General features: G+C 40.6%; 3 protein-coding genes across 3 annotated transcripts; 2 read left to right on the top strand and 1 right to left on the bottom strand.

Moving 5' to 3' along the window:
• Positions 1-19,614: 19,614 nt before the first annotated feature.
• Positions 19,615-21,803, bottom strand: tpbgb (trophoblast glycoprotein b). Its single transcript, XM_056380967.1, has one exon. The coding sequence runs from the start codon at positions 21,345-21,347 to the stop codon at positions 20,208-20,210; it is 1,140 nt and encodes a 379-aa protein (XP_056236942.1). The 5' UTR covers positions 21,348-21,803; the 3' UTR covers positions 19,615-20,207.
• Positions 21,804-24,294: 2,491 nt separating this feature from the next.
• On the top strand, positions 24,295-46,124 carry ibtk (inhibitor of Bruton agammaglobulinemia tyrosine kinase). The gene is made up of 30 exons (XM_056380991.1): positions 24,295-24,453; positions 25,222-25,322; positions 25,746-26,128; positions 26,400-26,496; positions 26,814-26,938; positions 28,376-28,486; positions 29,601-29,771; positions 30,023-30,140; positions 30,258-30,438; positions 31,269-31,392; positions 31,766-31,943; positions 32,303-32,456; positions 33,603-33,984; positions 34,178-34,434; positions 34,521-34,607; positions 34,718-34,800; positions 35,130-35,167; positions 35,291-35,387; positions 35,535-35,636; positions 36,458-36,575; positions 36,756-36,816; positions 37,344-37,471; positions 37,778-37,890; positions 38,052-38,197; positions 38,452-38,570; positions 38,910-39,008; positions 39,195-39,350; positions 39,831-40,031; positions 44,292-44,424; positions 44,872-46,124. Exons 3-30 carry the CDS (start codon positions 25,805-25,807, stop codon positions 44,995-44,997), a joined length of 4,029 nt encoding a protein of 1,342 aa, XP_056236966.1. The 5' UTR covers positions 24,295-24,453; positions 25,222-25,322; positions 25,746-25,804; the 3' UTR covers positions 44,998-46,124.
• A 10,446-nt stretch (positions 46,125-56,570) lies between these two features.
• On the top strand, positions 56,571-61,947 carry tent5aa (terminal nucleotidyltransferase 5Aa). Its single transcript, XM_056381498.1, has 2 exons — positions 56,571-57,866; positions 58,402-61,947. Exons 1-2 carry the CDS (start codon positions 57,441-57,443, stop codon positions 59,179-59,181), a joined length of 1,206 nt encoding a protein of 401 aa, XP_056237473.1. The 5' UTR covers positions 56,571-57,440; the 3' UTR covers positions 59,182-61,947.
• Positions 61,948-72,089: the final 10,142 nt, after the last annotated feature.

Raw genomic sequence — 72,089 nt, 5'->3', positions numbered from 1 at the left:
CAGTTTATATTACCATTACCATCAGCTTTTAGTGAACTGCCTTGAAACTATTGGACAGATTGCCATAAAACTTCAGTTATTCATGGTGCCCAGAGGATGAATACTACTGGTGACCTTGGTGATACAAGTCACAACAATTTTTCATCTAGCACCAGCAACAGATCAAACTTTTCGCTTAGCCTGTGAAATACATTAACTAGATGGATTGGCAAAAAATTGAATATGGACATTTGTGGTTCCCAGATGGTGAATCCCAATAATTTTCATGATCCCAAAATTTTAATTTGTCCAATACCATTACCATTACCTTTAACTGAAGCTGTTAATTAGCGAATGTTTGCTGCTATGATGTCAGCGTGTTAGCATAGTCATTGTGGGAGCATGCTAGTATGCTGACATTAGTATTTAGCTCAAAACTCTGCTGTGTCCCACCAAGTATGGCCTCAGAGAGCCACTAGTATGACTGTAGAGTAGTCTTGTTTGACTGTTATCTTAATTCTAAAGTCATATTGTCTTCCCCTCTAGCTTTCCCCACTTGCCCCATAACTTTAACAACCACCCCACCCCCTACACGGTACCTCAGTCTTTCTCTCCCTCTGCAACTCTCCCATCTAACAAGGCCATGGGGCATATCAGTGGGGCCTTCAGGGGCTCATTAGTTTGTCCATTAGTCCCAACAAATCTCAGTGGCAACCTTAGAGCAAACCCATGCCAAAGCCTTCAAGCAGGCAAAGACCACGGAGTCAAGCTGCCCCTGGTGAAGAATGCTCAGAGCGTACATGGCAGAAACAACTCAAAACAGACATCCAGAGAGCACCACTGGAGCTTACAATGCTTGTGACTGCGCAATGAAGGTCAGGAAACTGCTTACTGTCATGAGTGGCCTGTCCAATGTGAAAATACAGTATGCCTATGTGATAATGAAACTTGTCAAATCGATCAGCAATATTTGTGTTGTTAAGGTTGCGGAACACACATCAGCTTTTCATTTTCTCTCGCGGTGTTAAACCTAATTTCTGAGTTCGGAAAGAAAGTGTCGAGGTAGTTGGGCAGACAGACCCAGAGTGAGTTGAAAGCTCCAGTCTGACAGGTAGAAGGCATTTTGAGCTGACAGCTGACAGAGGAGATGGAAGCCCTGCTGGAAGTGGGGTGTTAGGATGCTGTTTCTGCCGCTGCTGCAGCTTGATATCTCCTCCAGCCCGAGGGAAGATGAATCGGCTGCTGCTTCTGAGTCTAGAGATGGAGGAGCTTTTGCCTCACTGTCAGGGGGGCAAAATGCTTATCAGCGGTTATGTTCGGCATGTATAATGGAAAAATAAGCAGTTAAGTTTCCTGTTACGGCTAATCCGCACTCCTGGGGGAAATACATAGTGTGTGGGCTTGCATTCGAGAAAACCTTGATTCAAATTGAACAGAATGTTTTTTTTTACAGATAGAAGCTGGGCATGAAATTATATTTAAAAAGCGTTCCAATGATGAAGACTTCAAAAATTACTTTTTAAGAGGGAGACAGTGGCTGATGATGCCATGCAACACACCACATCCTGCAGACTTTTTTTGCTCCGAAATCATGACCTTCTAACTATTTAGCAAAGACTGATCATTCAGTTGTCTGCCATGAATGAGATGACAGCTATATGGACTGCTGTACTGCTGCTTCAGGGAGGATCTAAATGAGGGATGGATAGAATTGGGAACAGGAAGAGATGGAGAGGGGGATGTTAACGACAGGGCAATCTGTCAGCACTCACAGCTAAGACAAATGGTCCAATCTACACAGACTCGTGTCGTCTCTGCATGTCTCATGGGGGTACTTTCTGCAGCTGTTGGGTTGGCTATTGCCATTTTGAACATTCATATAAAGAGCATAGTATATAAAACAGGAACTGATCTTTTCTTGTGGTAATATCAGGCAGCAGATAATATGTATATTGCTATTGTTGTGGTAGAGGTGACATAGATCTTAACAAAGGTAGATTATGAGAAATCTCTGCCTGTTATTCAGAATTACTACAGCTGAAATGAACAGGGCAATGTGTTTGAAATGCCCAGATCAGACTAAAAGGTGTGTTCAGACAGAACTCCAAACGTTAGCTGTAAGCTAGCTAGAAACAGATGCACAAACCATGTGTGTGGAGTCAGTGTGCTGGTGTGTGTTTGTGATCTGACCTCACAGCTCATAAGAAACTTCTGTTCTTTCTGTTATTTCACTCCAGTCTCTCTCTCCCTCTCTCTTCCTCACATTTTTTATGAAGCAGATTCATAAAGCCTCGGGATAAGTGCAAATTTTTCGCTCAGGTTCAAACATTTTCCACCAAAGCAATCACTGTCTTCACCTCAGTTCATGCCACCACTTAGCAATACTGCGCCGGTGCGCCCACTCACATCTTTCCATTGACTCTATATGCAATCGTGCCGCCTCTAAAAGTGGCTTTGCATTCTGTCTGAGCACAATGTAAGAGTCTACAGCCACAGATACAGCAGTGCTTTCTGCTAAATGCTAATACCGTTATGCTATAAAGTGACAATGTCATAATGACAATGTCAACAAGCTAAAATTTTGCAGATGATGATGTTTTCATGCTCAGCATCCTAGTTAAGCATGTTAGTCTGCAAATATTTGCTATAAGCACATTAAGTACAGCTGAGGCTGATGGGAATGACATTAAATTAAAATGTTTGACGTGATGATTAAAAGTCAGGAAGACCAAAGTTATTACAGTTATGAAGGGGATGTGAATGTCTGCATAAAATTGAATCCATCTAATAGCTGTTCAGACCTCTCACTGATGCTTGAAGAAAAGTTAGAGGATAACCAGTAGGATTCTTCCCCTGGTGATAATGAATGTCTGCCCATACTCAAATTTAATATATATATATATATGACATCATATATGACATATATGTACATATAAGATAAAAGCACATATGTAAAAATTATACATGAAACCTATTAGAAATTGGAATGATTTCATATATTGACATATACTCTATGTCTAGTCCATACAAATATGTATGTTAATGTATGTCTGCTTATATTGTAGACATACAGTATGTTACATACATATACAGTATATACATCCCAAAGCCTGTCAATAAACGCTTCCAAAAGTCTGAGACAACTTTCCCAGAATGGGAAGATAGACATGTTTAAAATTAATGAGAAATGAATTAGAAAAAAACATATTTAAGTATATACAATTTTTATATGTATGTTGTTTTTATAAACTTGCATATATAAATTAAATATATATTATCAACATATATGGCCACAACATCTTATACCATATAAAAATTCATAATATAGATAATTGTAATGTATGTACATATACAAATTTTGGTACCACTTGGGTGTTTTATATATGTTACAAACTTATATCTTCTCATATCCAGAGGATGTGTATATGTGATGATGATGTAGGTGACATATATGGCAACATCACTCTTGATATCGGGGCATATGTGTCATATATTACATTTCAGTATAGGTGTATCAAATTTAGTGTAAAGCCATTGAATTTGTGTAGAGATATTTCACTGAATATGTGAAATATCTGCTGGTGAAAAGTCATGAGAATTCATCCTGTGCAGACCATGAATGTTTCCTGGCAGTGGTCGAGATATTTCAGTCTGGACCAAAGTGGTAGATTGACAGACTGACACTGCCATCCACAGAGCCAGGCTGCTAGCGTAGCTAAAAACACAGTGACATGGGCGATTTTTTTCTCCACAAATGTAAAACCCAGTGGATAAAATTGGAGTGTCCATCTTTCCAGCATTTCTGGAACACAAAAACACTGTGTCCAGGGAGGGAGAAGAGAAGCGGGCACAAAATTGCTCAGCACATTTCTCTTGTCCTCCCCCTCTCTTTCTCCAGGAGTTTCTGCTGATTGTAGCCTCAAGATAAACAGCCCTTCTGTGTGTGTAGCAGACCTGACCTCTACAACCCCGCAGCAACACATCCTTCACATGATAAACCCAAGAAAAGTGGAAACCTGGAACCGAAGCAAGTAATAGGCAGAGACATATTCCCACTGGCCAACAGGACAGCGTCCACGGTTTCTGTGTGCCTGCATGCCAGTTTGTGTGTTACCCATTGCCTCTTGCCAAAGATAGGCCTTTTGTCTGTTCCAATATATTTTCATGAATCTATCTTTAGATGGGATTCATCGTGATGAGACTGAGTCCAGTTTTCTGAATGGTTCCAGGACTGTGCACATTATCAGTCTCTGTGGCATTAATGTTTTGAGGTGCGAGAGTCCCATTTGCTGGAGCTGCTCCCAAATTACAGTTCCCTCTGCATGCAGGTCTACTAGGCAGCTCTTTTCTATTAGACAGAAGCCTTTATTCGGTGGAGGGGTTTATCGCTGAGACAGAACAAAGACCCTCGCTATCCCACAGAGGTGACAGGTGGAGGGGAGGACGTTTTGACAAGTAGAGAGCATCATCTCATCAACTTTTTTTTGTGCCCAGGAAGTGTCTTCCTTCTTACTGCTCAGAGAATAAAAATTACTATAATATTTTTTTCAATACATGCATTTCCTTATCTTATTTCAGTATTACTCACCTAAATTGTACTGAGGGTGCTGGCAGAAGTCTCAATGATGGATATTAAAAACATCAGCGAATCAGACTGAAACTAATGAAATAGAAATAGAAATAGAAAAATTCCCTGGGGTGATTGAGAATTCTTTTTCTTGTGACCCATTCTAAAGGCTTTATTCACGGTTAAATATGGACATTTCCAGCCATTACAGAAGAAAATGTCTTGATATGATACATAACATTCTAACTTTCCACTGAGCTATTTTTTGTTTTGTTGTTTCACCTCCTTCCCGTAATCCCTCAATTATGGGAAAAAAGCTATTCCTGTCACATTGCATTAGCAGGGCATGTCTGTGCATTTGTTTTCGTGCAATTTCAGGAAAAGTCCGGAAACAAAGCTGTGATATTCAGGTGTTAAAACTTTAAACGTTAAACCTGCTCGTCTCAGCTTCCTCTCATGACGTTGAGCCCCATCCTCGTGATGCCTCCGGCTGCAGATCTGGCATTGTGTCGACTTTAATAGCTTCTATAACAAAGTTAAGAAATGATTCAGTTCAATTTGCTAAAGGCTACTTGTGTTGTGTGTACTGTGCTGCACTGCACACTGGGCTGTGCATGGAGACTGAATCATGGTCACGATTTGCAGTGTTTAATGTAACTTTTGCAGAGGAAAGATGGGTAGGGAAGAAACGGACAGTTTTTTTTCCTGCTTTAATTGCAGTGCGTGTTATTATCTGCAGGAGTTTTCACCAGTGACGTCTTTATAAGTACCATACAATAGTTTTGACTGTCACTCTTTGAGGCGCCATACTGTGGCATTTGCATATTTATATAAAATGATTATTTTAACACATTAACAGTGGGAGAAATGTGTTTCCCCACACACAAGGACTTATGTGGAGTAGAGACACACTTGACTCAGAAGACCAGGATTCATGTACAAACATGCAATATATTTCCTAATTTAATCTCGACCAAAACCGTCATCAGTCTTAAAGAGGCACTCACCCGATTTTACATGTCACAATCAATTTATTAGTTGTGCTGAGTATTATTCGGGCTGTGAAAACAGTTTTATAAAGTCATCAGGGCTGAGGTAATCTTAAATTACTTATGTCCCTTTTCATAAGGCACATAAGCTGTGCTACTGCCTGCTAAAGTGTCAGGCTACTGTCCCTCCCACATATTGGTGGAAGTGTAGTGATGAGAATAAAGGCGTGCAAGGTGATACATGTTTGAACAGTGTGTTTTGTTGGACAGTGGAAGTCTCTGAATATCACAGTGTTACATGGTTTGGGCTCAGAGACTAAAGTCTGTTTTACAAACTGGCAGCAAGGAGACTGAAAGATAAAGGCTTTTAAACTAAGCGTAAGGAGTGACCTAACAGCATGTCTACATAGGAGATGTAAAAGCAAAGCATCAGCAGCAGCTTCACTGCTCCTCCTGTGTTCACACAACATGCATTCAGACACAGTATTGAGTGTAGGACAGTGCTCAGAGCCCAATACAGAATCGCCGTGGTTACGGGAATATGCTTCAGTTTACATTTACACACATAAAGCTCAAGTGAAACAGCTGGACTGATTAACACAAAAGTGTGTAGACAGGCCGCTTAACCCAAACCAAAGTTTTAGCTTTACTTGTCTAAAGGTAAGAGTCAAAGTGACACTATATAAGAGGAAGACTATGTTATTTTACTATCTTTCAAAAGTTACAGTGCTCAATTCAATACACTTAAGGGTTTTGCTGCAATAGCCTTTCTGGTCAGGTATGACCAATTGCTTATGATTGAAAACTTTAGATTAAATGATTTTTCTCCACTTGTGCTACTTTTCCAGTGTATTTTAAAATAAAAAACCAGCCTGTTATTGCCTCTCAAATAGGCTGACTTTTAGTGGGCACAATTCACGAAACTGTCATATAATTTTTTTTCTTCCCGGAAAAGTAAGTTTCACACAATTTGTGCCTTCAACATATAATCAGCGGTTTTAATTCCACAAAACATTTCAGAGGAGCGGGCTGAAATCAAGCGTTAAGTGTAGCTTTTGCCTGTGAGCCTTACAGCTCTCTGTTGTTTTCATACCACTAAATGATGCCTCTCAGCGCTGTCAGCGTCTCAAGCAGTGGATGTTATTACAGCAGCCTTTTTCCTCTGATCTTCCTCTGTCTCTGCTTGTTATCCAATAGCTTGAACAGCTCCATCATCACAGTACTGAGTCGCAGTCGAAGAGTGCTGCGGGCCCTGAACACTGAGCTTGTGTCACTGGCGTCATAGCGTGTCACAAGGTTGCGGTGCTTATAGGACACAGTATGTAGGCTGCTCCCCTTCAACGCAGCTCCTACTGAAGGAAGGGAGAATAAACTGGCCGGTAGGGGTGATGAGGTGATTACAGTGTGTGTGCATGCACAGCCGATCTGTTGTCATTAACATTTTACACTCCTCTTTGTAACATCAGTGTAGCACAGCATTATTGCCTGCGGCCCTGGCCTGCCTGCAACCCTGCCAACCTTGTTCAGGATCACTGCTGATGAGCGAGGGATGTTTGAAAACTCTGCTAATGGGCAGAGCGAGGAGAAAGCGTTTCATTTTTCTGCAGCAGCTGTCTGCTTGACTTTGTGCACCCTCTCACACATATACGCATACACACCTTTGTAGTTTCTCCCTCACTAATTAAAGTTGGAGCTTACCTGATGTCTGTGAAGGTAAATTAGCTGGCAATCTTCAGTAGCTCCCTTGATTATCAAAAAGTTTATTTATACAGCTTATTTCAAAACAAGCAAATAGTATTGAGATCATTATACATACAGTGCATGCGGAAAATATTCACATTTTTCAGTTTATTATGTTGCAGTCTTATATTGAATTTAAACAATCCCTCATCAAGCAACACTCATTATTGCAAATTTATTGAAAAGGCAAAACTGAAATATCACACTGACATATTCAGACCTTGTGCTCAATGCCTCCCATTTCTCTTGATCATCTTTTAGGTGTTTAAGATTGCGAAGGTATTGCAAGTGAGCTGATATGAGCACAATTTAAAAATATAAATAATGTTTTTAAATGTTTAAAAAAGAAATTATCTATACAAACATTAAAAAATGTTTGAAAACTCCTTTCATAGTTCTTTTTCTTCTCGTATTAAGGCTTATCACTTTGATAAGCCAATGATAGGAACTTTTATTTTACTTCATATATGTGTTTGCATTATCAGTCTGATTGAGCCCTAAAGGTTAAATCTATGGCAAAAGTATTAAAATGGATAGCTGGTTAGCAAAAACATGTTTCCCCTGAATGTTCTATCGTTATCATTAAAATAAAAAGTGCTGTGAGAACATTTTATTTGGCCTCCGTATCATTATGGGGTCGGATGCGGTCTGCCAATATTTTTGAGATTTTCAAGTGAGCTATGAGTTGGAAAAGGTTGGGAACCGCTGAACTACACTTTGATTCTGAGTAATAATCTAAAGTCGCAACCCAGCCTATAGCTAGTCAGCCAGATAGGTAGCTAGCAATGTTCAGCCTTGTTCAGCTAAGGCTAAAAAACTTTGGAGGTTTAGATTGATGACTTATAATTATGGGAAGACAGTTTTGTGCCTCAAGAGTGTGAGAAAAGTACACTGTGTCTCAAAGAGACTGAGGTTAAACACACATTACAAACCAAGCGTGGCATTACGGCACATTCACTGCATGCAAACGCACAGGCCACAGAAACAGGCAAGAGATCTTTAACAGATAGGCTGCTGCGGGTTGTAGTGGGTACTTAGTGTGTAGAAGCAAACTGAAAGAAACCTGTCTGGGATAGAGAAGAAATGAAGATTCACACAGAGCTCGCCTCATTTCTTTAATCTGCATATTCTCCATCAAATCAAAGAGATATTTGTGGGGGCACAATCCCCCACGGAACTTTTTCTGCTTGGGCTGATTCTGATTGACAAAGATTCATCTGAAATAAATGATTCTTCGACAAAGTGTCACCGAGGTCTGACAAAATATAGAAGTTGGAAAAAATATAAAGGGAAGGAGAAAGTATCAGGGAAAATAGCACATTTTGTCTCAATTCATCCATTCTGAAGAATGCAGTGACTTCACCACATACCTTAGTGGTTATTGAACTGACACCTATTTTGGCTGCACCGCTCATGGACCTCTAAACCACAAGGTCAGTTGTCACATCAAGTTTTCTGTCCATGTTTATCCCCACATTGTTAAAGGGATTTGTGGGGGAACATGATAGATTAATCCTTCCTGAGCTCAACTTTTGTATACTCCAGTGAATTGCAAGAATTTGGTTTTGGTTTGGTTACCAGGAGAAATTATAATTTCAACTAAAAAAGTAGTGACAACAAACCAATAATAAAAGTTTTTACCTGGTGTTTAAAGGATGGAATATGTGAGCCTGTATATAAAGAGAGCAGCACCTCACAAAAGCTAATTGAGTTTTTATCCTTCTCATCTCGGACTGGCTCATGTACAGAAGAGTAACCGGAGAGATCCTAATTGCCCAAAGCGTTGGCTTGTGGGATGGTAATAGAGGTATCGTGAAGTACTATCTGATATCTACATATGAAGCTCATGTTACACAGCACTTTAAGAATATTGCATTTCATCTGTCGAGGGGCTGTCTGAGCCTGTATCTGAAGCCTATTTCATTATTCTCCAGCGCTGCTGCCAGACTGCTTTGCTGGCACGGAGACTCGTCTCATTTCATACAGAGAATAGAAAATGACAAGATGGAGCGCAAAGGGGCGGAACGATGTACTTGACAACTGGGGGCCGAGATTGTAACTGGAGAAATGTGAATGTAAGTATTTCCACATTCTCTGAGGCTCCCAGGAGAAAAGGCTCCATTTGAGGTCTTGGATATTATACACACATGGAAAACTAACATAGTATGGACCTCTGAAACTGACAAAATGAAGCAAAAAGATATCATAAAAGTCCAAATTATAATGGAATACACCAATAAATGAAAACTGTTCACTAAATGATTAAAATAAATGTTTTCTTGTTGGATTGCCAAATCCAATGAAAAGATAAAACCACGGAGCTGAAAAATAAAATTAGCAAGTAAAAAACAAAATAAATTAGATTTTTATTCAATAGATCAAATTTTACTTAATTTAACATTTTTTAGTATTAGATGAATTAAATCTTGATTAATTTAATCAACTAAACACAGATAAAGAAAAAAAAAACATTTTGCTTCTCTAACCAACTGTTTGCAGGAAAGGAAAAGTTTCAAGTTTTGTATTTCTCTTCACACACCATTTCAAAATATAACAGAATACATTTTTTTCTATACACTGTCCACACTACATTTTGTCAGCTGGGCGCCCCATGACACGGGGTTATGTTGTTTCAGTGGTGCTCCTCCTGAAAGTGCCCTCGGACAGCATAATCCAGAATAAATATAACGTAACATCAGCTGTAACAGTCGTGAAGAGAGGAAGAAAAGGTATTTCTAGACTAAACATAGGCTACATGCAGGTTATCCGACCTGGCTGCCTTTTGTAAAGATCATTTTAGGCAACATGACAATCTCCTACATCCTCTATAAGTGCCGCAGCCCGAGGAGTTGAACCAGCGCCCACTTTAACACTTGTACAAAGAGATTAATGGCAGGAGCACAGCTTTCGTATTCTATGTGGACCTTGTTATAGCGCCTCTACAAGGCCTGCCGAGCATCCTAATTTGGAGGGGGGAAAAAAAACGACATGTTTTTAAACAGGGGTTTTGACCTTCTAAAAACATTGCAGGATGGCGTGATCAAGCTTCTCCTGGCTGTCGCTGCTCCCAGTGCCTTGCTGCGGTGTTGCTGAGGTCATTATTCACCGTGACACCCTCCGCTGATCTACATCATATTACCAAGCGTTTAATATTGTTCCCTGCTGACTGCATGGCCCCGCAAAACAACCACCAAGAGGAGCAGCAGGCTGTACTAAATACATCATCATTGTTAAAGAGCTTCCCTCAGCAAATCCCTCTCAGTGCTGCGCCTCGTCCGGAAAACTTTTTAATTTTTTTTTTCCAACTTTGGTCTGCCATTCTGGATGATTAGTTATTGATCATCTTCTCTGAGGTACTTTGAGAAAATACACTATGCAATCAAAATCTTTAAGATTTTACCTCCTGAGGAGTAAAGTGCTCAGAACCCACTGTGATAAACACCAGTACTGGGCTACAGTATATCATACATTTTTTCCACTTCTGTTGTATTCAATTTTCTTACACTTCACACTACAAAATTGGAAAGAAAAGTGCACACAGAGAACAGAAAGCGACCGAGATGGTTTTTTCGTACAGACCTGAGGGTACTGTATTTCTCTATGGCTCTCTAAATCAGTTTCATTTTTCTCTCCACCTCAGATTATATAAGAATCACTCGAGCTTTATAAGATGGTAAAAATCTGTCACTAAGCTCTCACCCTTTATTTGGACATGAGAAGGAAAAGCTCACACTTGCTCTTGATGATGGCTGCCTCTTAAACCCTTGAAGGTGGAGAAATAATGTACTTACAAATACACACACCTCAGGAGATGCTTGGATTAGAGTTAGTGTTGCTGAGGAGGGCTGCATTTACCAAAAGAAAAACTACTACATTCCCATTCATCACTTTCTTTAATACTTGGGATAACTTTTATTTTAGCACATTAGCCCCTGCAGTCCTTAAAGGAGGCACGATTAAAAGACTATCATAAACAGTAACATTAGACAGACTGGTTGACTTTTAGGGGAATAATCTTCTCGTCTAACTCTCAGGATTTGAGAGTTAGACGAAAAGATTATTACCACTTATCCGTCTCTAAATATTATCACCACTTGTCCCTAAAAATAAAGCTTGGCTCAGTGTAAAGGCTGGAAACAGGGGAAACAGCTAGAAAGGCTAAATCTCATTAATTACACATTCTCTCTATAGTTCACAGAAAAACTGAAGTGTAAAAATTACAAGTTGCAGTTTTATGAGGTTGTTATGTGCTGGACTATTTCTTAGCCGGATGAAACGTCTTCCTTGAGTCCTGTCATCAGTGGTCAACCAGTGGAGTGGTGCCGATCTAACTATCGAACTATCGAACTATTCCCTTAAGAATTCAACCAAATCAGTCAAAGTCACTTTCAGGAAAGATCAAATTCAAATTGTTGGGAAAACAGTTTCACCATAAGGACCATTTAGTAGCTGCTATGGGGCTTTCGATCAAATCAGCAAATGGAGTTTGCCACATTTTTGTGGAAGTGTAGATGTTCAAATTTCCAAGCCGATCATGTGATGTGATCGGAAGCACCAGAATGCAGTAAAGAAAGAGTATGATTTTCTTTGGTCACAGGTCGAGAATGAACTTTGATCTCGTGCTTGTAAACCATGAATGAAAAACTGCGCTCAGTAAAAACATGAACAGTTACAGTTCATTGAGGACAAGGGAAACTCCATGTGCTCATGAAGATCATGTGATGTGACTGAAAGCTCCATATCACTGATTAAGTGCCATCTCGTAGTGAGATTGTTTTCTGACCTGATATTTGGGGCCTCAAGTCAAATGATATAAAATATTTGGAATCTTTCACAATGACCCAAAAAAGAGGAATTATCCAATATGAAACCAGAAAAATCAGTGCACATGACCTATCCTTTTATCTAACTTTATTTAACATTTCTCATTTAGGACATTAGAGGAATTAATGAATATAACAGTGGCAGTGTATGTAATTTGTAAATGCACTGTGTTGAACATCAGAATACAAAAGAGCTCAAAAATAACACATGAATTTTTTGTATCTGTGATCGTGTAGGTAGGATAAATACTGCCCCTTCCCTCACACACATATATTTACATTTCTTTACACAACGACTGTATATTAATAACACACCCACTACTTGTCATGAGATTGTTATGCTGCTGACTGAAGGGCTGCACACATCCAGGCTTCACGGTTTGAGTATTAGAGTGATTAAAGGTAAGTAATCTGTGTTCAAGCAGTGTACGTAGAGCCAGAATGGCAACTCTGTGACCCGTTCACTCAGAGCTGTGTGGATTTAATCATGACCCGGTGTAAACACACAGATACCAGAAGGGTAACATGTTTCCATTAGCTCAGGGTTGAGGGTGTTATCTGGTCCAGATCAGGTTTCGAGAGTACTCAGTCCAAACAGAGAGAAGCAGTTAATCTAATGACTTAACAGTTTCCCTTTCTCCTCTACACAAACACTGCATGTCATATTGCAATTGATATGCACACTCTTGATCCAGCATTCGTCTGTTAGGATAGCGGTGGTTAAGCTGGGTGCAATTTCATACCTGTACATCATGTTGCTACATGTAACCAAGGATAATAAAGGTTTAAGACCACCAATCTCCTCAGCTCTGTCATGACATCACCTCATTTAAGAAACAAACTGGTGTAAAAGCACTCGAACGTCTCACTTTCTGTTTAAGAGCGCACATAAGAGAACTTGATGGCTGATCCCAGCATCAGATGTACGTGTCCATGTTTTAAAATGCAGTGGAAAGGCTTTCTTTGTCCCCTCGCGTTCTGCACATTACAAGAAGCAGGCTGGGTTTCAAGTCTGACTTCACAGAAAATGTATTGAAGGAAAACACCGGCTCCTTTTGAGACCCTCTTATTGATCAGCTATGATATTGACTGCTTCCAAATCAACACAAAAATCATCCATGTGCGCCTGTCAGATTGTTAGTTACACAGCTCAGAGGTAACACTTCAGCATCTAGTGAAGACTGACTTTTAGGTCATGAAAGGTTGTGGGGGATTCATCATACAGTCCGACCTCGAGAAACACTGTGAACTTAACAGCTGTGATGTAACTAGGGTTATTTTTGGTGTGATCAGAAAAAAACAGTATTTATCAGAGCTCAGTGATTTTTACAGATCAGATGATATATGTTATTTTGCATTATGATTTTGTGCAAGACTTGATTATATAACTTTGGAGTTGCAATAAATTCTCATTCCCTCATTATGAGATGCTAAAGGCCTGTTAGCATGTACCAGAGCATGTGATCTACCAGCGGTGCGAGAAAATTTTGTGTTTAATATCAAGAAATGTCAAGTGTTGTGAATTTTTTTTTATAGAGAAATCTTATGCAAATGGTAAATGACATCTTTTTGAAATTATTAAATCTATTCTCTAAAGTCTTCCAAGAGGAAAGGTCACCCAGGAAAGGTCAGTATATTATTAACATTTTACATCCTCAACTACCATGCACTTACTCAACATTCTGTAAAAAACAAACTAGCAACCTCATCTGACCCTCAGTGCCAGCAAAGGTCATTCTCAGTATGTATTTTGACATTTTACATGTATCACGTCGACTTCCTATTTTCTTTTCTTTCTTTTTTTTTTTTTGTTGTTGCTTTGTACGTGTTCAGCAAGTAAAAACCACCAGATATCTTAGCCTGAGCTGCATTCACCCCCCCCCCCACCACCTCCAACCCCCCCATCACTGCATTTCCCCCAGTATCTGTCCCTCAAGCACATGTGGCAGATGCTGCATGACCGAGCTCGCTCAGAGAGGCCGCAGTGCTGTCAGCTCAGATCCGTCTTCGTTTAGGAGGGCGCTTGTTCATTAAGTCCAACATGGCTCAACAGGAGGCAGGCTTCCACAACACGCTCATGTACACCGTCATAAATCCACATTAGAGAGGACGAGGCATCTCATGTGAGGGGAGGTTGTTGTTGTTGTCGTTGCTGTTGTTTTTGTGGTGGTTGAGGCGGCGATAACAGATAGTCCAGGCCATCAATACCCGACACACAGATAAAGAGCTGCCAAACAGCAATTGTTGCATACCGGGTAGATGAAATGAATGTCTTGCTTTGTTAAAAAAATCTTTTTCTTTTATTTAAGTCTACAAAACCGACCCCATATGACTGCCATTTACATAGCCTGATTTTTTTTTTTTTTTTTTTTCTAAGGGAAAGGTCAGTGGCTGGGGCAACTTGCCAGGTGTTTGTGGAGCAGCAGAGCAGTGCAGTGCGGTGAATGTAATTACGACACTCTGGCAATCTGATAACTTGCCAGTCTGTCTCTCAACACTAGGAAAGTGCACTAGCATATTAAATGTGGCTCAACAAACACGGTTGTGAGCAGGGAACAGTGTCTGTATGTGTGTGCAGTATAATGGGGCGCGGGTTTTTGAAGGCCGGCTTGTTTTTTCGACTGTGGATGTGCCATTATTCAGTTTGAAAACTTGTAAATTTGCTCCATTTCATCCAAAAGAATTTCAAATATTCTGTTTTGTTTGGAAGAGTAGGATCACTAAATTTCACAATTAAAGGAAAGATTCCAGTTATTCAAGTCTACATTAATATAATACTTACAAATGAACACCTACATTGAAAGAATTACTAATTGCTGCAATCTCTCCTCCCGTTACTGGCTGTTGAGCAGTGCGTTTAGCAGCGTGACGCCAAAGGAAGAGACCACACTCCTCGTTCTGTGCAGAAATTCAAGCCAGTAGTTTAGCTTCTCCCTGTGATTGATTGCTTCATATTTGTAGTTGTGCATGTCTACAGATAGCTAGCTACTCATATTTTAACCATACTCATCTATTTGATATCCACGCATGAAGCGCATTGGTTATGGAACAACAGCAAGGGACAGGGCTTTTGTTTCTTGAATGTATCCTGAGGGCGGCACTTCTCCCCAGGGTGGTACACCCCTTGTCTGGAAGGAGGTGCAGCCTTAAAGGTTAAAGTCAGGGAACAAAACTCTCCCAAGTGCGATTAAAGCCATAGCTTACATGAGAGATCGTAACATGATTGTCTGCAGCTTTGCTAGATGGACAGTGTTGTGTCTGGCTGGGGCTGAGATGAGGATGAGGCTTCAGCAGCCAGGATCTTCAAAGTTACAGTTTTTTTTTAGTGCTGGATTACCTCTTTGTGTTTTTCCAGCCAAGGGACAGTGACAGAAGGATGATATTTTATACTATTAAGACTGAAATTTGAGAACATAACCACCTGATTTGTCTCACTCTAACACTGCAGAATCCTCGTATTAACCCTCATATTATGTTAAGGGTCAATTTGACCCGTTTCAGTTTTTGTGTTGACAAAAGTACTGGTTATCCTTTTTTTTCCTTCATGAAATTTGGTGACTTTTCCTCATCTAGGGTCATGAACTGGTTTGTAAAATCTGGACACTTTGATGTGTAGTGGAGTGTCTGTGCAGAGTTTGTATACAAAGATGATGTTGCGGGTCATTTTGACCCAGAAGGGCTGCAAGGTCATAACATCACTTGTGACAACTTCTTTACATCCTACCGCCTTGGAGATGAACTTCAGAAGAGAAAGCTGACCATGTTGGGAACAGTCAGGAGAAATAAGCCAGAACTTCCCAGTGAAATTCTGAAGATACAGGGCAGACCTGTGCATTCCTCAATATTTGCTTTCACTGAGAAAGCAGCAGTTGTTTCATACTGCCCAAAGAGAAACAAGAATGTTCTTGTAATGAGTACAATGCACACAGATGCATCTCTGAGCAAAAGAGAAGACATGAAGCTACAAATGATCCTGGATTATAACTCCACCAAAGGAGGAGTTGACAATCTGGACAAAGTCACAGCAACATACAGCTGCCAGCGCAAGACTGCCCGTTGACCTTTGGTGATTTTCTATAACATTGTGGACGTGTCTGCTTACAATGCCTATGTCCTGTGGACTGAAATAAACCAGCAATGGAATGCCGGCAAATTGTACCAACGTCGGCTTTTCCTGGAAGAACTCGGCAAAGCACTTGTCACTCCCAAGATCCAGACGCGAGCCAGGCCAGCTCGATCCCCAGCAGCAACAGCTGTCATTGAAAAGGTCAAGCTCAGGTCACCCAACCAACATCCAGTGGACACAGGTGAAAAGAAATGGAAAAGATGCCAGGTCTGTCCCTCCCGAGAGGACAGTAAAACAAGTACCTGTTGTGTGAAATGCAAGAATTACATCTGCAGAAAGCACACAGTAACATTCTGCCCATCAAGTGGAGAACATTGAAAATGTTCCTAGACCTGGACAAATGAGAATATACACAGGCTTATTGAAAATGTTGAACGTTAAAAATCTGAGAAAATGGCGCATCTTAAAGTTAAAGTTAAAAAGAAATGTGTTTGTGAAGAGGGAAAAACTTAAACAAAATAGTTCTTAAATATAGTGTTGGAATTAAAAATGTATTGTATGTCACTTTTCTAAATGTTTATATAATCTAAAATAAATTGGTTATTAGTTTAACCTGTTTTCTCTGCTGTTTTGCGTGCATTTACACAGTACGGGTCAAAATGACCCGCAACATAATCAATGTAATTTTTTTTCAACATAATACGAGGGTTAAATTTGGCATGGACAGGAAAAAAGGAATCATTTCATGGCGTTTATGTACGGGAGGAATTATTTTAGTGATCAGCAACTCCTCCAGTGTTTATATGTGACTAGAAAAACCTGAAGCTATCCTTTAAACCAAACTGAAAAAGCTAAGTCATGCATATTATGTAAAATCAAATCATAAACTCACCAGTTCAACAGTAGGGCATTATCAATCAGTTATACAGTAAAAAAAGATGAGCCTCAGTATGTCACATCTGTCCTCCTAGAGCTGAACGACACTCGACAACAACTGCTTTAACAGAGGATCAAAATCAACCCCACATTTCTACACAGGCTACAAAAAGGTTCTTTTCTTTGACTAGGTGAGAGACCGTTCAGACTGGAGGCAACAAAAGGGTACTCCTGGAATAAAAACAATGTTTCTGTCAGTAACAGTCGGGCCCCAGAAGGTCAGATAAAACAACAAAGTGGAAGAGACAAAACATTGTTGATATCTGAATCCCAGAGCTCCCAGTATCTGAAGCACGGCCTCTGTTTACTAGTAACAAGAACAAATATCAGCCCTGCTCCTGTCTGGAAATGAGCTTTAGGCAACGGCTCTAACAGACAACTGAGAGAGTCCAGGGAGCTGCCAGACACACAGCGCTGCCTCTCTGGACCTCAGCTGACACCATAAGTCAATGACCGGCTATTTAGACGTCGAAGCTGTTTGGAGACTAGTGTTAACAAGCACAAAGCGGTCACTGAGTGAGCCAGAAAAGGTGTTGTCGTGCTTCGAGAACAGAGAGCACTGCCCGCGCTCATCTGTTTTATTCTTCTTCCCCTTCAACCATTCACTCTCTCACTTGGTTTTTTTTTTTTTCCCCCACTGTAATTACACTTGCTCTGCCAAGCGTAGCTTGAGGCGTGGCTGGGCAAAATCACTCGTTAATATGAATCTGCAGAGTGTGTGAGGAGGAGGACTATTCACTGACAGTCTCTGTGGAAACATTAGGTTGTAAGCAGCCTGCACCTGTATGTCCCTCTTGGGACAAAGAGGTAAGGAAGCCTCACTTTGGGGAATCTTTTTGTGTGTGTGCGTGCGTGCGTGCGTGCGTGCGTGCGTGTGTGTGAAGTGAGACCACTTTCAGAATGATCCTGCAACAATCACAAATCCATTGTGAGGAAACAAGTGCTTGTAACTAACAGCCTTCTGGTTTGGGATTATTTAACCATCCGAAAGTTGCTGCAAAATCACAGTTGCACAAGGGCGTCAGAGGGCAGGAAATGTAGGTGTGATCATCAGAATAAAAGCACGAGCAACACACCCTAAAGCCAGTGAGAATGTAAAACCCTTTAAACGTGCAGCATATTAGAAACAACTCCACACACTGTCTTATTTCTGAGATTGGCAATGCTGTTTTTGAACAAATGCTTCCCAGACAAAGAGATTTTCAGGTGGGAAGTGTGAAACTGAAGGTGTGACGACACGTCCTCAGCCCACAGAGGCGGCTGAGCGGCTGCTGTGTTTGTCAGGAGACATACAGAGCATTAGCACCAGCCAGAGCACCAGACCAGACCGACAGTGTTACACATCGTTTCCCTTTCTGATGCCAAACGAGCGTAATTGCACACAGGTTCATGGCAGCGGCTGATGACAAAAATAAATTTCATACTGAAAGACATGTCGGGTATGAAGACAAGTCGAGATACAAGATACAGGCCTGGCAAAACTGTGTGTTTGTGTGTGTGTGGGGGGGGGGGGGCGACGACTGTGCATGAGCCGCGCTGCTGTACTGCAAATTACATGTAGCTGCAGGCTATGTGGGGCCAGTTGTTAGGGATGTGTTTGTGTGTGTGCGAGAGTGAGAAACGGAGGGAGAGGGAAATTATTATCTCTAGGTGTTCTTCAACAGGCCAAGGAAGGTGAATCACTCCTGTGTGCAGACTTCATTAATTTAGACTGATAGACAGCAACATGCATGGTATACTCTTCAAAGGAGCACCACTCATTAATTATTAATCCATACCATACTGGATGGCATGAAAAATAGCAAGTGACAGTTGGGTATAAAGACTAATAGAAGACACTTTTTTCTAAAGTTCCCTTAAAACAGGGTTGTATGAAAGGCAAAGCCACTTGAGCTCATTTCCATAATACCTCTGTGTGCCCCGTGAGAATCATGGGGTTCAGTTTGCCTTCATTTGCATGTGCCACGAAAAAGCATATACCATTTCTTTGCAGCTGGGGTGCACTGAAACACTTACAAGACTTGATGGAGTCTATTGGTGGATATCAAACCTGCCAACTGGCTGCAGCTCACAGACATTATTTTGGGGAATTTCCTGTGGAGCCATGGATTTTTATCAGATTCACAGCAGGAAGCAAATTGGACGAGAGATAACAGTTGGCAATTCTCATCACCTACAGACCTACAGATAGACACTCATTTAAATTCAGAAACTGTCCTCTATTCAAATTCTCAATCTGACTTTTTTTTCTACTGCAGCAACTCACTAAAATAGCACTCACAATGTTGTAGAGGAGATAGTATAAATGTCTCTAACATGGCAAAAGTGCAGACGTTTCACACATTGTTGAACTTGTTGACAAGTGGAGTAAGATTTAGTGTGTGAGGCACAGCCTCAGGAATGAGTGTATGCATGTGTGTGTGTGTGCATGTCTGTGTGGCCCTGAACTCCTCCATCAAAGCCTTTGAATCACATTCCTCCGTCTTAAGATTAAAGGCCCTTAGTCGAGAGGGATACCATCAATCCAGAGGCATTTTATTTAGATGAATATCTTCACAGAAAAAAAAAAGAGCAATCACATCCACCTACTAAATCCAAAAACTATGCAATCTGCACTATAATCATTCAAAAAAAGGCATACTGTATATCACAAATTCACATATTAAAAGAACAAACTTATAAACAAGCAGTATAGCATTTCTCTGCAGCAGAGGCTAAATGAGAGGGATGCAATGACCAGCAGTATGTTTTTGCCAGGTATTCTTTCACTTTAAAGTCAATGTACTCCGTCCGTTTATCCTCTAGGAAGAGTAAAAATAGAACATATCACTCTTTGCAACTCTCCAAAAAAAAACCTTTTTCCCATGATTCATTGTCCATGCAATGTAACACCTGGCAGCTGACATCACAGCTGCCAGGGACTTGTACAGGACATGCGGCAGTGGTTGAATGGAGGTTGTGAGACAAGGAGTCACGACATGTGATGTGAAATCTGAATAGCATCTTGGGGGGAAAAGGGGAAGGGGAGGAAGACTTTCATGCAAATCTTAATAGTTGAAGTCATTTCATATCTCACTGTGGGGTCCCAGACAGTGTCCCTTCCTGGATCACACATCCGAATTAATGCTCAGATTGGCCAGTCTTGGGTCAGAGTTTATCTCATATCTGTAATGGTACCCCTCCATGTGGTCCCTACAAGCGTCTCGGATGTTGTACATCCAGCGCTTGATGCCTTTTCTGTTCAGGTAGAGCACCAGCAGGAATATGACGCCGATCAGTGCAAGCACCAGCCCCAAGAAAACATAAGATGTCTCCAGCACGCCCTCCATGTCGCCCACGCATTTCAGCTGTGACAACTCCACCTGCAGGAGCGGCTGGCGTCTCAGGGCCTCAGGATCAGCGCAGGTCAGGTTCTGCATGTCAACGACCTGAGTGGAGTTTTTGAGCCACAGCAGCATCTCCTCCACGAAACAATCGCAGCGCCAGGGGTTCCCCGCCAGCCAGATGTGGAGACTAGGCTTGAGGCTGAACTCTGCCAGGGTGGTGGTCGGCATATACCTCAGGCTGTTGTCCCTCAGGTCAAGGTCACGCAGCGGGGGCACCTTCAGCGTCCCGTTCTGGATTGAGATGATGGAGCTGTTCTGCAGGCTGAGGTTGATCAGGTTGAAAAGGCTTGTGAATATGTCGTCTGGAAGAATCACCAGGTCGTTGTTGGACAGGTCCAAGACTTTCAGCATTGAGAGGTTTCCATGCTGTAGGACACTTAGGATCACATCCATGGAGGAATGACTGTGAAAAGACCTACTGAGGTTCAAGACCTGCAGTTTATTATCATCAGGGATAGCTCTTTCACTGAAAGTCTCGATTTTGTTGTTGCTCAAGTCCAACCGCACAAGGTTTGGCATGTTGTCAAATACCATTGCACCTACAGACTCCATCTCATTTCCACTGAGATAGAGATCTGTTAACAATTTTAGGCCGGTTGGGAAAGAGTCCACACTGATACGGGAAATGTTGTTTCCTGTGACAAACAGAATTTTGGTATTGTTCGGCAAAGATTGCGGAATCTCGTCCAAGTCCTGGTTTTGGCATTTTACAGTTTGTGAGGAGCACAAGCATCTGTCCGGACAGCCGTGACAGGACAGTGCGACCGCGAGGAGGAAAAGTAAGTGCATCATACCGGACTTCTGTGTTCTCCCACGGATTCCTCCACAGTTACATCCGCACAACGTGCTCAACAGGCGCATCTTGGAATATGTAAATCTGTCTGCGCAAGCCGTGCGTAAAGACTGATTTATAACAATCCAGCTCAGTCACCGCTTTGTTCTTCCGCGGAGAAAAGTTTTTTCAACTGTCTCCCTCTTCTATCTTCTCGAAAACTGCTCCCAGTTCCAGCTCAAGACTCCGTATGACTACCCCCACACCATTCTTGTTTAAGGGTGAGTCTACATTTCCATGAGGATAAAGGTGATGTGGACGAAGCTCGCAAACTTTCTAGGATATCCCACCGGTTTGTTTTTCAAACCTCAGATTTTCATGAATATAACAAGCTACGCGGTATTTGTCCTGTCCGGACAAATCAATCAAGTCCGATGCGGAAGCTGAACTTACTTGCTCCTGGTTCCGAGCCAGACAATGCGCCCTGTCTCCCAAAGATGCCGTGTGTTACCTACGCACTTCCAGCTTGCCGCTCTCCAGGTCTTTGGGAGTCTAGAGGGAAAGACTAAACAGCAGCACAGTGCAGACCAATGGAAGGAGGGAGCATACCATTATTCAGCAAAATGGGGGTGAGCAGAAAACTCACACAAGTTTCATATAGACTAATTTAAATTTTCTACAAATGCTGACACGTGCTTTTTAAAAAATATTAATCCTAATTTGATTGTGAAACATTTAAAAGAGAAAATCGCGACTAGGTTTCTTAAAATGACCTGTAGCATACAAGTGCACAGTGACTTGGGGTCCAGGGACCTCTGTGGGTCCCGGGGGAAACTCCAGTGACGTTCCCAGCAAACTGAGGAACAGTTCACCTTCACTGTGAGGTTGCAGCCCAGATTACACTATGTAGAAACACAGCCTACATATCTGATCATCATTTTACTAAATCATAACCAATGGAATAGGATATCTGCTTGGTAGTGAAATGACTCCACATAATTCAAAAAGTTATTCCTGTGGGTAAAGCATTTTAATCTATAGGCCTTTTGTAAAATTTGGTATTCAGTCCAGTTCAACTCAAAACCCATTTGATAAATAATATAAGTGGAAAACACATATCCTAAAGAAATTGAAAAGGCAAAAGGAAACTGGTAAAGGAAACACATTAATCATATGATCCACTGATAGTGTAACTTTACTGAAACCATTATTTACTATTTGTGTAGAAAAGCTACAGTCCCTTTCAGGATCCTTGGGGAGTATATAATCTCATGAAGGCAGGGAAAAAAATTGACTCGTATCTCAACACAATACTAACAATATAGACAGCAAACTCAAAATAATAGCAAAGAAAATATGACTTGTGATAATTTGGCTGAAGTTGCCTTACTCATATTTAAAATAAATAAATAAATAAAAGATAAGAATTTTAAACAAATCTCTCAAAATTTCATACGGTCATTATACTTTTATACAAGCATTCATTTGACATACAAAATGTTTAGGAGATGAGCTTTTCTCCAGGAAAATATTTCATAAATATTGACCATATTCTGCATAAATATACTTTTCATATGATCTTGAAAATGTGTGGTTGAATATCATTAATGGTGTGTCCCTCAAAATCGGGTCCATTGACCTCAAAGGTTCAAAGGAAAAGGGTTAAGGAGGGTCCTGAGCAACAATAGGAATGATTCATTTCATGTACTTTATCCACAAGTAATAACACCAATATGAAAATATAAATATAAATATTTTTGAACACATTCTGTTCTCTGTTATCTCACTTTACCAAATCTTCTCAGGTTTTGGTCCATGGGATGGGACAAAGCTTTATTTAATCCTTGGTTTAATCAAAATTATCCTATTGGTGCAAATGGAAGTTTAGGAGAGCCTGGATCTTACCAATGTGCAAGTTATTTTTGTCTCAATGCATAATACAAAACTGATCTTTGGCAGCAGTAAATGACCCCCCTCCAGAGATGATAATGAAAGAAAAAAAGTGTAACATTTGACAGTGTCAGTTGTTGAATAACATGATGTTATTTCAGAAAACAATGGAATTCTCAGATTCCTTCATTTTTTACATGACTTGTATTTCCCTATCTCCTTTTGAGTATTGAGGGGTGACCCTGTGGTGAAAGCATTGTCTGATGGATTATGCAGGATTATCCTTCTGAGAAGAAAAACTGTGCTTGTGTTCAAGCTTAAACGGTGAGGGAGGGCGTCCTCATCAATATGTCATATTTGGAAGCCCCTGTGTGGATCCCAGTGTAACCTTAGCTTTACCCTCCCTTGACCCTCTCCTATTCTTAGCCTGGGTCAATGTGACATTCATCTGAGTAATTCCATGACACCTGGATCGAGGCTGAAAATGATACTGCACCCAAAATCTGTTGAGTTTGAAACTACTGTAACTGACATGATGCTCTTGTGGAGCATCTACCAACATTTTACATCCATTTTTCATGCCCACACTTGGTGTGGCATACTCAAAAGATAAATTTGGGGTGGAATGTCACATTATTTTTATTCTCCATTAAAACAACAAAGCATACATTTGTCCTTCTTGTGAAAAAATGATTTTAAAACAACTCTCTTGCTCTTCTCTTGCCCTTAACTGCATCTAAGTGGAAATATAGGACACTTTTTAGACAATAAATGTCAGTCCATTTCAGAGGGAATAGCATTATTACCTTAAAACTGCTGTGCTGTTCTGAAGATTGAAGATGTTACTGTCCACATGAGGTGTGAAATGCTAAACTAAATTAACCTTAAATGATATAGGAAGTGTTGTATTCTTGGATCATTCAATGTGAATTTACAAGGTATATATGGCAGTTTTATTATAATATTTTCTTTTGTTTTCTAATGTTATTTTGTAATTATGTGTATAAATCCTGAAATAAAAAAATTCTGTGACATCATAGATCCAACAACAGCACACTCTGCCCACAACCAACGCCCTCGAAAATCAACCAATGAGATATTGGTATGTACAAGCTCTGACCAATCGGAAGTCTCAACACTAGCGAGGGCTTTTACCTAACCTGCAGGGTTTCAGGCGTTCAGTCCTGTCAAAATTTGCACCAGTGAAAAAACCGTTAGTGTTCCTCGTTTGTAGTAATGACACAGTGGATGTACGTCGTTGATGCAACTTTCTCTATGTCCTCTGTTTTCTTTATCTAGCGGAAGGTAAGAAACGATACGACTTAAATTCCCCTTAGCAGAGCAGCTCGCTAACGCTAGCTTGCGATGATGTGTCAGTCAAGCTAGCTGCCAAAGTAGAATTAGCTAACGTTAGCTAACAGCACTGGTCAAATGTTCAAACCAATACATTTTATAGATGTTTCTACCCATGCGTCCAGTTTGAAGGTTTGAAAATACATAGCAAACTATGATGTTGCTTGATGTGTAACGTTGTTCTGCTTCGTACAGCTGTTTAGCATGTTAGCCACCTAGCGATATTTGGGAGGTCTTATTCTACCAAAGGTTTTGTTTCAAAGTGGCTTTGATGCCCTAGGCCTAGATCTTTCACTCAGAACCCAATGAAGGTTTGAATAGGGAGCCAATATGAGAGCCAATACGGAAAACTAACAAGCTCATGGTATTCGGCTAACTTAGCCTGTTACATAATCCTGCTGTTTAGTCAACATTAAGAACCTCCCTTTCTAACGTCAGTGCACTTTATTCATAAAACACTACCCATATGCAAACTATATGCAAAGTTTGCATTTAATAACCCCCGTCTTGTTTGCACAGCGTTGTAAAATAGCTGTCTGGCAAACCTGTCAACTCAGCTGATCTGAGCTGCTTAAGTCTGTAATTACCAAACTTGTTCTTATATTTGCAATTGCAGTTTTCGACCAGCACACAAAGCTATTCTTGCATATTTTGGATGGCATGTAAACAAAACGTGAATGTATTGTTCACCTTTGATAATTGTCACATTTTCTTCCTCAGGTGCACTCTACAATTATGGAGTTTTGAAAAGGAAAGTGGAATTTTGGGGGGAAAGGGGGCCTTTCCCCTCAAATTTGATGGTTGGACTGCTGGAAACGAAGGTCAGGGGGTTGTTGATATTGTTGCCTTTTGTAAATCAGTCGAAGAAAAACTATTTTTGCAAACACTGAAATGTACAATTTTGTATAGAAAAACAGAAGAAGTTTTGTATTTATTGAATCTTTAATGCCATTGTATGCTGCAAGCACCTTAGTTTGTGTGCAGGTGTTGGTCGAGATGGTGGACTGAAATAAGTCACACAAAGGCTCTGGGGTTGCTAGGGTGCGGTGGAACCTCAACACAAGCACAATTCTAGCACTCCAAACCATCTCGACCTTTTGTAGATACATCGTTTTTTATGTACCTTTTGCCTCTTGGAGAGCAGCTCTGTTATAGTTTGCAATTTAGTTGCATTGTTTTTGGTTTGTTACCTTGCATCATATTGTTTTTGAGTTTGTTTGCAATTGTGGGTGGTGGGCTATCAGAAGGACTTTGCAACACATAAGGGAGGAGGGTTCACTGTGAAGATTTGGTGGTGGTCAGGATGAGTCTGGCACCGCCGGACTGCACCCCCAAATGCCGCTCTCAGCAGCATGCAGACGAGGTGGTAGCAGCACTGACGGGTGGCTCTGAAGGGCAGCTGCGGGCATTCTTGAGTTCACACTGCCACAATGCGGCCACCTTGCGGGATGCCTTTGGCCGTACAGCCCTGCACCTGGCAGCTTCACTGGGAAAGAAGGCCCTGCTGGAGTGGCTGCTGGAGAGTAAGAGTGCTGACCTGATGGTGAAGGATAAGGAGTCCTGCTGGACTGCTCTTCATCGCAGCGCCTTCTACGGACAGATCCACTGTCTCATATCGCTCATCAAGGTACGTGTTCAAGTGGATCGTCAAAAAATGTGCTGTCCATTTCATCAAGAGATGGTCAGTATGTTTATTAGCATAAATAACAAGGTAAATAAAGGTCCTACTTACTAAATTAGTGAAATTAGTCCAACACCATGAAGTAGTAATATTAAAAATAATCTGTTGGTGCTTTAAAAGGAAAAATTAAGTTTGTTCCTTGCTATGTATTATTTTGAACACGTGATTAGTTTTATTTGGATCAATTTTACGTGTATTTAAATTTGTTTTGTTTCAGCATGGTGGACTTCTCTCCACTCAGGACAAGGAGGGTCTCTCTGTCTTGGACTTGACAATGAAGGACCGACCAGCACATGTTGTGTTTAAAAACACTGGTAATAAAAGTTGTTGACTTCTTCGCTTAAGTTGACATTGTTGTAAATGATGACACCTGATGATGAAACCATTACCTCTTTAGTTTGTTTTTGTCAAGAGTCACAAGGCTCATGATCATCATGGTGATTCATTCTGTTAAACTAAGCATTTGACGTGTGTATATGCATGGGATTTAATTCTCCCTGTGCTGTATCGCATGTTTTTCTTGCCATTATGATCTGTATTAATGGCAGAATTGACTGGTGGTTGAAGGCAGTCTTCGGGTGGAGGCAGTGTTGTGGCTGTGCTTGTAATTTTGTTTTCTCCCCCACTACAGACCCAACTGAAGTATACACATGGGGAAACAATACTAATTTCAGTCTCGGCCATGGTAATCAGGAGAGCCGACAGCACCCTGAGCTTGTGGATGTGTTTGCCAGGACTGGAGTTTACATCAAGCAGGTAGGTTAACGACACTGTTGTCCCAGCTCTCCAGGGAAGTATGAAAGTGTTTTCCTGCAGCAAAAGGCTTCCCCGCCTGAAAACCCCACCTGCATGCGTCACACCAGCAACAGCCTCCTGCTTTACTTTGTGCCAACATGTTACATCAAAAAAAAAAAAGCCAATGCACATGGGTATTCCAGATGAGGCACACCACCTGGGTAAACCAGCAAAACAGTTTCTCCCCAGAGTCCTGTATTACACAACCTTCTCCTCAGGGTACAGCAGCATTTGTAAAAATTTTTTTTTTTTTTAAAGCTTAGCTCAAATTTGACTTGGTGTATCCAAGGCTGTTGAAATATTGGTTGAATTTTTAACTGTACTTTAGATAACTTAAGTTAGTAGTTGTAGAACCAAGTCACATTATATTATTAGGAATGCGGTAGTAAACATTATTCTTGGTTAACTGTGGATTTGGAGAGGATCGGGATAAAAATGAAACACATCTAGCAGTAGATTGAGGGTGTAGTTGATGTGTCAGGCACGGAGTGATTAGCTTTGTCTTCTTCTGTATAGTCTTAATTTGTTACTTTGTTGAGCCAGTCTGCATGGTTAGACAGCCAGGCTACAATTTCATGCATTTGTCGTTTAGATGCTCTTAGGGTGATTAATGTTGCTGCTGGCATCAGTGCGGCTACCCCCAGTGGTGTGTGTACACACCAGGTGCTAGTTATAGTAGATTAAGTAATGACTATGTTAGATAGGTTGTTATTGTTGTCTGTTCTTATGACTTGGCATTTGAAAGCAGGTCTGCATGTTTGCTGAGAAATGATTCATCTGAGGCCCTTTGTCACTACATTATTGCTTTTGACAGAAGAAACTCTATGTTTGAGGTGTTTTCTGACCTGCAGAACTTGTCATGCAGAGTAATTTCATAAAGCCTCGTGGGGGACAGGTGGATCTGATTTCATGACCACACAATGACCCAGTGGCACAGCGTATAGTCTTTGTCCTCCTAGCTCAATCCAGCAGGTGCCAGAGGTTAAATATTAATTCCACAATGACATGTTTTTAATTAAATGAACCACACTGGTGTGTATGCTTGTGTGTGATTGTCCACATCAATGTGATACTTTGGGAAACATCCCTGCACTCTATTGAAGGCTTGAGGGTACCAATGTATTAGTAATGATGTTTGCTTTTCCACTTGTGCCCTGGCCTTTTATTGGCATAGTGTTTTACTACCACTACAAGAGGACTTGGCTGGAGGACATGGAAAGAGATGCATCGCAGCCTCTGCTGTGAGGTCAAAATGATAATGACAAGAGCCTTAATCAGCTCAAGATTAGACTGTTTTTCCCCCCAACAACAGTACATGTAGGATTAAAAAAAAATATATATAACAGCAACAAAAAAATCACAAATATGTTAATGTTTAATCTCCTCTCCTCCCTTTAGGTGGTCCTGTGTAAGTTCCACTCTGTGTTCCTGTCTCAGAAAGGCCAGGTGTTCACTTGTGGCCATGGACAAGGAGGACGACTTGGCCATGGAGATGAACAGACTTATCTGGTGAGACTTGTCATAGGGCATCTTTTTGGCACAACCTTATAATACAGTAGATGATTCCTGCAGTACAGGAACAACAGGAAACATTCAGAACCAGGGTTTTGAAGCAGATATAATAATTCTTACTTTTTGATAAATTATCTGATAAACCAGAAATTAAAATTATATCAACAGGTGTGGACGTTTTGGTGTGAGTTGTTGTTACTGTAGATGCAGGGACTGAGATGCAGGTATAGTATACTTGAGTGTTACATTAAGTGACGGCTCTGCTTCTGTGCAAGCATAGAGGGTTTAGAGTTTTTTACTTGAGATGATGATTACCAGTCTATTTAACTTTTTAAAAATAAAGGAATTACTCTTAAGGGATGTTAAGTTTAGTCTCTGTTTGCTCTCATTTCATTTGGCTTCAACGGCCTATCAGTAAGTATTAATTAATATATTTCAGCCAGTCATGTTGTCTACAACTGATAAGGATGCAGGCTGTTCCCTTACCACAGCCACATTAACACGGGCTATAAATTTCAGAATCGATATGTTTTTCTGTTTTGTCTCCACGGTTAAATGCCTGGAGTTGGTGACCCTGGAACTTCATCAGATGAAATGGTATTTCTAAAGAAAATGTGATTTCTAAAGTGTCTCCATTCACAGTTTAAAAAGTTTTTCTGATGGCAGTGATAAATTGTCCTCTTAAACAGAGGACAGATAGCAGATAGTGGCTTCCTCTCTGCAAAGAATGTTTGATGATAATTTGTGAAACTAAATTGTGATGTGCTCCATAATTCAAGGCCCATGTGAGAACACATTTAAATTTCTCTTATATTTTTACCATAAACTTTACACACCTTTACATCGCTCTTGAATTCACATGCTGCATGCGTAGTTTCTTACCTGCGCTGATGAACAGATACAGACCTTAGGATTGCTAAGCTGGTAAAATGTGTTCATTATGAATTACAGTGAGGAAGTGTTGAGCTGGTATCAACAGTAGCTTTATGAGTGGATAGTGAGGAGATGCCATTAAACTCCCAGCACTGAGCATACAGAGACTGTTAACGTTTCTGTACATGCAGTTTGTTTTTTCTAAACTTTGTCACTATCTTCTCATCCCTCTCCTCAGGTTCCTCGGATGGTGGAGGGTCTGATGTCCCACCACTGCTCCCAGGTAGCAGCAGCTAAAGACCACACAGTGGTGCTGACAGAGGAAGGATACGTTTACACTTTCGGCCTCAACACCTTCCATCAGCTAGGCCTAGCTCCTCCTCCCGCCTCAGCACATGTCCCCAAACAGGTAGGAGGTCGCAGGGCTAATGACATTTTGCAGCACATGAAACAAGAAACGTTAATGTGCTAAATGGGATTTGTTGTTTTGGTGTGTAAAATGACATTGTGTAAAGACATCTTTAATGAGCTCTCTCTTGAATACAATCTTAGTTTTTTTTTTGTTTTTTTTTTGTTCACATTTGACAAGACCATTACTTTAGGAACTACAATCTGTCGATATATGCCACCATTTTAATGTCCCTGTACTATCTTGTATAGGTGTTTTCCAAGACGCTGAAAGGGAGGACAGTGATTGGAGTTGCAGCAGGAAGGTTCCACACAGTGCTGTGGACTAGGGAGGCTGTCTATACAATGGGACTCAATGGAGGGCAGCTGGGTAGGTCTCAGCATACCCATACAAGTACAAGGGCAGTATTAAACACATACTGCATATGGGCGACTTGGTATGTTAAAGAACAGTATATTTTATACTCCTTTGTGATTTAATCTCCAGGTTACCTCCTGGATCCTAATGGGGAGAAGTGTGTGACAGCCCCCCGGCAGGTATCAGCCCTGCACCACAAAGATGTTACTATAGCCATGGCAGCAGCTAGTGATGGAGCAACAGTAGTTGTGACTGAGAAGGGGGATGTCTACCTGTTGGCTGACTACCAGTGCAAGAAAATGGCTTCAAGGTGAATAAAACTATAGGGCTTAAACCAACGCTCATTGCACTGCAAAAATGTCAATGACTCACATGGTCTTGTATTGAAGAGTCCATCTCATTAAAAGACTTAACAGTCGCTCTTACACTCTCTCCAATATTAAAATGCCACATACATATCCGTGTTTGTAAAGCAACACAAAAAATCCACATGATCTAAGTTTATTTGTTCTTGTTCCTAAATGTAATCAGAAAAATAGATTTAGCAAATTGCCCCATAGTACCACAATTCTAAAAAGCACACATACTACATTGATTTTGAGTCAGTTATTTCCCAAATCCTGTGTTCGATGGCAGAAATAGCGGGTAAGTTTCCTGTTACAGCACTAAATGAATTCATAACTAATAAAAGACTTCATCTTGTAATATCACTCAAAGATGTTGTCTCTATATTCTTCCATGCTCATCGATCTGAACAGTATTTGCAGTCTTTTCAAGCCAGCTGAGGAACTGTCCGTTCTGCATCACCTCTGGTTTTCTAATCAGGCCTCGTTTGAACGACAGCTGATAGTAAATAAGCCACTAAACTGGAAGCAGTTGTGGTACCTCTTTCTCTGCTTTGCATAGTTTAGTGCTCCAAATATGTGTTGGCTGGAAAGCGTAGCAGAGCTAAGTGCATGCTTGTCTGTTAAATAGCAATAACACATCTGATTTGCCTGAACTCAGATGTTCAAGAAATCAGCAGTGATGATGGAATGACTATATTCCACCAAGTGATATCCATGGATAGACAAAGTGATTAATACCATATATTGTATTCATGTTATTAACGTTCTTTTTTTTTTGCTTCTTCCTGCTCAGGCAGCTCAACATCAAGAAGGTTCTGGTCAGTGGTGGCAGTCTGGACCACCGTGTGGATCCACAGATGCTCAATGAGGGAGGAGGGGAAAAGGTGGCTGTCTTGGCGTTAGATGAAGCTGGCAGGGTAAGTACACTAATTAGGTATAAGACAAAATGCTTTTCATTCTGTTATTTAGGCACATGGTGAGCAGAAACATTACTCCACACCGTTCTGTATCCACACATTTGGCCTAAATCAGTTATGAAACAGTAAAACTGAGGCAGAAGTGAAAGTGTGAATAGAAGCTACAGTTTATAAAGGTTGGAACAGTGAGAGAATATATAACTGATATTTTTAAAGTTGTTTTATTTTCTGTATTGTTATCTAACCTATGGTGTTACACAATAATACAATTACAGTTACACAATGCAGAATCCGGCCTATATGGATTCCTATAGATGAAAATGGTGACTAAGAGTTACATTTCCTTGCTGTATTTTTTCCCCCTCTCTGTCAGGTTTTTTGCTGGCGTTCCTCCGGCAGCTCGGTGAGACAGTGCCGGTGGGCGTACGGGCGTCAGGTTTTCATGTCGGACATATCGTTCAGCAAGAACAGCATGATGTTTGTGACTCAGGAGGGGGAGGGCTTCAGTGGCGTGTGGGCTGGAGAATATAAGAAGTACGGTGAGAAGAAAGGTGAGGAATTTAGGAACATGGTATACTGAAAGTTTGCTGTTGTTCTGCAACAGTGGATGTTTCAAATGATTTGAATCCATGCTTGAGGGAAATAGCTGCTTGATATGATCTCATGATCATTTCAAAATTTGTATATCATTTTTTTGAAAATGAAATTTGCAAACTGCTTTACCAAAAGGACTGATAACTACTTTTTGTTAGTTAGTAAACAGCAGTATAATTAACTTAAAGAGATAAGAATAATGAGGGCAAACTAATGTAAACGGGCATCGTTACAGCAGGGTTGTAATAATAGTTTTGAAGAATTGATGAATATATTGTTTGTTAATCTAATTTACAAGCTTCTTGTAATGTTACAGAGGTCAGTGTGGAGGTTTGTGGCCATTCAGATGCTGGGACAGTGTACGAGCGAATCCGCCTTGAGAAACTCCCGTACGTCCACAGAGCTGTCAGCATCACCATGGACTCTAAAGGCCGGAACTTTGGAGTGCTTCAGGCTGATCCCAAAACAAGGTGGGAGATCCTTCTTGAAGCATAGAAAATGCTTTTCACAGTCATGTTCATAAGTCTGTAGAAAATAGACTTGAAGTGTAAATAGATGCCTCAGGACCAGTTATACATGTAAAACGTGAAGTGTAAGCTGTTGGTAAATATCTAAACATATCTGTTCTGTCAGGCAGATGTAAGACAGATGTCTGCAAAAAAACTATGAGTGACACTCGAGTGATAATTGAAATGGAGGGAAAAATAAGTAAATCATGATTTTTAACAGACAGAAATCCAAACATCTCCAATCAGTGGCTAGGGGAGGCTCAATAATCCTGAATGGAGGATGGCTCATCTGATTTAAAATATACAGTCGTTGCTTCTTCTCCTCCTCGTCCATTTGTTCAACTCTATGATTGTTACATTTTTGTTGATTAATGTTGGCGTCATCTTCTGTTGTTTATTGTGCACAATACCGTAACACCACCGAAATGTACTTTTTACTACCCACGATAAGACAAAAACCTCTTTAAGAATGTTATTGCTAATGCTTTGACTCACAGTCTGATTGGCTTTAGTATCCTTGTGGCTAATTATATACGCTGTGTCAGTAAGCCGTCAAGAAAATTAAGTTAAGGTAAATGGGGAAAAGAGTATTTAGATAAACTCTGCCATCTAGAGGTGGGAACCTGGGCCTTATTCCAAGAGATAAACCATGTGGGGCATTGACTTTACAAGCGTTATCTCCCCAGGGAATCAGTGATAACTTACCACTCAATTTTATGTTGGCACATTCAGCTTGTTGGACTTAACACAAAATAATGGACTGTTTATCTTAATCGGGTTGGGTTGGTCTAAATGACTTCATTTTTAGATCTCCACCCTGCTGATAGCATACACTGTTTTTTTCCTAGGGACTAATGGCTTGATGATTAATATACATTTGCTGTCTGATAGACATTATCTTGTTAATGTAAACATCTGTGGTCTGTTTACATTTATCTTTTCTATTTCAATGGGCACTTGTCCCTTTACAAAATGGATTGGGCTAGTCCAGTTATGACAGGTGTCACAGATTACACTGTTTTTGTCTTAAGATCCTGATATAAAAGTAATTTTTCATCATTTGAATGATTATTGTACAATGACGTCCACCCTGTGTCTTCAATCCAGCTTGTATGAGATTCCCAGCATTTCTCCATCCTCCTTCTCCCAACACTTCCGGAGCCTTCTGGATGAGGCAGATGAAATGGACAGCATCCACGACGTGACGCTTCAGGCCGCTGATCGCACCTTCGTTGCTCACAAGTACATTTTGTCCATGAGGTCTGAGTTTTTCCGGAAACAGTTAATGTCCGAGCACTGCGGGGTTGATGAGGATCTCGATAAGGAAGTGAGGAGGAGCGAAGACGCCGTGGGCTGTGATTTACTCATTTTCGAAAAAATCCCACCGGACATGTTGGAATACGCCCTGCACTTCATCTACACAGACTCCTGTGAGCTGCTGGTGCATGGTTCCCGGCCGAGAGTCTCAGGCCTGATGGGGCAAAACCAGGTGAGAAAAAAAGTCTTATTCACTATTATTCACTTAAAAACTCTCAGCAACAGAAATCTGATATACTGTATAATGCTGTATATAATGTAGCGTCAGTCTGTATAAGACATTTGCATTAGTAAATAGTGAAGAGCTGTTACCTCTCACTCAGCTGTGGTTAATTCATTAAGACTGCCTCTGTTGCTTTGGCCAGGATGTAGAGCAGCAGAGGATTATCAGCAGCCTGCAGGACTTGGACCTGAGAGGTTGTCCAGCCCTTGAGGTGTACCGCTCCCTTCCCTCTGCAACCAGAGGAGATGGTGACAAGGCCAAGAGCAAGAGCGCCAAGCCTGGCAAGAAGGGGAAAGGAGGCAAAGGTGACAAGGTTGGAGCCAATGAAAGAGGGGCCAATCCTGTCAAAATATTGCAGGGTGTTGCGAAGAAGCTCGGCCTGGGCAGCCTGTCGGCACGGTGAGAGACCTGGATCTGCTCTTAACCTGAGGCACAATCAGATTTTGTCATTTTTTACTAATCGTGTTTTCTTTATTCCTCAACAGACTGGACGGAGTCAAATATGAAAATGGAAAAATCAACGTCATCAACAAGAAAACTGGCAACAAACCCAAGTTTTGCCAGAGGAAATGGTGAGTACATGAGTGTACATAATCAGTTGTAGCTGCAGATTAGATTGTAAATAATACATTTGATATGAAAACCTAGATTTTGCTATTGCTATTGTTTTGTGTCTCCACAGCTCCTACCTTTGTGATGTTACTCTGAAATCTGAAGATGGGAAAGAGTTTCCTTGCCACAAAAGCGTCCTCTGTGCCAGACTAGGTAAGATGATAGGCCAGCATGTCATCAATAGAGAAACGCATACATAGAGGTTTACAATCATTTTTGTTAATAGAAACTGTAACTGCAATTGGATAAGTTCTATGCTTAACACATGCTCATGAAACATTACCTATTGCAGTATTATTTTAATAATTACATTTATTTCCCCAAAACTGAGGCTGTGTTATGTTTGTTAATTAGCAGGATACCTCGACTTTGTGGAATTATGAGCTTCCTGCTTGTTGTGTAACTTTAACCTTAGTTACTGTTTGGATGTTTTAAGTAAATAAAATGAGTAACTGTGTTTATTTGTGTCCATCTTTCTGCAGAATATTTCAACAGTATGCTTGGAAACCCCTGGATTGAGGTATGCCATGTTTTTATTTCATGTTGCTTTATTCTTTAACTTTTAACCAACTACTGGTATAAACCTGTATAATTTAAATGCAGTTTCTAGAGCTGTTAATACAGTTGTCTTGTGCCCCCTCAGGCCACATCCTGTAATGCACTGGAGATGCCAACAAGCTCAGAGATTCTGCAGGTCATTCTCGAATATATTTACACAGATGAGTCTCCCACCATTAAAGGTAACTTCTCAAGTTTTATTGACTGAAAATACATTTGTGGTGTGTCTCTCACACTTGGTAGAAGTCCTGGTTTTACTGCATTTACATGAAAGGTAAAAGAGAACAAATTAACAGTACTCCTCCTGGTTCTCCTCCTTTGCTTGACAGAGTCTCTGAATGTCGAGTTTGTCTGCAACGTATTGGTTGTGGCCGACCAGCTGCTCATCACACGACTGAAGGAGATGTGCGAAGTCGTCATCACAGAGAATCGTATGTTTTGTTTGTCTTCTCCCTTTACCCAACTTCTTTTACATTGCTCTTATCTTTTACAACTTTATTTTTCGTTTGGACGTAAATGGACATAATGCAGCACTTATGTCATATAAAAATAATTTTGGTCTGTATGTCCCATTTTCGTGAATGCGACAAAACATGTCTTTAACACTCCAGCATCACACACACTCATTTAGCAGTGAATCTTGCAAATCAGATGAGTTGTGGGTACACTTTCAACTGTAGTTTAATTAAGTAAATACACTGCTAATTGAAGTGCCAACAAATTGTATCTCCGACAGCGATTTGCAGTAGGCTTAGTGTTAGTGTTCCCCCAAATAATTGAGTACCACCAAAAGATTGAAAGATATTGACAAACTTGATGTCAATATAAAATTCAGGAAAACATTCAATCTTGAATCTAAAATTCAGCACACACACAAAGCCCTGCATTGTCTAGAATGGTACCACTAATAAATGCACCAGCACCAGGAGTAAACCCATGCAAGCACGAGGTGACAGTGCTAACCACTGCAGCAAAACCAAAGCTGTGGCTATTTAATAAATGAACAATAAGTATTGACAGTGAGCAGTTTTTTTTTTTTTATCATGTACATGTCACTCATTATCAGTATAATGACTTTCCTCATTATATATTATCAGATTATCACTTATTTTTCTTCTAGACGGTATCAAAATCACATTGCCTGTCTTCTCCATACGATGTGAACGCAGCATCATTTCACAAATCACACCTTCACCATTTCAGTTAAACTCGCCTGAGTCGTTAATGAAGCTGCTTGCTTTGCTCTCCTCAGTGACTCTGAAGAACGCTGCCGAGCTGCTGGAGTTTGCTGCTATGTACAATGCAGATCAGCTGAAACTCTCCTGTCTCCAGTTCATTGTCCTCAACATGGCCGCCCTGCTGGAGTCAAAGTGAGAATCAAGTTTGGATTTTGAAAGTTCTTTTAACACAGCTGTTTTTAGAGCATTTCAGCATTTTGTATAACATTATATTATTTGTATTAGTTAATTTAATGTGTGGACAAGGAAATTCTGATCTATACATCAGGACAAAAATGTTTCTGCCCATTTGTTTTTTTATGTTGCCCTCAGAGCTCTGGATATTCTTAGTGATGAGGTACTTGTAGATCTTTCTGCAGCTTATAGGAGAATGGTGAGTGACCTTCAATCCCTAGAAACAACCCCATCTGCATGATGTTTTCCATGACTTCAATGTTTGCTTATTATATGTCTTGTGACTTTGATTTTAACCTTTTAATGATGACTTATCATTTTTTCCTCTGACTTTTAAAAACAATCCCTCTCTTCAGCAGTAGCTGATCTAGCAGACTGTAGTCAGGGACTAGTGTAACTGTTGTTTTTGTTTCTTATATAATTTTCAGTTGAATGTAGCAACTTCTGACCCACTTTATAGGGCTTCTGGGAAATGTACAGAAATACTGGTGCTCCATAAAAACAAATAGAAATACCATTATAAAAATGTGTCAAATATTGTCACTTGATGTGATCAGCTTATTAGGTAGGTTTTTGCACAGTTGATTATAGTGATTGCAGATTTCTTTTAAAATCAGTCTTGGTTCTCTTTATGTAAATGTTCCTAATGACTGACATGTAGCGCTGGAGATGAAGGGCTCTTATGTCGTCTGTTCTGACTTTTTAAATTGTGATTTGTTATATCAGATCCCAGCCATGCAAAAGAGAGTTATCACTCCGTACCCTGGCGCTCCAGATCTCAGTGTGTATGAGGATGAAGACTTGGACTCAGCATTCAGCCTGAAACAAGAGGCAGAACTGGATCACTCCTGCAGGTACACAAGCAGAACTGTTATTGTGTCTGTTTTCCGATTGCATTGCTGTGCAGACTTTCATATTTTCATAATTGACCAAATAGCTTACTTTCATATTTAAAAAGAAAATGATTCTCTTGTTATAGAGCCTGGCCTCTGTAAAACACATCATTGCTCTTTTCATGTAGCATGGTGACTACTTGACTGTATAAACCTAAAATTCAGAAAAGCTGGAGCTAACAAGGACGAGTTCTTCCTCTTTCAACATTTTGAATGTGGTTCTCCAAAAAGTATCTGGTACTGATTGTACAACATTGTATTCCGTAGGGATATCCTGTTGAAGAAAGCCAAGATGAAAGCTAAAAAGAAACCAAGGCGACGATCAGACAGTTCAGGGGGCTACACTCTGTCTAATATCATCCAAAGCCCCCCTACTGCAGGTACACCTAAAACTTCAATGCTTTTAATACATATCCACATGACATGACAAACCACTTCACAACCGTCAGCCTTTTTTTTTTTTTCTTTTTTTTTTAAAGCATCAGGTTGTTTTAAGGGAAAATGTGATAATTTCACTAAGAAATGCTCTCTGTCCTTTCAGTGGTCTCCCCGTGCCTGGTGAAGTCAGTGAAGGCTAACTCGACAGAGTCCCTGCAGGAGCTGCTCACATCAGACTCAGAGGGCAGCTACATGGGGGTGGGCAGTCCCCGAGACATTCAGTCACCGGTCTTCCATGACAGAGCTGAGGTTAATATCGCACCACGACAACATTCATATGGACCTATTTTATTGCACATTTAATATAACACATGTCATGCATTTTGGATTATTATGATATGCAGTGGATGCTTGGAATTAGAACTATCAAACAGAGTTAACCATTTCCCATTGTATGATTGTGTTAGATTAATAAAAAGTCATCACATAACATCAAATGGTGGATATAAAACTCAAATATACAATAGATCATGGGTAGAATTTTCATTGTTTTTCATCTGCAGGATGAGAGGGCTTTCAGTCAGAGGCTGAAGACTCCACCCAGCACCCCAACTTCCCTGAGAAACGGCTTCCCAACTCCCCCCAACTCTGCTACACAAATCATCCCCAACGTTCTGCCCTGGTAAGGTGCACTTCATCATTCCGAAATCTCCCCGTATCTTTAGTTTTTTGTTTTTTTTGCAATATCTATTTTCTCTTTTTCTCTTTTTCCAAAAAAAGCTGGAGACAGAAAGTCCACAAGGCAGAGATGAGTTATTTTACATGCTTTGAAAAGCAGGTTTCAGATTTGACACAAGATACTCAAGGTCTTTAACAGAAGATCTTATTTCCTCCTACTTTTGAGGAGGAGGGCTGCAGAAAGAAGGGAAAGTTTTCATCCCTAGCTAATAAATAACTCTTGAAAATCGAGCTCTATGTCTTACTTACTTTGTACGTGTGAATGTGTTATTACGATCTGCAGTCCTACTCGTCCACCCCCAGTCTTGGATCTGAGAACCATCATGGACATGGAAGCCAACTCTCTGCAGACCCTCGGAGCAACTCCTAAAAGTCCTGGAAGGTATGTGAGGTCTGCATCATTTACAGTATAAATAAACTGTTATTTACAGTTACCAGTTAGGCCAGTCAATAGGAGGCCATACAGGTAGAAGGAGGGAGGAAAGCTGTTCTGCTGCATATGAATGGACTATTATTTGTTTCACTGTCCTCGTCGGCTAACTGCACATATTTTCCGTCCTGCCTGCAGTGTCAGCACCAGCATCAAGCACTCCCCTGTTCTCACTAAATTGTCCCAGAAGCAGAGGAAGATGCTGGCCATGGCCAGCAAGGAAGCCAGTGTGGAGTCCACAGCATCCAAACCAACCCCCACAGTTACCCCTTCCAAAAGCAGTGGGAAGGCCTGGTGAGTGGCTCCTCTTGATGGGTTTACAGCTTCTCACTGGTGGTGCAGAGATCTTCACAGTTTCATCAGTGCATTCATTTTTAGTATGGATGACTTTTTTTTTAAATGGACTGTTCTTATATAGAGCTCTTTTCTAGCCTTATCGACCACTCAAAGCGCTTAACACTACAGACCACATTCACTCATACACACACACTCATACACTGAACTGATGGAACAGCCATCAGAGGCAGTTTGGGGTTCAGTATCTTGCCCAAGGACACTTTTGATCCACTGATTAGTGGAAAAGTTCTTCCTGAGTTTTTACCTCCCGAGCCACATCTTTTTATCACAGCCACATCACCTTTTTTTCATCAACAACACTTGATGAAACTACTAAGAGAGCAGGTCTCTAGATCTGCTTCGGAGTGCAACGATGCAACCATCTTTCACCTTCACCTACAAGCTCTTTATTTCTGTGTCATTCATTTCTGTCTGCAGGGCAACAGCAGTCCAGTCCCCTCCCTCTTCATGCTCATTTCGGGCACTGCTGGAGGAGGAGGAGAACAGCTTAATCAGAGTGGGGCAAGCTGGAACACAGAGAGGCCAAAGTGCTCAGGGATCACCTGTCACTCCTACATCTGCTGCCAGAAGGGTCACGTTCAAATGTGCTGAAAGCAGCGAGCCAGAGAAACAGACTGGGTGAGTATATCACTGACAGGCAATACACACTGAGGCAGAAACACACACGCCAAGGCAAGAATACTTCTGTCCTGTACTGCTGCTTTCCACTTGGTGACACTGTTGAGGTGTCTTCATAAAACTGCTTTAAGGTTGTTTAAAATCAGCAGCGCACAGACACACACACAGACTTACTTTGGACTAAAGATACCCCATTAACTTCATTACCTCAGTTATAGCAAGCTTTATTACAATATCATATCTAAACCTTAATTAAAAACAGATATGACGAACGGGATACATCTAATAACTACTTATATCTGTCCTCATACTTTTTTCTTTCTTCATCAGATCAAGAAAATGCCCAAATATTTTTTATTTTTTATTCTTGTCCAGTTAGAGTTTTGTTTTTAATCCAGTTAGAGATTAAAAACAGAGATTAGAAAATAAAAGGGGAAGCAGCATTTTGTGTTAACCTCAGACTGATTCTACTGGGAAGAAAGAGAACTAAAAAATATTGAGCTGTACGACTTGTCGAGGATCTCCTCTGGTTACACAGATTGAGAGTCGTGAGGTTGTGGTCGGACTGAGGTGAACAGCTCTAAATGACCCAGTGCAGCTGGGTTGACCTGCCCACAGACACTGAGTTGCCCTGACCTTTACAACATCCTCAGACAGCTGGACAAACACTGCGCACACACACACACACACACACACACACACACACACACACACACACACACACACACACAAGTCCAACTCCAGTCCATAAAAATATATTCCTAACTGTAGTAATAGTTTGCTTTGATATTTGTATGAGGCTTATGTTTGACGGAAAGAAATGAAACACTTGAATTGTGAGGCCATCTCTGCAGGTTTTCAGTCGTTTCAGGGCTTGAAAGTGAAGTGCATTCTCGCAATCTTTTGCAAGTGCGTCTCCTTTATCTTATAAACATCCTCTGTTTGTCCACGCTTCATGCTGCAATCTTAAGAGCAGACTTTTAGATATTCAACAGCTGTGTGAGCCACTCTTGTGAAGTCGTGATGTTAATCAGAATTGATGAGGGCAGACCTCATGTCAAAACGGATCATACAGAACAGGGAGCAGGTTTCAGATTCCTCCTGGTATTTGGATGAGACGGACGAGTTCAAGGCTCAGGAAGCAGCAGCGGCAGTCTCGTGCACTCTCATGTGTCTGCCTCTGTTTCCAGATTTTGAAGTCAAATTAAATAGAGATGCCTTATCTTATATAATCATAATATTTGCACTTTGAGTGGATGTCAGACTTTTTTCCATGACCTCAACTTTCATCATAGAGAGTGATTACGAATGTTTTTGGCCGCATTCATAACAAACTGTTGATGCAACTGTCTAATGCAAATGTCTCCAACCCATGCATGGCAACTATGAACTAAGAAATCACTTAAAAAGCAAACACAGATCAGACTGCAGGGTCATCAGGTTATCTATGTGACATGTTCTTTTGGAGAATATAAATATTAAGAGGAAGTGTTGTGTTCTGCATTCTGGTTTTTGAGGGAAATATTGTTAGTGTGTGTAAAGGCAAATTTCTTCAAATAGCGCAATTCGTAGTTTCAAGATGCTTTTAAAACACGTGATATAAAATTGAGAGACATAAAAAACAAACAATAAGCACAAGATTAAAAGACAGCAGAAAATGATAGGAATTTAAACATACTTTTAAAGTCATTAGTCATTTTATTTTCATTTTTTTGACAAAAACAACAGCATAGTTCAGGAAAATCGTTGCCGGCATCATGGGTTATGAACAGTGGGGGGGAGTCTTTATGCTCTACTTAAATTGATTTCCATGATTGACAGAACACACAGCATTTTAAGCAGTGAGGAGGAGGTGAGAAAAAGCCGCCAACTAATATATTATCTGTTATGTCCAACTTGCGATATCATTTCTCAGTCTCAGTAGTAAAGTAAGTCTTTCCATCTCATGAATCTCCTTGATTCTGCAGGTGGATCGGCAAACATTTACAAATTATTACTTTTTCTTTTGCTGCTGCAGTTAATATTTTCAGGAGGTATCTGTCATTAGCTGTGATTCCTTCGGCTGGATCTGCCAAATGAAGTGACATAGACATCAATGAATAAGTTGCATGATTCTCCAAAAACTCTCCCAAAATCACTGTATCTTTCAACAGCTCCAAAACATGTGGTGATGATTTACCTCAAAATCCCCACAATTTCTCTAAAATGTGTGGTCCATTGATATTTTATGAGAAGTGAAAAAAAATGAACATGATTCTTCCAAAAGAATTCATACCAGTAAAATAGAACAAGAAGTAGAAAAAATAATTTGACACGTTTCCCAATTGTTGACTCGTTTTATCATTTAATTCTTTCTCCCATCTCTCCTTCAGATAGTTTGTGTTTTTTTTCCTAAGCCTTTGCAATTCCCCTGGCAAAGATTTGAAACTACCAGCACCTTTAATTGAATTATTTCATTAGCTTCTCTAATTGGCTCATTTTCCCCAATTTCTTTTAAGAAGTTTTGGTGTAACTGTAAATATCTGTTCATTTCTGGCTTTTCTAAATTGTGTTATTCTCTTAGTGTCTGAAAGCTTTGTAATATGTCCTTCTCCATGATATTACAGTAAGCTGGAATACCTTTATTCATCAGGACCTAAGTCTAGAATCCATATAATTCTGTATCATGTGTATCCCATCTTAGTTTTTTTTTTTAACTGGGCCCACATTCACCCGTGTCTGTTTATTGGGTTGTCTGTTTGTTTGTCAGCAGGATTACGTAAAAAGTACTGAACTGATTTAAACTGAACTTGGTGGAGGAATGGAAGAATTAAAATTATCATTTTATATTGTACAGTTATGTATGCTTGTGGATTTATTCTATAATTTTAAGAGCTTATGAAATAAGACCAACTGATACCTCTTGATTTCTGCTTATACTTGTTGTCGGTGGAAATCGCTGAACCTCTCTCGGCCTCATTCAGTGCAATCTCTGTCCTTTTTGCTCCAGTGTCTACCTGGAGTGAATCTCTTTTCGCAGTAGCTTTCAGTTCTCTATACTTCTGTTGCACCGTCGTAGCGGCAGGGACCGTTTCCCAGCGAATCCTCACCTTGGCAGAGTCTGGTGTTTTTAAACGTGTCTGTTTCTGCTTAATAATTTTATTTATGTCTTTGTTTTTTTTTTGTCTTTGTTAGTTTATTGTTCACCTTGGTGTGGTGTGCAAATGCGACCCCTTCTCCCTCACAGGAGATCTTCTATTCCCAGGCTGTTTTTAAGTATTTTGTAATTTATCACTTATCACTGGAAATGAACCAGAACGGATCTTGAGACGGTTTCATCCTGAGGTTTAGGACTGCTTGACTGGTGAACTCGATGCACTTTTTCAACTCTGTCTTTAGAAAGTTGTCAGTAAATGCTAGCATTGAACTTCCTTCCATGCCTGCCTTAATTACCTATATGTGGATGTTATTACAGCACAATCTTCCTTCTGGCTCAGTTCTTTGGCTTGAAGGAGTTTTTCTGTTGTCGGAGAAAATAAAGCAGAACATCCCTTAACTGAGTGTTAGCTGTCTCCGCTTCTTCCACCTGTTGCTCTGCTTCAGTTAGCCTTGTCCCATGGTTTTGAAATTTCTTCTTTTTTTTCCATTTTAAAACAGTCGAATTCCTGTTTAATGTCTTTTCCTGAATTTGTTTTTGAAGTTACTTAGTTATTGCTTGGGATCCATGTACAGGTTTTGTATATCTCTTGCTTAGGTTTTTGATCGCTTCAGCGGTAGAGAAGTCCCCCTTCTCACGATCAGTTTGCGTCCTGCGCTCTGAGGTTTAGGTTTTCATTTGTTGTCAAGTTAACAAGTTTCTTAACTGGTTGGAAGTCATTAAAAAGTGATGTGTAAAGTTGAGTATTGTCTACATAATTGTGATAGGAAATATTGTCAAAGTGAGTTATATCAGCTAATAGACGTAAGAAACGGGCCATGTGGAACTCTGCATTGTTTAAACCTAAACTCTTGTGTTGTGGCCTCCTCAGTCCCAGCCTCTCCACCAATATTTAGTGATCCACTGTATCAAATGCAGTGAAGGGATGTCTTACCAGTGCAATAGAGATATATTTTAACTTTAATCCAGCTATACAGGGACTGGCGGCCCGTTCACACACAGGAGCTTGTCAGTAGTAGTTGATTCAACCTCTGTCCACACTCTTGTTGCGTTCACTATCACAGTCGCTGATACCCATCCTCACTCCGTCTCTCTCTCGCTGTGTCACCTGTCTCTCCCCTCAGGCCCTGGGTGCTGGGTGCAGTGAGCAGCCCTCCCCCGTACTCCCTGGTGACCTTTGCCTCCATTGTGGAGGAGGAGAAGCAGCAGGAAGCTGCACTGATCCGCAGCCGAGAGAAGCCGCTGGCGCTCATCCAGGTAACGAGTCTTGTCTGTGTGCGTTAGCGCTTACACATTCACCCACACATGCACACTCCTATGTGACTGAATGTATAACTTTTATATGCAGCATCCAAAGTGGAAAAACATAGTAGGGGTCACGTGTCTCCTTTCTCTCATATCTCACAGACATTCATCTAATGAATATCACATTCTGTACAGTGCTGGTTTGAAATGAGTTGCCTCCAGTTTTTTTTTCTGACAGCCCGCTCTGCTCCTCCTCAGCCGTTGCCAGGCTCCTGTCAGCGCCTTCACAGAACACTTTTTTTCTTGTGGCTTTCTGGTTACCATTATGTGAAACGCTCTTATTATCATTACGCCCTCAGTGTCAGCGTTTTCTTTTTTACCCTCAAATGAAGCGTGGTTTTGTTACCCACTATATCCCTGGTCCTATATCCTTTTCCCGTCTTTTTCCTGTACTCATAGATCGAAGAGCGAGCCATCCAAGACCTCCTGCTCCATTATAAGGCACGTGACAACCCCGATGAGCTGATAGTGGTTGAGAGGTCTTCCAGAGGTCCTATGGCAGCCCCAACCTGGAACAAACACTAATGTTTAACAGCACAGCCACTACATACCATCAAAGTGAGAACATCCCCTGCAGTTGTCACTCTTTATCATTAGCAGCGTTCCTGCTGCAGCTTCCCCTGAAACATCTTAATCAGATCCATCAGTCCGTGTTGAGAAGTCCCTCAGACGCATCCAGAGTCTGAGGAAATCTATGCTTCCCTCTGCAGTGTTACTTTAACTTTTGTTTTATTGCTGCTCAACATTTTGCTTGTGTGTGAGATAGAGTGAGTGTTGTTCATAATTGAATGTGGTCCTGAAGAGACCTTTGGGCCAGAGATTACTTGTGCATGTTTTGTTTTGTTTTTTTGATTGGGTTATGTCTATGTAAAAGTAAATAACTTTCCCAAATAAATATCTTTAGTTATGTGAAGATAAAGTTGCCAAAGAAACAACAAGAAATGGAGATGTTAAAACCAGAAAATGGGTCCAAACTAGATCACCTCCAGGGCTTGTATGTGTTGAATCAGTGAAAGCTCTCAATGTGATTAAGAAAGTAAGAGTGCCAATTATCAACCTTGGCAGAGCATCAGCTGTGCTTAAGAAGTAAAATAAAGTGAAGTGTTTACCCAGGCAGTACCTTTTTAGTTTCTTTTTAAGGTCCTTATGCCTTCTTAGTACATTGTTTTGACTCATTGCTTCAGCTGATTTGCAGTGACATGGTAATCTTGCAGGAATCCATAAATATGTTTTTCATATATTAAGAAAATGCTTGTTTCATTTTTAAAATACATCATTTGATGCAGTTACAGTGAATGGTAAATGCCCAGTGTGGTTGATTTGTGAGGTACTGGCTTTCTAGCCTTTGTAGTTATCAGTAGTGTGTCATAGACGAGGTGGTGTGCCTTTATCAAATAATGACAAGATGCACACAGATACAGCAGCTACATTTTTTTTTTTTCATTATTTTCTTTCTTTGATCATTTAGTTGTTTTATTCTCCGGGTTTTTTTCTGGAGCAAAGTAAGCCCAGTAGGTACCTCAGATCTGTTATGTCATCTCGAGATGCCATTTGTGCATGCGTGCGTGCGTGCGTGCGTGTGTGTATGTGAATGAGAGGTAGGGATGTGAGGCGAAAATGGCATGCAATAAAATATCTCACCTGTGCAATGACCCTGTCTCCTGTCCATATTTCAGTTTAGATTTCAGAGGGCAGAATGAAAAAAGAAACATATTTCATTTTCCCAATTACTCCCTTGTTTTTTTGTCTTTTTTAGAACTACAACTTGGTCCTTTATTGAAAAATGTGGTTCTCACTGCATCTAATAAAGATAACATTTAATCCCCCTGTCTCCCGACACCTCATCTGCCCGGCATGAGCAAAGGACCATTATCGAGTCTCAGCCTTTGATTAACTGTGATGACCCTGATCTGAGCAGAGAGTCTGCCGATTTAGGGATTTTATTGGCTGTAATTGCAGGTAGAGCATCACATCGGAAGTCAGGGAGAGACAGCTTGTGGGGGAAATATTAATTACAGATTAGGATCTATTAGCAGGTGCAGAGATGACACATGAATCAAAGCCTTGGAGAAAAACTCTGCCTCTTTACATCACGCCGCAATGAGCCAGGCTGACACCACGAGCCAATGAGTAACTTGTTACAAGGACTGCTCATCCTGAGCGTCTGTGCCCTGAATAGAAATGTAGTGTTTTTGTAGGTAGTGGAGTGCCACATGACATGTTTTAAAATAAGACTTTCAAGCATGAAAAAGCAGCCTACATAATGTACTTGCGTTTACACTCTCTCCGTGCTGATATTCATTTATGTGATACCTGTGGATCAGAGGTTCCCTGATATATTCACGCAGGCTACAACCCTGTCTGTACCCCTTCATCAACACTACCTTCATGTTCCAAATATGGTCATTTGAAAAATAGAATATTTATTTATTTTTCATACGCTTTAACTGTAATATTTAGGATGGTTGGTAAAATTTGCATTCACACTTGCCTGCGGTGGAATCTGGATGTTTCAGCCATTTAATGCTGTCCATTACCTTCTAGCTATTAGCAATGAACTGTTTTACCCATTTCAACCAATTATCAATTACTTAAGCTATCAATTACAACAATTTATCCATTAAATGAGCTATTTGCAAGTTTTGCTATTGCTACATAGCCAGTTTTAGTATAAACAGCAGTTTACTTACCAGTCTAGAAAAAACGCTGAGTTCAGCATCAAACTTCATTCCTTTACTCATCGAGAGCTGTCTCCAGTGGTGAGCTGTCTCCAACTTTTAGCTATATTAACTTTTTCTTTTAGCTATATCTGTCATTTATGCATTATTTATGCACTTTAAAATAACTATTTCAATAATTAATCCATTATTTCTACCCATTTTAACAATTTATGCTTTACTATTAACTACCATTTTTAATATTTCAACCATTGACCTCATGAAAATTTTAGGAGCCTAAGCATGGCCACCATATGGGGAGAGAAAAGTTAGGACAATTCTAAGGATCCATGTCAGGAGCCCTACAAACTGAACATTAGGTGTTTTATAGATAATATTAAATTATTAACCAATAATCATCATTAATAGAAAATGTTATTTACAAAGTAATTGCAGTGCCCAGGAGAAGTTGACCTTCCTCCTGTGTGCTGTGCCTGGCCTCTTGCCAACTTCAAACACCCTAAAGATCAGGGGCAAAGAAGAAGACCCATCCTGCAAGCAGTATGAAGCAACCCTTTGGACCGTGAGGTGGAGGCACGGCAAAGTCTTCACAGAAATTGCCAAATGGACGGACCTGCAGAGGATTGAAGCTAATAAACACCAGGCATCACCACCAATTTACTGATTTCCAAAGGGAAGGAGATGAGGCTCCTAGGGCAAGAACAACCTGCCCTCATTTTTGCATTGAGCTTCACACTAGGAGACACAAGTTGACTTGAAGAAGAGACTTGCCTTTCCAGAGGAGGTGGCAGTAATCTCACTCCGTCCAGACATCCTTCTATTCTTCTCTCCAGGAGCACAAAAAACATCTTACAGGCCAAACTCACAGTACCCTGGGAAGACAGGCTACCCATCTCTCACCCGCTGAAGAAATCCAAGAACCAGGGTTTGATCGATGAGGCTCTTGTCAAAGTATGGCATGCATCCACATTCCCCATTTCCCAGTAACATCAGTGTGCGATTTCTTACAGAAGAAGAGTTTGGAACCAAAACAACTGAAGAAAGTCACTTGGGAGGTTGCCATGGCAGCTGAGACCAGCTCAAGATGTTTGTTGTTGATGAAAGTCTGCAGTTGGAACCCCGCTGCAGGCTGAGGGGCAAAACACTTGAGACCCTGACATCATACCTGCTGAAGATGCAGAAGCTTTCTCGACAATGTGAAAGCTCTGAGCTGCCACCGAGAAATACCGCCATCTTAAAAAGCTTCTTGTAGCAAAGCATCTTTAGGGTTTATTTCATCAATTCTTTTTATCCATGTGAACAATTTATCTGTATAAACAATTTCTCCATGACTTTAAGCTATTTCTTAACAGTTTATCCTGAGACAGCATGACAGAGCAGTGGAACATAGTTGAAGAAGATGCACTTTTCCTGTGGAGGGATGGTGGAGGATACTGTAGGCTCTGGCCATCGAGCCTTCCTGCCAGGCAGATGGGAAAGTCATAGCGCCATACTTCCAGACAGTGAGGATAACTTCTGGATTAATTTGTTTATGGAGAAAAAGAGAAATTGCGAGACACTCTGTGGAATACCTCCTACATTCCCAACCTGCTCTGACTGGAGAATGCCAAAGCAAAAAATGATCAAGGTCAAAGCTCCATTTATCCAGCATGATTTCATCCCTCATCAGCCTGCTTGTCATCTGTTTCGGTCTAATGATTGTAAATGATTCCTTAGTAGTTCTCCGACCTCTTTCATGCTAAGTGTACCAGTCAATTATGCCTGGGAGCAGAATGGAAATATTGCACTTTAAGAGCAACTGAAATAAAATTAAAATATTTTTAAAGGTTTTATTTTTATAATTATGCTGAAGTTGTATTCAGTTATAGCCTATAGTTGATTTGTGTGGTTCATTACTGGGAACTAGCAAGTTGAAAACTGTTTTGTTATTGAAGGTTTTATTTTAGGTCTCTTTTCCATGAAACACTGCAGACTCTTTTTTTCTTCTTCTCTTATACAGGAAAGTTGCATAAGTTGAAATCATGTCAAGATAAAAATGAGGAAGTTGATGAAAATGATAAGTGACAGCAAAATGAACATGCAACCTCATCTACCCCTTAGTAACCCACATTGTGTCAGTGAGATTAGTGAATGCAATAAGAAATGTTTTAATGACCAGCAAAAATTCAATTTTGCAGCCCCTGCAACAGAAATATATATATATATATATATATATATATACGGAGAGAAAAAACAACTTATTTGATTCATGTCAATGATTTAATGTTTGTGCTCTCAAATTAATAACAGAACATTAATATGCAGAAATGATTCATTCAAGAGCAGGAATTATTCATTTGAGAGTACAAATGATTATCCACCCAAACAAATCCTGGACTCTCTAGGAACAACAAAGGGAAACCAGAACGTTTGTTTTTATGCTTTCATAAATAAAGTATACATCATTAGTTTTGAGGAGTTATACTTGAGTCTATCAAAAATTTTCATATAGAAAAAGATTACTTCCAGCTTCCTCCCAAATGTCCAAATATAATTGGTTATTATCATATGTAGAGTATGCATGCTGAAATTTACTATAAAATGAAGTTAATAAATTGCATAGATTTCGTGTCGGAACTGAAAATACCAGACGAGAGTTTACAAGTGGTTTAATCTGCAAAATTCAAAGACACTCTACAGTGTACATACAATGCTAGGGAAATATAACAATATACAGTATATGCATTAGCCACTTCAACAAATAATAATAATTACAATATAAATATTTGAATTTAAATATAATATTAATCATTTAAGATGTGTTCTGACTGACATTTAATAGGGGATGCAGGTGTTGCAGTTTACAATTTGAACAGTAGGTCATTTAACAGCCGTCACTACAAATGCAGAGCCAGTCATCCATAATATCTTAAGAGTTACTTAAGTTATTCATACTTTTCTTTGGCTTGAATGCTGACCTGGAGCTGAAAGAGTCTTCCAGCCGCTTAGTTTCCCTTCATAGCCTCAGTCAGAGAGGGTCGACTGGCCCTTTCAATCCTATTTAGTGGACATGGAGCCAGTTAGCCTTGGATTACCTGACCTCTTGGCGGCCGTCACTCTGCTGGCAGCTTTACAAAGATCATTAGGGTCTCAGGAAGTGTTACTCTGAGAATGTGGCCAGAACGTGACAGCCGTCCTGCTGTCTTGGCCGTCGTTCATGTGACGTCCAACTTGGCTTTCGTATGTTGTCAGTCTGACAGCTTCAGAGCCACGTGTCTCCTGGCAAAGAGTGTGGTCTTGTGACATCTTCAAAGCTTGGTCACAAAGTGAAGAGCCAAGCCCGTGGTCGCACTGACAGTTATTCTGAACGTGTGGAAATGTGACTGTTCTGTTTTTGCAAAGGTTTTCTGTTGCCTCTGCTGTCATTAGAGCATCTTCTCTCCTGTCTGCACTATTATACTATACTTTTTCAAACACCCCTCCCCATTTTAACTTATATTTCATGAGAAATATCTTTGAACACATGGTTCTTTGGGGTTCATGCAACATGTATCATTGTTGGGAATGCAAATTTGGCCAAACCATGGTTCATTTCTGACTGGCTTTCTTTTCCTCTTCTTCGCTTTCTCCTTCTTCATCTTTACCAATTGTCATCTTTTAAAGCTTAATGGAATTGTTCAGCATTTTTGGAAAAAATTCACTTTCTTCATGAGAGGTTTGATCCCATAGCCAGCAACCAGGTGGCTTAGCTTAGCATAAAGATGGGAAAATGCTAACCTGGGTCTATCCAGAGGTAACAGAATTTACCAGCACCTCTTAAAACTCACTAATTTACACTTTGTATTCCCTTTGTTTGATCTGTACAAAAACCGAAGCGTAAAAAGTGTTGGTTTTACAATGAATTGTGGTTTTACAAGGGGCTGTGGTTTTACGAGGGATTGTTGGTAACCTTGTGGTGACAGTAAGACTTCAGAAAGTTACTGACACTGTCCAAGAAATAGTCCTGCATATAACACCTTGTAAATCTACAAATTGCTGTATATGTTACCTCTGGACAGTACCAGGCTAACTGTTTCCACCTATTTGCAGCCGTTTTGCAAACCAATGCTAACTGGCTGCTGACTACAGCTTCATATTTATTGTGTGTACATGAGAGTGGTATCAATCTTTTTGTGTCTCTTGGCAAGAAAGTGAATAACTGTATTACCTCAAAATGTCAAGCTCTTCCTTCTAAGGATAAAGATTGTTGATATATCCTTGTTCCAATAAGGCATCACTTATCCTCCTGTCGTTTGTTTCATCCCCCTGTCTCGAACAACTGCTAAGACATGTTGTTACTGTTAATGGACACACCCGCAAAAGATGCAGGGTGCAATTAAGTATGCAGTTACATTGCTGCAGATGAGAAAACCTCACATAGAAGCCCTCGAGCTAAAGGTGTGGCTGTTTGATGTGGAGTTTTTCCAGCACGCCTTCTGCATGATTTGGACATCCAGGTGGGGGGAGAGGCTGTCATACCATTAAGGTGGATGCAAGTTAGCCAGAGACAGCACATACAGTACCAAGATCACAGCACGTCTGTAGCATCTATTAGTCTCTCAAGTGCTTTAGCAGCAGCACTGAGCTCCTTTACTGTCTCTGGACCTGCAGGCTGTGAGATCACAAAGACCCTATAATGAGGAAGATTAGGTGAGATGGGCCCTTCTCTATCTCCCTGTGAAACAGGACTCCTTCTGTAACCTTCAGCATTAATCTGCCAGAATAATTCGAGACCAAACACACCACACACACCATCCATTTGGGATCAAACAGAGCTGAAATAAAGGGCTCCTCTGTGCAGAAGCGACTGCTGCTGTTCCTTCACTCCACAGACCCTGTATAACCCCACGCTACATTTCCTTGTCGACGGAGCGTTTCTCCAGCTTTTGGTCACTGGGGGTCAGAGGCAGTTTGACTGAAAAGGACTGGAAATCCCATTTCTGTCTGTTTGCCTCTGATCTGAGACCAAAACTAACTCCGCCGTCAGCACTGGGAATATCTCCCCGACAGCCGGGACAAACTAATGTGACCATCCTGGAAATCCAGTTATCTCTGTGAGGAGAGGATGAGGGTTGCGGAGGAGTGATCGCTAGTTATGTCATCGCTCACACTTTTTTTTTTTCAAGCAACTTCGCCTCAGAAACTGCTCACCCACATGTGAGACCGTCATCAGGCTGCAGAGCTTCTGAGGTCAAGTGCTTCTGATTGAACGTGACACCCAGTTATTCCATCTTCTTTACTTCACGAGGGCGCACTAGCAGCAGAAAAAAAGGAGTTCCCCTTCTGTTGTCGGTTAAAAAGTGAACTGTCTTTTGTTTGACACTGCATTTAAATCTCTCGCTGTCATCACAAAAGACTCAGTGCACATGTCAAGAGAACTTTTTTGTACGTTACATGCATCGTTTCATCACTCAACACTCCTCATTGGCTCGTTCTCCCATTTTGGCACAACAACAAGTGGCTCTGTTCTCTGGTGGTTACGTTTTTCTTATTGCCCATAAAGTGGCATTCTACCAATAGGCTCATTGGTTTTTGATGGCTTGAATCAACACTATCGTTTTTTAGGCTGAAGTCAGTGATAAATGATATGTGGCAGTCATATCCAATTTGTCACAAGGTTGCAGGAAGTCAGTGTTTCCTCAACAATGTCATTCTTGTAAAGAATAACAGGAAACAACACATCACTAAGATTCTCTGACAAACCTTTAAAAAACAAAGACATCATGGAGCCCCAATATCTTCAATATTTAAAAATAGATAAGCAAATAAATGAAAACATATAATAAATTATTTATATGAAAAAATGGAGTAGAAAATACACACAAATTATGGCATTCTTTAAAGGTGCTATATGTAAGTTTTCTCTGTCGTCAAATGTGGTTTCTTGTCAAAAGCTTTAGCCATCGATGCGTTTACAAGACAAGAGGTTAGCGTACGCAGACTGGACACTGCGGTGACTCAATATCGCAAAGTTGCATTATGAGACGGGATGGCCTGGGGCTAGCTGGTTAGCATGCTAACTTCAGTAGAAGAAAAGAAGTGATAGAAACAGAAGCAAAACAAGAGGCTTGCTTTCTAACTGCTGGAGACAGCTCTTGGCGAGTAAAGAAATAAAGTTTGATGCTGAATGCTCAGCGTTTCCTCTAGGTAAGTAAACAGTTGGTAATGCTAATGTTGGCTATGTAGTGATGGCAAAAACTTAAATATAGCACCTTTAAAAAAGCAGCTGCTGCCGCTAGTTGGTCACTTCAGTTACTTCCGCATTGTTGTTGTTGCTCTGGTCATCGTTGAGCCTGTTACAAAAGGCTGAGGCCACGCGACTGGTGAAATGGTGAAAGGACAATGTGAGGACAACTCCATTGTCATGTAAAGTCTCATCGTGAAATAAAAAGAGACTTTTGAAAACAGTATTTTGAAATGAAAAAAAAAATCTATACTTATATTAAAATGAATAACAACTCATAATTAGGGGTTAAACCTGGAATTAAAAAATTTTTTTTTGGTCACTTGGGAAACAAGTTTTGAAAGCGCAACACTGACATGTCATTATTCAAAAATGAACTTTAGCAAACAGTTGCCTAATTACAGCAGATACAGAGCAATATTAGCATTCATTTGGAGTCGTGTTTGTGTCCACCTGATAAGTCCAATATTCACTCTCCTTTTAGCTCCGTTTTATGGTCTCCACCAACTCCTTTAGCCACTAAGTGCTCCACTGTGTTCACCAGTTGGTCACTATTGTGTCAGTGTGCATTCAACAGACAATGTATAGTGGACTTTTAGAGCTTTTTTCGCTGACGGCTGCTGCCTCCTGCAACCAAAAACAACACTATGAAAGCAGTGGAAAACTGTAAAGTTGCAGCCAGACAGCAAAAAAATGATCTGAAACTCACTATAAGGCTCCGTAAAACTGAGGAGAGTTGCAGATTCGGGTCATAGTTCTCTGAAAGTTCAACACTAGAACATTGTTTTCACATTTACACATGATACATTACTATTATCAATTATAGCCACTTTAAGTTTTCATATGAACATTATTATTATAATATTTTTTTTAATATATGTGTTTTAAGAATACTGTTTTAAGTTTGGTTGGTGTTTAGATGCATTTGATATTGATTTTTCCAGTAAAATGATGAGTTATCTTTTATATCTGTGCAAGTTTTTTTTTCAAAGGTCTAATGCCATCAGGAATAAAAGTTCAAAAATCACGGCTGTTGACATAAGATGCAGGATCATGTTCAGTGAGCAACGCCACAAGAGAGGGGTTGAGGTCCACCCCAGCAGATTGTTTGACCTGAAGGAAAAAGCTCAAAGGCAGCAGGGATATTACTCTTCATGGTAGATAAATCCAAATCACGCAGTCAGATAAATGGCACTGGAAAGCAAAACAGGTCTATCTTTTTCCTTTTACGTTTTATTGTGCTGAACTGTCCAGAAAATGTTTCATGGATCCCTGAGGCAAGTCTGTGTGACTGTAAACCATAAATTTATGAGGAACAGAAGAAGAAGTCTTCTCTTCCACATACATTTACATTGAGCCTCTAGAGCAGGAAAACTGTGCTCTGTTCAGTTTTTTTTTTTTTTACTAACACCAACCAGTTGGATGTGGAAAAACATTAATATCACCAGAGGGAAAAGGTGTGTATTGTTTCTGAATTCTTGCTTCTTTTTAATTTTCTGACAGCATAATCTCATTCATGTTTTTCAGTAACCACCTGCCAATGAATCATCCGCTTCACAGTGAGAAATGAGATGCCAGGCAGTATTTACACAAAACAACTCAACAGGAGGGCTCTGTCTTGGAAGCAGGATACTGTACAGTATATGTGTGTGTACCTGCAGTTAGTCTCTGTCAGTGGCTTTGATTTAGCATTGCAGAGAGTGGTTGACCTGAGGGACTCTGTCCAATCCATAGCAACCATCTCTCCACACCTGGGAAACACATCGGGCGAGGCTGCACTCGCTCCATTGTAACCGACTAATAGTTCCATGTACATTTCCAGATGTGGTATTCAATTTCAGAGATCAACCTGTCTGACACACGCCAAAGCTAAGTATGAAAACAAAACAAAAGTTATATTTTTAAAAGTCAACTGAAGGGCCAATCTTTAAAACTATTCACTGCTTCTTTTTTTTTTTGAAACAGTCTCTTCCTTCTAAATTCTTAATTTGTAATTTAAGGAGGTTATTTTACCACTATATTCACTGTAGAAGCTAAACCATGTGACTGTAAACTTCAATATGACTGACTGTGTGTGTCCTGTCTCGCTGAGGCAGTGACACTGTGCAGAGGCAGAGCTCCTGTGTGGGTCTCAGAGTTAAGACAAGTGCAATAGAGTAAATGGGATAATCAGGGTTTACAGATCTGGGTGGCTGCAGTGACGCAGGGCTTTACGCTGCCTAATGGTGTCAGTGACACCTGCCCCACTCTGCCATAGCCTCTGCGTGTACCTGAACCCTCCGGCCTGCTTTCGTCTGACCCCTGACCCCTGACCCCCCTATGCCCCGCCGCAAGCTGCCTGGACAAGGAACTGTCTTGTGCTTGGAAATCTTATTATCATCTCATTTGATATTTCCGAATAGGATTCCTTGTGAAAAACTGATCCCATATAGATTAATAAGGATCCTGCAGTTTTTCTAAGTTTAAAATTTACAATTAGTGATTTAATGTATATGTTAAGTTGTGTGTAGCAGGTGTTTCTACAGTTTAAAGGGCAAACTTATTGTCAACACAGGTCATCTGAAGCTGAGGGTAACCTATCAGTGGGAGGTTGCTGACCCTGATCTGAAGGTGTTAGCAGTCTGGGTGTAACAGACTTATGAGATTTCAGAGAAAATATTTCCTGTCTGCTTTAAACAGCACAAGCCCCAGCTCCTAGAGCACTACTGGAGTTGGTAGAAATTGAATGTATATTATAGTGCTTTAATGTGGCGCTTTAAAGGTAATGATCCCTGAAAGCCACTGTATTAGTTCAGTTCAGGACCTAAATCGGCCCACAGAGGGCGACATGGCAACGTGAAGTGAGCTGAAGAGCTCATCAGTTAAAGTTTACAGATTGGAAAATACTTTTATATTTATTTATATTTATATCTTTTTCTTTTTTGTGTGTCTATATTTTATTTTTTGTTATAGAGGGGTGATTACAACCACAGGAAATATGTTGGCACTTGAATGAATTTAGGTGCACCAAATAGGCTAGGATTTTGAGTAATATTATTTATTGTTATATTTAAACTTCAGGGTCTTCAGATTAAAAGCACTGTAAAAAATAAATAAATAAAAAAAATAAATAAAAAAATATATATACACATATACATATCATGGAGGTGTAGCTGGTACATTGAGCCTTAGAGTGTGATCATGTTGAGCAGGTTTTCGGTGAGCAGCAGACTGTCAGAGGGGGCGGGGTTGAAGCACAGCTGACATCTTCAGACCACCGACCTGACTTGCAGAAGGATGGTGCGGGTCAAGTGGGCAGGTAACGGTTAACTTCTCCGCAAGTGAAAGAAATACGTTAAACTACACAGAGCTAGGAAACGCAGGCAGAATTTCCTGAGCCCAAACAAGTTGCATTAACTGGGATTATTACTTGGCAGCGAGAGGAAAGAAATTAAAAAATATGTAGGAGCTGCGCGTATAAATCCACAAGATTCCTGTGAGGGGCAGATCGTCGGAGGGAGGATTGAACCAAAGTGCGACTTGAGGAGCAGCTTATTCATGCAAATTCGTAAAATCATAGGCGTGCCTTTGGGCGATGGAGTCACAGCCGGAAAAACAAACCCCCTCCTGGATCATCAGCGACCTTCAAAGACTGTGATGCGCAGCGCTCGGACGCATTGACAGCGGCACCGGGGCAAATGTTTTAAAAGCTCAGAGAAAAGAGAAGAGAAAGTTAGGGCTTGTTTTTCTGCACGCTCGTGTTGACTGGCTGCACTTCTTCCTCAACACAACCACCAGCTCGACAGCTGCGCCACTGGACCTCCAACCACAGGCTTTACTGAGCGAACTGTAACGCACTGCCGCGAATATCACTGTTTGCCTTGGTTATTTCATAGTTGTTGTTTTTTTTTTTTTTACATTTATATATATTTGTTTACAGTCAATACAGGCGATTTCAGATACTGAGATTCCTCATGCGGATGTAGTGGCCGCCCTACTTTATTGAATTTGTGCGTAAAGACGCCACCACTGATTTGTTCCTTTTCTGAGAAAAAACGATTTAATTTTTAATTTTTATTTAAATCGCGGTGGACTTTTCTCGCAGCACCATGTCAGAAGAGGACAGTAGCTCCACCACCAGCTATATGTCTGACACAGAAGGCAGCAACGTTAGCGTCCTCAACTGGGAGCAAGTGCAGCGGCTGGACGCCATCCTGACGGAGACCATCCCGATTCACGGCCGCGGAAACTTCCCCACTCTGGAGATGCAGCCGCGGCAGATCGTCAAAGTGGTGCGCAGTCGGATGGAGGAGAAACAGATCCACGTCCGGGACGTTCGGTTAAACGGCTCTGCAGCCAGCCACATCCTGCACGGGGACAGCGGACTGGGCTATAAGGACCTTGACCTAATATTTTGCGCAGATATGAAAGGTGAAAGTGATTTCCAGACTGTGAAGGACATAGTTTTGGACTGTCTCCTGGATTTTTTACCGGACTGTGTGAATAAAGAGAAAATTACCCCGTTAACGTTAAAGGTACATCCACCCCCAACTTTGTGCTTTTTTTCTGCTTCAGTTGTTTACTTTTAGATATGTGATAACATTTAATTGCATTTGTGCCAATTCGCCTTAATGACCATTATGTGTAGCTCAATGTGCAATTAGATTAGTTTAGTGATAGTAAAAAGTTGGTTTTCTGTAGTTAAGAGGATTGAGTTAACCCAATTTGAAGGGATCCTGAGCTCAGCCACCTAGATCCCATATCCAAGTACATTCTATGCTCTTTACTATTGGGGTCAATAGTATTAATAACACAAGATAGATAGATAGATATGAAGATAGATATGTAGATAGATAGATAGATAGATAGATAGATAGATAGATAGATAGATAGATATAGAAAAAGGGTCATTAGATATAAAACCTAGTTGTATAATGAAAAATTAAGCATAAATGTGCAAATTAATTATTGTACCTTTAAGGCTGTCTACTTAACGTTTATGCTCTCTTTCTCTGTCCCTCTCTCTCCCCCTCTGCTTCATATTTATGCCTCACACACACACACACATAGGAGGCCTATGTGCAGAAGATGGTGAAGGTGTGTAATGACTCAGACCGCTGGAGCCTCATCTCCCTCTCCAACAACCGGGGGAAGAATGTGGAGCTGAAGTTTGTGGACTCTCTCCGGCGGCAGTTTGAGTTCAGTGTGGACTCCTTTCAGATCAAGCTGGACTCCCTGCTGCTGTTCTACGAGTGCTCAGAGAACCCCATGGCCGAGACCTTCCACCCTACCATCATGGGAGAGAGCGTATATGGGGACTTCGGCGAGGCCCTGGACCACCTACGTCACAAGATCATCTGCACCCGCAACCCGGAGGAGATCCGAGGCGGGGGTCTGCTGAAGTACTGTCACCTGCTGGTGAGGGGTTTCCGTGCTGCCTCTGAGTCAGAGATGAAGTCCCTGCAGCGCTACATGTGCTCACGGTTCTTCATTGACTTCCCTGACATCGGTGAGCAGCAGCGCAAGCTGGAGTCATACCTTCAAAACCACTTTGTGGGCCTGGAGGACCGCAAGTACGACTACCTGATGACCCTCCACGGGGTGGTCAACGAGAGTACGGTGTGTCTGATGGGACACGAGAGGCGGCAGACCTTAGGGCTGATAGCCATGCTGGCAGTGCGAGTGCTTGCCGAGCAGAACGTCATTCCCAACGTGGCTAATGTTACATGTTACTACCAACCTGCTCCTTATGTGGCAGATGGCAACTTCAGTAACTACTACATAGCACAGGTACAGCCGGTGTTTGCTTGCCAGCAGCCTGCGTACTCCACCTGGCTTCCCTGTAACTGAGACAGCCCTGAGGAGAGGAGGAGGGAGAGAGTGTGATTTGTTTAAACAGGATCAAGCAGCATATTCGCTGCCTCAAACCTGCCCAGTGTTTGACAGCTGACAGAAAAAGGAGTCATCTTTTTAATGTTTTGCATCAAAGCTTGTGTTTTTGTTCATACGTTGAGTATGAATGCTAAATAAAGAACAGTTGGCTTTCGATTCAAGTACGTATTTCAATGTGAATATCTCACATTTCTTGAAACACAGACATCACCTGATCCTACCCAGGCCAATTAGGTCTGGAAAGGACTATTTTGGGTAGCTCGGAAGTAATGGCTAAATGCAAATATGTGACAGCCTTTAATGCAAGCAGCAGAACTGACATCGAGACTGATTGGATCTGTCGAGAACTGATTAGCCGGCAGGTTCCATCAGCAAAGCAAACGGCTGCATCAGTGTCCTGAAGTTGACAGCTACTCCAGCCCAGCTTTCAGGGGTGTCTTTCTCAGTGCCCACACACACACACACACACACACACACACACACACACACACACACACATGCTCTGGGTGAAATCAGAGGTGTGTGCAGGGCTCCAAAACGAGCACCCAGAGTCTGCTTTATGTCAGATCATCTGAGGTGAGATGCTGTTAAATTATTTTGGATAACAAACTGGTATCTCTGCCTTGCATTTGGATATAGTTATGGTTGTTTACAGACCAAAGATTTTTTTTGATTGTTTCTAACATTAAAACCCAATTTTGGTGGGGGGAAAAAAATTTAACAAAATATGAAGCTATGTCTATTTGTATATGTGAATATATGTGTGTTTATAAGTGCCTATTGCCTCTCGGCGGGCAGAGAAATCAGTGAGCAGGCCAAATGACTTTTGTGAATTAACCCCACTCTATTTATCGTCAGGCACACAAGACAATAGCACCCCAGAGGCTTGTGAATGTATACGTGAAATCATGCGCAGTCAGTGTTTGTGTTACGTTTGGATGCAAAAAAAATAAAAAATATAAAAAATAAAAAAAAGCACCATGCAGTAAAGTAGCAGTCAAATGTGCGATTGAGGGGTTGTTGCAAGATTCACATTTCTTGTGTGGATATTTGGAAACTCCAGATTTTATCTTATCTTTGAGTGATGCAAACATGTCCCCAACTTAATACTGGTGTTGTTCAGCTGTTTTGACAGAGGTTGGTCAAGCATTTTCAGATCATCAGCAACAAAAGAAAACTTACACACACGCACGCACACACACACACACACACATACACAGTATTTCCTGTATATTTTGTACAGTGGTGCTTCTTTTTTTTCTCATCTGAGAAAAAAAACAACAACATAAAAACAAGTTGACAAAATGATAGATAAGAGACAGAGAGAGGAAGGACTGCCGTCTGACAGAGAGCTGGTGTGTGTGTGTTCCTATGCTTCCTCCTGCAGTTGAAGGATATTTGCCGAGACACCTCAGATGATGAGACACTATTTGCTGTAGCACCCTGGCAGGGAATTCCTCAGCTGCTGCTGAAGAGCTTGAGTTTAGCTGGGGTTGGGTCTGCAGACGCTCTGTTCAGGGTTCAGAAAAATGTTGTGCCAAACATTTTGGTGGCCCCGCTGATAGCCCTAAAGTTTAATGAGCCATTTGTTGATGTAGACAAAGCTGCCGCGCTATAGAAAACGAGAGAGAGACAGGAGAGTGGAAAAAAAAAAAGAGAAAAAGGGGAATGCAGTGGTTAAAAGGCAGGAGGGAAAGTGAGTCAGTCTGGAGAGATGGGTGCAGCTGGTGATGGGGTTTATCTCTCTAGGGCTACCAAGCTTTACTGTACAAACTGTCTCTGTTAAGATCTGATTACAACTTAATGGACAGTGCTGCAGCTTTTCCCTTTTTTTCAGGGAAACCAAAATATTCAGTTATCAGCATTTGCTCTCTGTTTTAATAATCTGATTGTTGTTTAAAAAGGGTGAAAACTGAATAAAATTGAATGCATTCACACCAGCTTCAAGTAACTTTAGGTTGCAACTTATTTGTCATTTGTAAACGTTGCTTTAATGATGCCCATTGATGGTTATTATGCTTCAATCCACATCCGTTTTAAAGAACTGTATATATATGATTACATGCCTCAGCTTTGCCAACACTCTTTATCTTTGCAAACTATCCTGTAGCCTTTTCCTTAATGGCAAAAATGCTGATTTTAAGCATAAAGACGTGGGTTAGGCCCCACAACCAGCATCGACTCAACTCTGTGACACAAGGAGAAATTCTCTCGCTGAAAAAGCATTTCTCTCTCGCCCTCTGTCTGGCGATCCATACCTGCTCTGTTCAGTCGTTTCTCCTTCTCAATGACTGTCCACGTCGACGGTATCATTTGGATTGTGCAGGCAATGTATTGTCACTTGATACTCAGTGAAGTCCTAACAGCTGACTAGCTAGCTAGCTCCAGTCTGCCTGTCAGTTAGTGATTGTGCCTGTCAGTTAGAGATTGTGGGTTACTGCATTGTCTTGTATGAGTTATCTCAAATATCTGTTTCTGTTCATGCAGTCTTTTACAAATCACACTTTGAAAAAGAAAAGAAAAAGATCTTTGTCTTGTATGTATATTTTTTATGATTGTTATTTTTATAAATGTATCAGACACTGCAGATGTTGCAGTGCTTTTGAATCTGTGATTGGGCTTCAAAGGATATGTTCTCAATAGCTTTTTTGCTATATTATGTTATGTGTCCAATGGGTCAAAAGGTTAAAGATGTTTTCATCAATAAAATATCTGAAAACCAGATTTGCAATGTCTGTCGTTATTCAGCCGAGCCTAAATCAAGTTTACTGCACAGCTTTCCTCCAGACACAAACCCTCTGCCAAACATGAGAAATTGCTCATTTGTCTTTTAACTTCAGATTTCTTCTTTCAAAAGAGAATCAGAGAGTCTCTTTGCACTGACGTAAGCCATTCAGTGGCTTTCACATGGGTTCCCCGCTCACTCGCTCAGAGGCAAATCCCTGCCATGGCCTGCCGGGCCCATCAGGCCCAGCCAGAAACCCGTCCAGAACTGGCTCGCTGCTGCCAGAAAGAGCTGTTGTTGAATGTGAGGGGATTTGCATCCACCCAAAAAAGAGACTTTAACGCTTTTGTACAATGAATATCTTTGCCTGCTCATCAAATTCTCTCTGTCAACAGCCCCCACCACCACCACGACCACCACCACCCCCCCACCCCCAACCCCATACACAGACAGCAATGCAGTAATCATCAGTGCTAAGGCCTGCACAGACCAGAGTCCAACTGTCTCATGGTTGTCAGGCTGAAATAAAACTCACCACAACAGAACTGACTGTTACACAGGTCACATGACGAAGTTGTCCTAGATACACAGGGATATGGAGAAGGAAAACACTGAATGAGTCAGAGATCCGCTGCATGACACAGTGCTATAAATGACAGAGATGATAAGGACATTATCACTTTCACTTAAGCGCATTTACGGCTCATTAATCTGAGGGAATGATTGACAGGTTGAGGCTGAACGGTAATGCTCATACAGACACACATACACAATCAGCAGTTTTATTTTGGCATTTTTTATTCCTGACATCAAATGGCCTAAACTTAAATGGTGGGTTGGGCCTTTTAAAACAATAGTTGCACATGTGGACATTTAAAGAGTGTGAATTTTGTATAAAAAATACTCAGATTTAGTCAAATGCAGTGGCTATCCTCTGCATTTGACTAACTTGCACTGCCGAGGCCCCATATAATTTTCAGCTGAACTATGGAATGTGTTTTTGCACAGAACAAGAAGGGTGGATTTTAATCCCCATGACTTACATTGAAATCACTTTAGAAAGGGATCTAGTTTTGGCTGGTATGAACAGGATCAGCAACTGTAGCAACCAACACCACTTTCAGTGTCCATATGGGTATAAGAGTACTGTCACATTATTACAACACAGGTATGTGAAACTAAAATCTTTACTATCTTATAATGTTTTAGGTGAGAGAATGTTCTCACCAATGTAACCTTAGTTATTGTACACATGTGGGTTATTCTAATTATAAGTTTACCATATTAATTTGTGCTGTATATTAAGTGGTGCAACATTATTATATTAATCAATATTACTTAATTTAGTCTATCATATAATGTTGTGCGATCGAGGTTCCATCCCTGGTAGCACTGAGCATTTATAAAGATGTCATGTGCCATATTGGATTGTGATCAGCTTTATGGAAACCCTTACTCTATCAGACCTGCTTTTATTCAGCCTCAGGGTGGGTTCATATTTTTTAATTATCTGATACAACTTTTAGCTTTAAAGCTGCACCAATCAATATTTTTGTATTAAGGATGGATTAAATAACTACGTTTAATGTAAAGGGTGAAGCTCGTAGTGACAAATTTTTATCTCACTGTTCCCCTTAGCTGTAAAAACAGTTTTAGCTTCTTTCAGCTAATTGTTTTGGTTTTAGGACCTGCAACTTCAATGTTTTGCTTCACTCTCACAGCTCTCATATAGACAACTGTTTGCAAAATACACTTTACGCTACCTTCGGACAGACAAAGTTCAAAATTATCTGGTGAACAGAGGAAAGCAGCTACAAAGCCAGATATCTCCTTCAGGTAGAGACTGATACAGACCTAAAAAGGGAGTAAATACTGGATTTACATTCACTAGGTGGCTAAAAACATCTTTCCAAATGAATGCAAATGTTGTGTTGTATGTGTAAATTGGCAATATAGGCTAGTACGTTCTCCATTTCACTTTTATAACATAATAATATGTCAGTTTTGCATGTACAGCTTGTTGCCCTGTTCCCAAGTGGTGGGTATAAATGCCAGAATGGGTGCTTCTCTTTAGCATCCATCTGGAACAATGATGCAGTATTTAGTACAGCAGTATTCAGGGCAACTCTTTGGCATTTGTCTCAGTCTTAATTTCAAGCATGACTTTACTTTATCCCTTCTTAAGAACCCTTCTCATTTTGGGTTTACTCTAAAGAAGCCATTTTTGATGTAACAACGGCGCCAAAGGGCCTAAATCTCTGCTCCTTAATTTGAGATGCAGCATCAGACGACATAGCCCTCTTAATTTGAGGGAGCTTTCATTTTAAAGTTTAAAGAGTGAGTTGCGAAAGACTCCTGCTGCAGCAGCTAGCTGGGAGAAGCCGATAGCTAAAGCCAAAGTCGGGGGTGAATCCACATAGTATTTGCTAGTGAATGTCTTTATAATTACCTGTTTACCTTTGAATAAAAGATTAGATGGTTGTCATTCATCCTCCAGTTCCCCATCCCTCCGGCTTGTCTGAGCACTCAGCTGCTCTCTAATGGCTTTTCCACAGCAAGGATTGGAGAGTGGCCGGCTTCATGGGATTTCTCTCCTTTTTTCCTTCCCTGTTGCTGTTGAGAATTTTTTCCAGATGAAAGTTTTTATGGAATAAGCGAGGACCATTTGGAGAGTGACTTGACCACGATCAGTCCAGTTCAGACTCCAGTCCAGAATGGTGAGGAACGGCTACCAAGGCCAAGCTAACGTACTGCTTCAGTTAACAATGTGGCTTGGTCTGAAATCTCAATAATAAGAGTTCAAACATTAGCCTTTATTCAGTTATTTAAGGAGTGTGGGATAACACAGAGCAGACGACCCCCCCCCCCCCCCCCCCCCCCCACACACACACACACACACACACATCAAACTGGGCTTGTAAACAAATTCCAGAGGGGTGAGTTTGTACAAGCAGTGAAGAGGCATTCATCATGCACGTTAACAGCCATGGAGGAGCCATGGACTTTCACTCTGTCAAGAGTCAGAGTAAAAGTCAGCTGCAGGTCACAGACGGCTGGTCCAACAGTACACTACTGTTTTTAAAAATAAAAACATCATCTGAAGAGATCTGGGCCTCTGCTCTCACCACGCCTTGAAGCAACCTGCCTCAAACATTTCTTCAATCAGCAGGTACATCAGGCTCTTCCCGCATATATCTATCTGTCTGACACTACTGGCTCGGTGATGAGGGCCTTTTTTAAGAATAGTACACCATCATCAGACTGAATAAATACCTGAATTAGCATCAGAAAAACTTGAATATGATGTACGAAGTAGAGAATTTGCGAATTTCTAACTTTTTTTTGCACTTGAATATTCAAATTTGAAGACACAACATCACCTCCCAGCGGCGACCTCTAAGGCTGAAAAATGAAGCCAGCACTTTAGTACCAAAAACTGCAGTTCTTTGAATGCAGGCTCCAAAAGGGAGTCAATTCTCATAGACTCCCATGTTAAAACACCCAACTTCACATTGAGGGCATGTCGCTTTGAGTGACAGGCGGGTGAGCGTATGGTTTTCCACAAGCTGGCATGCACCGAAGTCTGCGAGTTAGGTGCGGGGTCGGGTACTGGCAACATGGCGAAGATGGAACGGCCTACTCTGACCTTACATCCATCTTTATTTACAGTCTATGGTCACCTCCAGATATTTCCTTGTTCACTTGTTTCAGTCCTGGCCTTGTTTCACCCTTCAGTTCACTTGTTGCTGCCACATGCCACTTTGCCCTCAGGCTGTGGAATCAAACAGCCAAAATATTGGTAGGAAACATGTCTCATAAAGCTGCACTAATCAATATTGTATATGAACACTGGGTCAAATCGCTGTGTGTAATGTGACAGGTGATACTCATAGTGACAAACAAACAAAACAAAATTTACACCCAACTCTGCATTTCCCCTCAGCTCTGTGGAGTGCTTTAGCATCTTTCAGCTCATTGTTTTGGTTTTATCATCAATAACTTTGCTGTTTTGGTTTTATTCTCAAACTCTCATTGATTTTGTTTCCTCTTTTCTGCAAAGAAAGGCTCTGATAAAACTGTACACTACTTTCCCAGCACCAAAGTTAGCGGCTCTCTGGTGGCCGAGCATTTAGCAGCTAAAAAGCCAGATGTTTTTCTGAGGAGCTTGTGGAGACCAAACGGAGCTAAACTGAGAGTGAATATTAAACTATATTTGCAAGGTGCCTGAAACGTGACTCCAAGTAAATGCTAATGTTTCTCCGTTTTTTATTATTTGTGTAAATTGCCAGTTGTAACAACTTTATAGGGTGATGATATACCAATATTGTGTTTGCTGTTTGTTCTGCTGCTCACAGGAAGCACAAAAAAATCAATTGGTGCTCCTTAAATTCAAATAATTTAGTTACTTAAGTCACTGATAGGGAAATGATCTATATTGTCCTGTTTCAGTGAAAGTGACATTTTACTAATACAAAAAAGCGCAGTTGCTAAAAAAGTTGCTTAACCAACAGTAAATATACTGTACATTTGAATGTACTCACACATTCACAGAACTGAGTTAAGATTTAATGTTAAGGTTGTTCAATTGCCCTTACATTGATAGATTCATTTTTTATTTATACACGTAAAATATAACAAATACATTGTATACACACACCCACACACACACACACACACGCACACACACACACACACACACATACATATATATATATATATATATATATATATATATTATGAATTGGATGTACAGGTGATGTAAGAAACCCATCTAGGGCTCATGGAGCATGACGTGAGGGCTCCTCACCTCAATGTAGAAATTTAAATCATAAAAAATGAGAGAGAGTGAAAAAAAGAAAAACGAGAGCAATAACATACAAAACAAAGTGCACAAACAGAATGAAGCCAGATTGCTCTTGTCTTGTTCTCTGAGAGTTCACTGCATACAAACCCTCAGCATATGAGTAACAATATAACACATTGGAGCTGTACCATTCAATGACAGTAACATTCAGTCTTTTGAAATATTCAAAAGTAGCTCACGATAGGAAGCAGCTTAATTTAAGTTGTAAGTTGTAAAGTACGTAGTACCAATGAACAAAAATTTCAAGAACAATATCAGACTTCACATTTGTTGTGGTGACAGGTTGCGATAACATGATGTTTTCCAGAAGATTTGGAGCGAATATGAACCGAGCTGGGATAAGCAGTTGTAGCAAAAGTTGTGCTTAATAAAAGGTAATACAATACAACCAGTTTACTCTTGACCTGTAGTCAACGACTTATGGGAAAAACACAAACGAAACCAGACACTGGAAGAGATACACAGACACAGAGGTCAGCAGCGGGTGTCAGTGGCTGTTGTTGCTAATGTTTGAAGACTCTTGTAAAAGTACACCTCAGCTGAGAGTATCAACAGGGAGGAAATACAGAGCTGAAACCACTGAATGGAGCTGAGTGATTCATGGATCCTGCATGAGGTTATTGGTGGGGTGGGAGAAATGGAGGAGGGTTGAGGTGGAAAAGAGAAAAAGATTGGAGGGAGTATAGAAGAGTAGTTGATCATTAAAAGAGGGGATTGTCTGTGTGAATGTATATGTTTGTGTGTGTGTGTGTGTGTGTGTGTGTGTGTGTGTGTGTGTGTGTACACGTGCGTGTGAGCAGGGAGAGAGAGATAGAGAGAGAGAGAGAGAGAGAGAGAGAGAAGGTGAGGGAGTTGCAGGGAGGAAAGGTGATCCTCTCGTCTCAGAGATTAGTGTTATTGAGGTTAGCAGGTTTATCTTATATAAGTCTCAGAACCTGCAGGACAGATGAGCGTCCTCCTCTCCACCTCAGCAACTGGGACAGAGAGAGACAGAGAGACTCTAGCTTAATCATTCATGTGTAGTAAATATCCTTTTGTACACCTTTGATAAGCGGTACATTTTTCATACTTCAAACCTACATCTCAGCTGCAATTGTTTTCTCATAAAATCCTGTTTGTAACTAGATCTGACCATGTTGCAAACTTGGGAAACTGTATTAAATAGCGTCTAACACTAAAATCAAACATGTTAATATTAAATATAAACAGTAATATATGTGATTTTGTTTTAAACAACTATTCATGTTAAATATAGCAAAAGATAACATACTGTATATTCATAGATAATACATTTTCAAAATGATTTAATGTAAATAAAATCTGAATAATATCCTTGTTTATCAGATTTTAGTGATTTGAATTATTAAATTAAATGAGGAATAACAGTCAGGCTATTTTTTTGCAATAATAATGATAATTATAATTGTTATAAAATGTACAAAATAAAACAACAAAAACAGAATACATCTATGGTGTTGATGATAAACTGCTATAGGCTTCAGCCTCCTGCAGCCTTCCTCCTGCAATGAGGCATGAAAGATGCATGGATGGACGGATGGATGGATGGATGGATGGATGAACAGACAGAGACAGATAGTTAAATAGATGAATGCACAGAACATAAAATTTGCTGTAATACAGTTGGAAGTCTTGCCTTGCAAATTAGCTTAATCCTGTTGTATTCTCAACAGAAGAAGCAACTGATATTGATCAACTACTGAATTAAAGAGACTAATTTGTCATTGCCATAAATGTGCTGTGGAACTGTGCAGAATTGTTAAGCAAATGAAATATTCTGCCAGTAAGATCTGTTGTGTTTCAATTCTTTGGTGGATGATTTAACATCACAAAAATAACAATGAATCTAAACTTTAATAGGGGAATATTTCATCTGTTCCAGCTGTTTTAATAAAAAATAATATCCATGCCGCTCCTCTATTTAACAATTAGGCTGTGTGGAGTGGCGTATGTGCAGAGCACATGCTGTCAGTGTGTTTCTTGTGTTGTGTATTGTCGCCACTACACAGGTCTATCATATGAAGCCTGCATATGTGAGGCGGTCTACGTTAACCACTGTTGACAAGTCAGTATAAAATGTGTCCCAGTCACACAGCCAGAGTAAACAACATTACACCCATATCAGCACAACACATAGTGGTTATGCATGGGCAGGTGTGCATCTGTGCATGACTGGCGTGTCTGTGTGTTTATCTGAAACAGAATTAGGGAGAGAGTGATGGGGTGCAGTACAGTGCAGGAACCTAGAACCAGGTTTTACTTCAACAGTAAAAACAGGAAGTATCGTCAGATATCTGATGAGTGAGCAAACATATGATTGTAGTTTCTGTCTTTGATTATCATATTCTTAGTCTCATATGGCCAGTTTCATGTCAGTCACAGGGTAAATTACTGCTGTGCTAAAACAAAACTGTCATGGGAGGATCCTGCATTGTGATTTGTGGTGTGAGAAGATGTGCTGCTGGCAGGGAGCTGACTGTCTTTCTTTGTTCTGCAGAAATAAGACCTGTGGACATGACAAAGCTGCTTGAGTGGAGGGTATGATTACACCTCATCATTCAAAAAACAAGTAAATAGAATGATGTAAATAACCAAATACAACCTGGAAAATTTTAGATATATAAGAGACTGTTTAACAACCTCAGAAGCAAAACTAAATATGCAGTGATCATCCCTCACTTAAAACACTGTATGACAGGCTGGACACAAGCAGGTTCTCAAGGTGTTAGACAGGAAGCCCAATGCTTACAGTCACTGCAATCTTCTTGGCAAATATAACATCATCATCTGGGAAAATCTTATGAAATACATTAACATCTACCTGATGTTCAAGATACTGAATAGCAAGGCTCCTCCACCGTTTTTCACGTTTTTTCACATTTACTAATTTGTAATAAACAGCAAATACAGCCAAGGATGATGGAAACCCATTTGTTTTGGGCAGGCGACAACCTCCATTGCTGAAAAATGAAGCTAACACAGCAGTACCAAAAACTGCAGTTCTTCGAATGGCTGCTTGAGGCTGGCTCCAAAAACAAGTCAGTCCCCATAGACTCTCATGTTAAAATGCCCAACTTTACACCAAAAATAAATGTTTACAGACAGGTACAAAATGGTTTTGGTCTCTATAGCTAATTTTTACACAACTCTCGGTATATGTTAGCTGAAAGGCCCAGCTTGTATGACTACATACTGTAAATAAAGATGGATATCACCCATTGGTTTGTCACCCCCCATACAGTTGTCATGAAGGAGGAAATTAGCCGTAGAGACTAAAACCGTTTTTGTACCAGGCTGTAAACATGTTTATTTCTGCTGTAAAGTTGGGCATTTTAACACGGGAGTCTACGGGGATTAACTTGGTTTTTGGAGCCAGCCTGAAGTGGCCTTTCGAAGAAGTGCAGTTTTTGGCACTTTTGACTTCATTTTTCAGCATCGGAGGTTGCTTCTTAGTAGTGACAAACCCACAGACAATTATCACAGGACTCAGCTATTTCTCTTGACTCTTTGGAGTATTTCAGCATCTTTCAGTTCATTGTTGTCAGGGTCCAGCAAAAGATGGAAGAGCTGAGATATTAAATGTGAATCTCCACATATTTTCTTTCATTGTATTGCCTTTATTCTTTGATTGTTCCTCTGGGCACTTAACAACAGGCCAAGAAAGTCTTTTTGACTGTCATGTCATGTCATGTCATGTGTCATCCTGCTTGTTGCTGTGGCTCTTTGACCCCTCTTTGTAACTGTCTTTCCCTCTAAACAGATGACTTCCTTGGCACGAATGCAACCCATACACTGCTTTGAATATACCAGCTGCTTTATATGAATATGCGTTCGTGGACAACTAATAGTAGCCTTAAAACTCTATATTTACACACTTGACAGCAAATTCCCAAATACTGAGATAAACCATAACATGTTCTCTTGAGCAAAGCATGTTGGTAATCTGAAAGATATTTTAGGCTTTGAAAAAAACTTGTCACTAAAGCCATCCAGTCTGTTATCAGACACACTATGATTTACTATATATGGGGTACTGTATTTTCATTATCATTTCTAGTATCGCCATAGCTCTACATTTACAACAGGGGCAGGGGCAAAATACAATTGGGATCCAAGCAATTTGGAGTGCATTTAAACTGGCCCCATATAACAAACATAGCATTTGCTGGGAAAACCATAATATTCTTCTCTCAGAGACAAATGAAACCATTTTAGGCTGGCTCATCAGTTGCTGAGGTAATAGGACCCAGATGGTAGAGCTGATTTAAAAGCCAGGTCATTTCATACAAGAGCATTGTGAAAGCAGTAGACACTTCTCGTTTGAATTGGAGCAGACTGGTGCAGAGTCTACCCTTGTGTAAAACCAAACCAAGATAAGGCTATCCTATGTCTCCCCAACGAGATGATCCTCGTAAACTTGTATCATTTCCTTAAAAAGAAATTTCATTACTTTCCAATTAAATGTGATTGGTAGGGGGGCGGGGGTCTTACGATGCGAGGAGAAACGCAGAGAACTCCCTGGCAGGAGAGATTGATTTCCTTTTGAAACCTGCACAATGCAACTAGATGAGGTTGGCTGAGACTGAGCGCTGATTTGATTATTACTGTTAAATGCAATTCTTACACGGAGGCACACTCCAATGCAAGAACACACACACTCAGATGCTATGTGCCCTGTGCTCGAGATGTAGGTATGTGTATGAGCAAGGTTTTGTGTTTGGCAAGTGAGTGTGACATGGACACCACTAAACTTGTTTAGTCTTAAACTGTCTTGAATGTTAATGTCATATTTGCATAAAGGCACTTGAATTTCCCCTCTGTCCTGCCATGATCTCAGTACTACTACCTTACCAGTAGTAGAAGTAGTCTGTCATTATGAATACTAACAGAAGTATATATCAGTTTTACCTCCTTAATATACAAATGTGTGCAGCAAGATAATCTCTAGTGTTAGTATCACGTTTCTAATATGTATGTATGTTCACAAGGAAAATAGAAGCTCATAGCTCATTAATTAAGAATTTTTTTTATACCAGCATGTTCTCCTCCTTTTCTGCTTTCCTAGAAAATAGCAAGTTTTGATGAAGACTTTGACTGTGCAATCAAACAGTCAACATATGTCTTTGCTGTCTTTTGTGGTGTTTTCTTTGAAGGGAATTATTCATTTTAAAGACGGTGCTCGCCTCCCCACATGCAAGCGCTGCACCAAGACAAGTTCCCCATGAACACTTGCAGGGGCACTGTAGCTGCATCATGGGT

This window comes from Seriola aureovittata, chromosome 7 (genome assembly GCF_021018895.1).
Source record: "Seriola aureovittata isolate HTS-2021-v1 ecotype China chromosome 7, ASM2101889v1, whole genome shotgun sequence".
NCBI lineage: Eukaryota > Metazoa > Chordata > Actinopteri > Carangiformes > Carangidae > Seriola > Seriola aureovittata.
Note: the sequence above shows the minus strand (reverse complement) of the source record. Positions and strands in the feature narration are given on the sequence as shown.

Coding starts and splice junctions, on each gene's coding strand:
- tpbgb (XM_056380967.1), bottom strand. CDS start 21,347: ATGCGCCTGTTGAGCACGTTGTGCGGATGTAACTGTGGAGGAATCCGT.
- ibtk (XM_056380991.1), top strand. CDS start 25,805: ATGAGTCTGGCACCGCCGGACTGCACCCCCAAATGCCGCTCTCAGCAG. Junction 30,141..30,257: donor ACTCAATGGAGGGCAGCTGG/GTAGGTCTCAGC, acceptor TTTAATCTCCAG/GTTACCTCCTGGATCCTAAT. Junction 34,608..34,717: donor AAGTTTTGCCAGAGGAAATG/GTGAGTACATGA, acceptor GTGTCTCCACAG/CTCCTACCTTTGTGATGTTA.
- tent5aa (XM_056381498.1), top strand. CDS start 57,441: ATGTCAGAAGAGGACAGTAGCTCCACCACCAGCTATATGTCTGACACA. Junction 57,867..58,401: donor TTACCCCGTTAACGTTAAAG/GTACATCCACCC, acceptor ACACACACATAG/GAGGCCTATGTGCAGAAGAT.